The 72089-nt window shown below is 49.0% G+C and overlaps 1 protein-coding gene across 1 annotated transcript; it reads left to right on the top strand.

Moving 5' to 3' along the window:
- Positions 1-44654: 44654 nt before the first annotated feature.
- On the top strand, positions 44655-69797 carry LOC133343782 (mothers against decapentaplegic homolog 6-like). The gene is made up of 4 exons (XM_061553605.1): positions 44655-46522; positions 51036-51089; positions 51464-51535; positions 66870-69797. The coding sequence occupies exons 1-4, from the start codon at positions 45889-45891 to the stop codon at positions 67457-67459; spliced, it is 1350 nt and encodes a 449-aa protein (XP_061409589.1). The 5' UTR covers positions 44655-45888; the 3' UTR covers positions 67460-69797.
- The last annotated feature ends 2292 nt before the right edge of the window (positions 69798-72089 follow it).

Below are 72089 nucleotides of genomic sequence, written 5' to 3'. Positions count from 1 at the left end.
AATGGGCGAGTTAAATTACTTCGTTGCATTTTTGATAAAATAGAAACATTTGGCAACAATAACCAAGTATAATTATTTTTAGAAATTAATGCCAAATGGATAAGGGGTCAGATTGACTTGTTCGTGAATGTTCTAATTCGTCTGAGATTTGGAGAAAAAAAAGTGTGGCAATGCCTCTTCAACAATGAGGCGAAGCGGCCAAGGCTGATTTTTGTCTAAATATATTAATCTGGGCCCACACATCAAAGATAAAATCCCAGCTGATCCAGCAGAGGGTGCACTGTTGAGGCCAGTGTGTGGTTAATGAATAGGAACTAATCACAACGGTAGCTGTTTCTTAGGGAGTCTCTCCAGCATGTAGTTTACTAAGAGTGTTTTGTCCCTCTGTGACTTTTGCAAAAGGAGCAATGTCTCTCCAAACTCATCACCTATCATCACAAACAATGGAACATGCACTGCTGGATAAGGGTATCCCCACGCCCTTGCCACCCCGTACAGTCCTGCGATTTAACAATTGACCTATTACCTGCAAAAGAGCTGACTTCATCGCTTCATCTCTGCGGCGGACTTATCCTCAGATGCGTTCCCACCTTTGGCTGCCACTCTGTCGTTAGCCTGCTCGAATCAGTGCACTACTATTTCTCAATATATTTCCGAGCACGCACCTCTCCATGCTTCTATGTGCAATTTTCAGCTTCCGTAATTTTTTTCCGTGTCAATGTCCACGTTTCTGATCATGGTGCATACGTTATTTTTGTATTATCAAATGCTCATGAAATGCAACTTTTAACACACGCCCAACTCTGGCCTTAACCGAAAAGTAAAGCTAAATACAACGTCGGACCAAGGCTAAGAGTGGAACCCTTTGTCTGGAACCCCTGCCAGGCTTCCAACACGTGCACACTCCGCCACACTCCAAGATTCTCAAATATTTTGCCTGCCGAGAGGAGGGAGTCTCGGCAAAGTGGGATAATGATTTATTCTAGGAAGGACTCTTGGGGCAATACAAGCCCGGGCAATAGAGTCTCTCGCAGCCTACCAATGCATAATGAGCTTGTGCACAACATTGCTTTTTGTTTTGAAGAGGACCCCTATAGTTTAGATGGAGTGTTTTTTTTCCTAATAACATAACGCAATCCGGTAGTTTACGTTAAGCTTAGCCTGACTGCTGATGAGACCCACGAAGGTTGAAACCAGCCCAGAGTTTTTGCACTCAAACAAATGCTGCTGGATAATATCGGTTTGGAAAGACAATTTGCTGATGGACAAAGTCAATTTTTGTTTCTGTAAGCGCAGACGCAGAGCCGAGTTCTGCTTATATGTGCTTTCCGCTCTGAGCATTCAACCTACTTTGCCATTCTCAATTATTTCTCAGCAAACCTCCCGCGTTCCACTTTCTGCCATTCTCCCCCTCACCCCATCACGCTCCTGTGTGGGCATATCTGTGACCCGGTGAAAGGCTTCCTTGTCGGTAACCCCCATATCTGGTACCCAATGTCTGCAACCCAAATTAATCTACAGGAAATCCTCGTATCTGTAAATTAACTATTCCTTTTCTTCATCGCCATTAGCCACCTTGGTCGATCCACTGCTGGATGGAGGTCTCCACAAGCCACACTGCCACCTCTCAAGATCCTGCGTTGCACGCAAGCTGATTTCATCGCTCCATCTCCTCGGTCAATGAATTCTCGGACGTGCTCCATCACTTCGCTGCTGCTCTGCCATTACTCTTGACCTCGTCTTAGTGGGTAAGAGGAGTGGAGCAGTGGACCAGCGGCGCGGAGGTCCGTGCACGACTACGCTATGGACCCATCGATCTGGCCGCGAATAACATCAGTAGAGCGTGGCATCCGAACCGGTTCCTGAGCCCTTCATCCCACAGTGGAATTGCTAAAAGACAGGGCATCTTCTTGGTTCTTTCGGTAAAGTCACGTAGAATGGAAATAATAAAATAATAAAAATAAAACATAATACAATTATATTTCGATTTAAAGCTTTCGTGACTGCAGGGATTCATCTTCTTGGTTCTGTCGGTAAAGTCACGTAGAATGGAAATAATAAAATAATAAAAATAAAACAATAAAAAAGATGAATCCCTGCAGTCACGAAAGCTTTAATTCGAAATTTGGACAGGGCATTGATATTATTATATTCGAATTAGTGTATGAAGATTAGTCGCCTGTCACCTCCATTTAGCACCTCCCATAGCCCGGTTGGCTACGTACGGTGCGAAAGAAGTTCAACATACATACATTCATCCACGGGTGACCGCACGGATATCAGGAGTTATTTTGCTTATGTGTGTGCGGTCACACCCACCGCGCCCCTCCACATCAATGCAGATAAGGGGGAGTTTCACTGTATTGCTTCTGGAATGCCGTCACCTTCAGGAATTCTCCCTCTGGTCTCCATCGCCTCTTTCTATCCGAAGCCCCAAGCATTGTCTGGCCGGACTCCTCGCCGGGATAGGGTCTGGTCGAGCAGCTTCTGTCCTCATTAAAAGAGGCGCCCGTGTGAAGAAAAAAAACAAAGTTCTGCATTCCTCGTGACGTAGCGAGTGAGTGGCGCTGTCTCCAGTTTAACGTCCGAAAGTATTTAGACGGCGACCTTCACGTGATACATCATCCTCTTGGTTCTTTCGGTAAAAGTCACGTAGAATGGAAACAATAAAAATAATAAAATAAAACATAATAAAATAATTATCACGACGTTTCGGCCACAACGCAAGCAGCCGTCATCAGGTGAAGACCAGGTCTGTGGCCGAAACGTCGTGAGAATTATTTTATTATGTTTTATTTTATTATTTGTATTGTTTCCATTCTACGTGACTTTACCGAAAGAACCAAGAAGATGAATCCCTGCAGTCACGAAAACTTTAAATCGAAAGTGATACATCCTGGCAATGTCTGCATTCCTGTTCACCAGGCACGTCGATATTAACCACCCTCCGACGCCGCCCAAACCCAAGTCGATGCATCGTCCAGATTTGGGGGGGGGGGTCACGATTATATTCAAAGAAGGCATTCTCTTTTTGCGCCTAAATGTTGGCGTCTTGTTTGTATTAGTACATGGGAGGTTGTTTCTTTTCGTCTTGTGTTTAGTTTCCTTTACTCCTCTTCGCCTAAATCTAACGTTTATATATTAGTCGTACCTTGACTCTTACACGCGCACGCACACGCACACACTTCAATACGTTTGGTGAGTCTCGGTCTACAAAATCGTTAATAATATCGACCAAGCTCAACACAGAGGAGAGAACCGGGGCCCGCTGGTGGAAGCCACGTGTGGGGAAAACAGTTCAGGGCCGAGGCCAGGAGAAGGCGATTGTTTTGTTTTTAATATTCGCAGAAAGAGGTGGAAGTGTGGACCTGGCTGCTGCCTGCCACACAAGAGCACGCGGTGCCAGCAGATTCTCCCGCGACCCCTTGAGAAATATATTCTTAGGTTTTTTCGGTAAAGTTACGTAGGTACATTTTTTTTTAATTAATAAAAGTAAAATAAAAAATATAATAAAAATCACGACGTTTCGGAGGCAACACAAGGTTCTGTCTTCAGGTGGAACCGTCACAGCACGATAGCTGTATCAAGTACCTTGAGAAATGCCTCGATGAGAGTCCTGGAATCGATCGGCGACTGACAAGCGAACGGGTTGGATGGACCGAATGGCCTCCTCTCGTTTGTAACCTTACGTTCTTACGTCCTTAATTGGAATTGATTTTAGCTGATGAGTCGATCCATCGTTGCCGACATTATTAGCCCTGCTGTGCATTGTGCAATAACTGGATCGCTCCTTGTGTGCTCTACCTATTACCTGTGAATGCATTTTTTTGGGGGGGGTACAACGTTTACCTTTTCACCACATTTCATAGGAGCTGTCCGAAAATAGAGATATTTGGTCTCTGTGACAGTAACGATAATAACGATGAGAATGATGACGTTCATGAAAAATCATCACGTTTTCTGATTAACTTGATAGTCAAATGTGTTAATTTGGTATGAACATGCATGATGCACCTGTTATGCTGCTGCATTGCCCTGCTGCTGCCGAAATGAATGAAACATTTATTCTACAAACCTCGGCTCTTCTGAGGCTTGTGGCCATCACAATAAGACTGTGCACATAAGATGCATGCGCAGGAATGATGATTTCATCTTGACATGCAAAGCATGCTTGCATTCTTGTTATGTTTGGCTCTCAGGGTAACAATATATAATAAGCAGTGTTTTATAGAGTAACATTCATGCAAAACTGCATCTCACAACGCTGCTTAATCGGCAAGACACAGAGGTGCATATAAAGTGTTTGTATATGTTGAAGAATCCTCTTTTTGTTAATGTTATTTATGTATTAGGCCGGATTTACATCGCATATTGTCACCTCAAAGAAGCATTTGGCACATGTCAATGATACAAAAAAACTTTGGGGTGCCGGGGGGGGGGGGGTGGTACTTTAATATCAAGTCTGCTTTTGTTATAATTACCCTCACTCAAGTTCATCGATGAGTCAAGGCGAGAGCTATTTGCGACTCTTGTGAAATGGAAACATTTGCCGTAAATGACACCGCTAAGGTGAGGGCGTGTTTGGGTGGCGCGGCGGTTCGCTTGTTGAACTCTGAACCCGGGGACGTGACTCTTTGGCAGCTGACATCAAGCGGCGAGTGACATCACTTCCCAATCCGCAGAGTGACAATGTTGGTGAGGAATCGTCAAACGCGCCCGTGACCGACGCTTTCATTCAGCAGACGTTTGAGAAATGGCTCTGGATGATTATTGATATTTTATTAAATCTCATTAACAAACAAAAAAAACAAATATATAAATGCTGATCAGGTGGGCTTGCATTGCATTGGTGACTCGAGAATGGGTGGAGGTGACTTATTTATTTAAGTCCGTATTTACACGGGGATATTGTGTCACTTACTTATTATTAATCTCCTTTCTTGATTCCTTCAGGTATTACCTCACGCGCACACAAATTACTAGGTACAAAGGCCCTGTTTTGTTAAATCATAGACATTTGAAAAAGCAAATGTCACAACGCCTTTATTAGTAAAAAAAATATGAACAAGTTTTTGCTTTGATCGAAACCTGTACGAGGTGAGTTGCACAATGTTTTTCGGAGCCTTCAATCAGCCCGTCGAATGGTGATACACATCACGGTGTTACACAACATTAGTCAGAATTAAGTTCCCTACCATATTTATATGGAACTAGGACAAAGAGCCATGAGGTTAATCACTTGCTAAACCGATATTATTATCTTTTTGTTACATTTACTCTATTTGGATTTACAATGGCTGATGATGATCATAATGGTGATGATGATGCAGCTGCTTTTGTGCTTATTTCTAGTTGCTTCATTGCTGTAATTTAATTTATTTCATTGTCCATTTAAAGCTGTCGTGACTGCAGGGATTCATCTTCTTGGTTCTTTCGGTAAAGTCACGTAGAAGGAAAGTAATACAATAATAAAAATAAAACATAATAAAATAATTCTCAATTTTTCACCTGAGGACGGCTGCTTGCATTGTGGCCGAAACGTCGTGAGAATTATTTTATTATGTTTTATTTTTATTGTTTTATTACTTCCCTTCTACGTGACTTTACCGAAAGAACCAAGAAGAATGGTTATTTCATTATTTTTCTTTTGTCAGTGTGGTGACCCAGGTCACTCTTACAAAAGAGACTGATCCTGGTGACACAAAGCCTGGCGCAGTGGCACCTCCTGCGCACTCCGTAGGTACGCCACGGAGTTTTGGGAAGTCTTGGGAAACTGAATGGCCGTTGGCTCCTGTGGGTTTAAGAGACCTGTCGTTGCTTTCGCGTGATTGCCACACGCACGGAGCACAAAGGGCTTCTGGCAACACTCGAGCAATGTCTGAAATATGCCATGAGCTGCCTAAGAGGACCGCTCAGCCTATTATTGTATAATCAGTTCGCAGCTTAGCAAGCGACCCGTGGTCTGCTCCCTACCTCCAAGAAAATGCATCGTGCAAAACAAAACAGGTTTCATTAGGGATCTTCTCAGAAAATTGTATAAAGGTAAATTATATATATTCAGCTGTGTAATTTGTGCGTAATACTAGTGTGCAGTCCCTTTTGTTGATGCGCTGTTGAATGAAGGCTCGTGACATTTCAGATATTCTACAGTTGTGCAGAATGAGTGATGAGTAAGCGTGTAATAATTCACCCCCCCCCCCCATGAATGTGATGAATTGTTTCAGTCACCATTCGATTTAAAATTCAATAACATTTGACTCATTTTTACCGTCTCGTTTGTACCGTGTCTCATTTGTACAGTCTCGTTACACCCTATTATACGAGCCTAAATATATCGTGGACTTTTCATCACCATATAATGTTGCATAAATTGATAATAATCAATTATCGCACGCACTATGTGCATGCATGGATTGTGATCAAAGTTATTTATTTTAATCGATGTTTGTCGTTTCATGGCTTGTCATTAGTGAATAAAGTGCTATGAGCTTAAACCTCAAGGGTTGAAGTAAACCGGTTCAGCCCTCCCACGAATTGAGCGTGATACATAATTTTCTACCGCGGTATTGCCAAACGCAACATTGTTAAAATGCATGAATAATTTACGTAATGGCAAATCGCTCAATAATACAATCACTTGCAAGCACTGGGCAAAACTCGTGACGTTAAAAAAAAGATACGTTCCTCAGCAGAAATGCCTCCTTTAAATTCACGAGCCACGCTCCCAGCGATCCTTATCCAAAAAAAAAATCTTTAAAAATCTTTGTTAAAAACGCCATTAATTTATACATATTGGTGATAAAACTGCACGGAGGCCATCGTCTCAGCGAGAAGCTCGGCGAGAATATTCTCACTGAGAATCTCGCACGAGAGAGCGTTGGAGGCAACAACAAAAAAACCCAGCGGTGGCATCCACCGCGAGACTTCCGCAGCCGAGTCGCGCTCCAACGCGGCGGCTAAGTGCCGGCGCGCGCCACCACTTTGCAAAGGTCCCGCTCTCCAGTATAGTGCCTTTTGCTTCATGGCCTGCCAAATGAGATTCTAATGAGCATGCTGAATTGAGGAATAAAGGGGAACTCAGACCACGCAATTGGCTCAGGGATATTACACGGATAAAGCCGGCGTCTGGGCATTAGCAGAAGACGTCTTTTTATTTAAAATATACATACGAACTTGCCGCGCTGGATGCAATACCGAGATGGATGGCATCTGGCAAATTTATGCCTGGGAGGTGAACTATTAAACCTCTGTCCTTTCCACTAAACATTCTAATCTCCTTCTGGCACAGTTTTTTTCTTACAAAAGTCAAGATTGTCGAGTCCCTGCGTATCCTACAAGCCACGACTGTGTTAAAAAAAAAACTGAAAAAACGAACATACCGAGTGCATTTGGCTTGGAACAATGACCCGCCCTGGAACATTTGTAATGTGCCAAGGCAGCGGTAGGATTAGTACATGTATATACGCACGGTGTCCATGGAGGTATCATCATCATCTTTGTTCGCCACGATCTATCCACTGCTCGATGAAGCCATCTCAAAAGCAATCGCCATCGCTCTCGTGCTCTCGTGATGCAACGCATCCATTGGGCACCCGCAAACGAGCCGATGGCATTGCTCCATCTCCACGTTATAGCTGTTCTCTGGGGCGACGTCTGCTGCCCAAGCCCCCTTACTTTATAAACAGTCAATATGACGTTTTCAACTTGCATACGTTCTCCGATCAATGCGATCACATAACGGTATAATCTATTATTACTTCGGAAAAAACTTTATTTTTATTTTTTTATTGCACCAATGAATTTAAATCGGTAATATTTCACAGTGAATGTACATGGCTGCTGATGATTATTTTTGTATTTAGTTTGTTTTCCTTCCCCCGCACCGCTGGTTAGCACGGTTGGTTGCGTACGGCGCGAAAGAAGTTCAACATACTTACATACGTACAGCTTGCTTTGTCAGAGTAGTGCATGACGAGGGCGTTCCCACGCTACGGAGTTGGTAGGGGATGGTTGTCCATACTTCACCACGTTGGTCAGTGTGGATTGGTGGTGGGGAGCAAATACGTGGTATCACATACAGTACAACAATTGATGTTGCTTCAATGCCCTCTGCTGCCCACAACATAGCTCAGAGTAAATTAACCTTATGGCGGTACCTTGGGGTACCATAGTACCCTGGCTCTCGCATAATGTCCGTGATGCAGTAATTTTTAGCCTGGTGATGGTCAGCGATGCGGAAATCGACTCATCTCGACGAGCTGTACACGATGCACCGCTACGATGCGTACCGCAAGCGTTCAGGGTTTCGGCGCAATCGTCCTCGCTGCGTTTCGACATCGTGGATTAGCACTGATTTCGGATTGATTGCTACCCCAGTCGCGGAGTGAAGTACTACCCCTGGGAAAAATAGTGTCCCAGAAATAAAATATTTAATTGCCATTTTATATTATTTGGTACCCCGGGGTACTGCCATAAGGGTCATCTATTTAAACTCGAGGGTGACGACGCCTTAAATAGGAAGAATATATCTCACTAACGAGAGAAACAATATTTCCTTCATCCTGGAAAAAACCCTAGAGTACTCGTCACCCTCCCTGGGGTGGCCTTACGTAGTGTAACTTTGTCCAGAGGAGATGATGATGACGACTTCATGTTAATTATAGCCAAGTGACAATTAATCGGCCTCTTTAAAGTCACTAAATTTGGGTCTTCTTGCCAATGGACCCCGTGATACTTTGCAAATAATTTGATGACAACTACCGTAAATAATGAGAGTGCACCGTATCTCTAAATAGCCAGCGGCTTTCAAGACTTGAACCATTACTCTTTGGATCTTTCGGTAAAGTCACGTAGAAAGAAAACAAATTTAAATAATAGAACACGACGTTTCGATTGCAACACAAGCAGTGGTCATCAGGTAGAACTAAATTTGAGAGAGAGACAAAACACAGACACGGAGACGCACAGACAGACACACAAGCAGAGAGATACAACACAGAGACACACAGAGAGAAACACACAATATAGACACACAGACAGACACACAGGCAGAGAGAGACAACACAGAGACACACAGAGAGAAACACACAACATAGACACACAGACAGACACACAAGCAGAGAGAGAGACAACACAGAGACACACAGAGAGAAACACAAGCAGAGAGATACAACACAGAGACACACAGAGAGAAACACACAACATAGACACACAGACAGACACACAAGCAGAGAGAGAGAGACAACACAGAGACACACAGAAAGAAACACACAACAGAGACACACAGACAGACACACAGGCAGAGAGAGACAACACAGAGACACACAGAGAGAAACACACAACATAGACGCACAGACAGACACACAAGCAGAGAGAGACAACACAGAGACACACAGAGACACACAACATAGACACACAGAGAGAAACACACAACATAGACGCACAGACAGACACACAGGCAGAGAGAGACAACACAGAGACGCACAGAGACACACAACATAGACACACAGAGAGAACCACACAACATAGACGCACAGACAGACACACAGGCAGAGAGAGACAACACAGAGACACACAGAGAGAAACACAAGCAGAGAGATACAACACAGAGACACACAGAGAGAAACACACAACATAGACACACAGAGAGACACACAGGTAGAGAGAGACAACACAGAGACACACAGAGAGAAGCACACAACATAGACACACAGAGAGACACACAGGCAGAGAGAGACAACACAAAGACACACAGAGAGAGACCACAACATAGACACACAGACAGACACACAGGCAGAGAGAGACAACACAGAGACACACCGAGAGAGACACACAACATAGACACACAGAGAGACAAACAAGCAGAGAGAGACAACACAGAGACACACAGAGAGAAACACACAACATAGACACACAGAGAGACAAACAAGCAGAGAGAGACAACACAGAGACACACAGAGAGAGACACACAACAGAGACACACAGACAGACACACAAGCAGAGAGAGAGAACACAGAGACACACAGAGAGACACACACAACATAGACACACAGACACACAAGCTGTGAGAGACAACACAGAGACACAGAGAGAGACACACACAACATAGACACACAGAGAGACACACAGGCAGAGAGAGACAACACAAAGACACACAGAGAGAAACACACAACAGAGACACACAGAGAGACACACGAGCAGAGAGAGACAACACAGAGACACACAGAGAGAGACACACAACAGAGACACACATACAGACACACAGGCAGAGAGAGACAACACAGAGACACACTGAAAGCACACACAACATGACTGCTTGTGTTGCAATCGAAACTGTCGTATTATAATTTAATTACATGTGTTTCTACGTGACTTTACCGAAAGAACCAAAGAGTAATTCCTGCAGTCACGAAAGCTTAAAATCAAGTTTGACTTGAGTCATGTTGCATGGGAGTCTGGGGTGGCGCAAGCGGATATTTAATCCTCACGCCTCTGCTGGCTTCATTGTGTTGGCTCAAAGCCAGGGCACAGCCCTGATAACACACCATTCGTGCGTTATCACCGGTGGTTGACAATGATGTGCGGCGAGGTGCATGCTCGGACTCACCGTGAAAGATCGGAAGAGGAACAGATGGATCAGATAACACACGCCAGTTAAAGACGTCACATTGGACCGTCACAATTCTTGCAAATGGCCTGATGAAGCTGATCGTTTTCACAAGCGCAACGCCTTGCTCAAATTGTAAATGCTGTGGCTTTACTCTACGACACACCGGTGTGCTGAAGTAGTAACTAATCGACACGTTTTGTTTACGTGACAGACCTCACGAATTGGCTGAGTCGGCGTGGGCAGGATGAACGTCGCGAGAACGGATAATGGTCGGTGGTTGAGACCAACGACGGAGTGGAAGCCAAAGCAGGGGACATACTCAAGAGGGCAAACGCCGCACAGATGGCGTGATGGAATCTAAACTGTAAACTAAGCTATTTTTTTATTTTACCGGGTAAGGCCCGCTGAGCTATATAGCTCTTTTTCAGAAAAGACCTGGCTCAACAAAGAGAAAAAAATCTACGTGACCACGGGGAGATAGACATGCAAACTTCAAATTTATAGGCGTCAGGGTCGGGATCAAACCCACGACCTCCTGTATACCAGGCGAGGTAGCTAACAGCTCGCCACCGTTGCGCTTGTGCACAGATGCGAGATGGATTTATGCATCGCAGGACCATAAAGGATGGTAACGGCCAGGGAAGCTCTTCATCCAACAGCGGATTGATCATGGCTGCTGATCATAATAAAGAAAAATACATCGGAGTAAAAACAAAACTCATGATGCTTTCAGGATATTTTTTGGTACAGTACTTAATAAATACGTATCCAGACACGTTTATATTTGCATACAAATAATTATTTTCTTGTCATTCGTCAACCAATTTGGTGTTCTGAAATAATGTTTTTTGTAAGAGCATCTGTTAAATCGGGCAAATGTTGGACGAAACTTGGCCTTCTGTGTCTCTGCAGCAGATTCTGTTGAACAAAATCAGTGATCTCACCACGTGGTCTTGTCTCGTTAGTTATTCATTGCAATGCATCGGGGGGAATCGGTTCATGCCCATGAGCGATGAGATGATTATGGCATTTCAGGGACCGTTAGAAACGACGGCATGGGTCGAGGCCTTCATCATCCAGCAGTGGAAAACGGCTGACGAGAATGGATGATGATGATGATGTTGAACAATGTACAGCTTGCGAACAAGGGCATCTCTTTTCAGCCGATACACCGAAATCGGGCCTCCTCGAATCCGATCGGCCACGAATCAAAACAAAAGAGTCGTTTCTTTTTTTTTTTGCGCGCTGACCATTGTTCAATGAACACAAATAAGCAAACATGAATGAGAGGAAGTCTGGATGTGGGGCGGACCCGGCGCTTTCTCCTCCCAACCAGCCACAGAGCTGCGCTCCATCACGTAGCCAAGCCACCTTTGCGAAGCCTCCATCTCCTCCACGGTGGCCCTCTGGGTGCCCCCCCCACCCCACCACCACCACCCCTGCCCTCCGCTCCCCCTCCACCCCAACCCCCACCAGCCCTCCCTACCTCCTCTCCTCTGGCTACCCACTCCGCCGCCTCTGTGGGGGCAACAGTCTGGCCATTGCGTCTGTGGCGCCGCATGGGACGGGTTTTGCGGGGTGTGTGCGCGAGACGCGTTCTCACGCCGGTGACGTGTCCCCTACGCACGCGGCCCCCACAATCACGGTGGCTGCTGCACGTACACACGCGGACGCACGCGTTGCTCATGCACGATTATGGTTGGTATTATTTCGATGCTCGTTATATCCAGGACGACCTCGCCGAGTCTCGTGATCATTTTTATTAAGAAGGATCCTGCCAGGTTTAAGCAGTGATGGAGTTGAGGGGTGATTTCTATGCGTATTTTTATTTAGTAATTTGCGGTGATTTCTTTGCACATGCACGGATAAACTTAATGGACCGCTGGGGGTAAAGTTATGTCGGCGAGCAGCTATGAAGGCTTACACGGGGCACAAGGGGGTGTGGGTGGCCAGCACCACTCCCGGCCGCCTTTGTCTCCCGAGTACTGATGTTTACACAATCGACCGGACGCTCATTTAAGTCTCAGTTGACGTATATTGTGAGAGGCCTAGGACAGTTAAATGTTTTACTCGCCACTGACATTAGTCGTTGCTGGGAATCTAACACATATACAAAGACAAAGATCCCCCGCGTGGCCTTGACAAACCAGGGGCAAGTGCTGTTAGCGAGCACCTATGAAGGTACAAGAGGGGGTGTGGGTGACCAGCACGAACAAACACAAAGACAAAAAAAATCCCCCGTATAGCCTTATCATACTTTTGGGGCAAGTGCTGTTAGCGAGCACGCACACACGCACGCACGTGTTTTGTGGTCCGACTTATATTGTGGCCTTATCCTGTATAATCTCTTGCATCTGTTCTAAAATGTTGCCATTTTGGTGGCCCAGGTGACTCTCCCAAACGAGACTCATCCTGGCCCCTCGAGTTTGCAGCCGCGCGGTTCGACAAAATAAACTCGAAACTTGCCACCACGCGTCGTCGTGCCCGTGACTCTTTGAGAGCAGCAAAAGCCGACAAAAGCGGGATTCAATGACGGGTTAAGATGACCGCTTATTTGTGCACATCATTGCTTGTTGTTGTTACTCAAATTTAAGTGTCAAATAATTATCCGCATCCCACGGGGTATCAAGGCAGGCACGTGATCACATTGCGGACATCGCGCGCATATATGGCCCCATGCAGCGCGCACGTAACGAAACGCACGTCTCGTATTCCCATCACGTCGTCGCTATTAAACTTAGACAAAGGAGACCCCGCTGTCTGCTAACCGCGAGCTCTCAGTTGGTTAAATAATGGCGTCCATTCATTCGTGCCTTTGCTTTTTCCGCAACTTTTCACGGATGCAAACACACAAAGGATTAATTATTGAGAGTTCCACGCAGTTCGGGGTCGGACACAATTTGTTCTTCGTGGCAATGTGCGCTCGAGTATGCGTATTTTTGGGCGATGTCTGCCCTCCCTTCACCAAGCCTGCATTTACCAGCGTTGTGAAGTATGGTCAAACAAACCCCTTGACCAACAAAGTGTGGGGGAGGCCTTGATGCAGCAGTAGGTTTGCAACAGGCTGTAAACTATGTGTTATCCTGAATTTGGGGTCATGTGAGAATCGGTGTAAACTTCCCCCAGCCATCCGTGTTGTTGTCTCTCTGCCCCTGTTCAAGTCCAGGCTCAAGGCCTTCCATTCCCCCACTACCTATGACCGACCGCCTCTTTCTCACCCCAGAATAAACATGCCACACTGTTTCGCTCTGGTTTTTTTTTGCTGGATCGCCTTGTGCTGTCCTTCCCCCGCACCTCCGATTAGCACGGTTGGCTACGCACCGTGAAAAAAAGGTCATACACACATCTTCACATGAGGATACGGAACATCCACATTGCATTGTATAATTTAACAAAGATTTCTATGCATTATCTCTGTTCAATATCGCTTTCAAACCAGCATATATATGTTATAAATGCTAGCTGGGCAAACCGCACTTCGGGTTCAATCGTGCGTCAATAAATCTTTAATTTATTTTCTAGTCAAGTGAGCTATGCAAAACGTATTTCCCCTTAGCACACGCACACACACATTCACACACTGTCATGTACATACATACATACACACTGACCAGAGAGAAAGGTTTTCTTTTACAGGAAAACCAAAAAATTATTATTTTACAGGATATGGCCTGTCGGATGCTGGACGGGGACCAGAAGCAAAACGAACCCCGTCGAGTCGATCCCGTGAGAAGCTCACAATGGCCGGGGCAAAAATAGCCAGAGATGAAACGATTATGAAATAAAGAATGCATCCGCTAGTCGCTATTATGAATGGCAACGGCGGGCGCACACAATGCTGCTACCCCCCCTTTTGTAAGAACGGCGTCGCAAAGTTCGGGCGCAGCATTTTCACTGCATGGGACGCGTGACCCCATGTACCACACTGGCTGGCTCCAGACATCGATATACAAAACGCACGAAACGTCCAACCAAGGTTGCTGCGTCAGCACATTTTGTGAGTAGGGCCCCCTCCACCCCCTCCACCCCCCCACGGTTCAATAGCGAGCTGGGCTTGCAGCGTCACTGGGCCGCGTTGTGTGAACGAAAGTGGCTTCAATCGATCGCGGGCCCCAGGACCTCGCCATCAACGTTGTTTCCGCAAGATATAATTACTACGCAGAGTCTCTATATATATGTTAACTTAAGGATTTTCCTGGTTACTGATATACATGTACAGGCAATTAAGTGTACAGTCTTGTTCTCCTGTAACGCGGTATATGCGTTCCGGTAGAAACACCGCGTTATTGAAAAGTCGCGTTTTAATAAACGATATGAGGTGAAGCATGGTCCGCGATAACACGTGGGATGAGTATGCACGTTGAACAGAGGCTGAGGCGCGTGGGTAGCATCCAGCAGCATCCCGCCATGTGTCGATGCTATGCCGATGTAGTTTTGTTCACTCGATCGCGTTATTGTCCAATTCGCATCCACGTTCGGAAAAAAAACCGTTCCCTAATACATCCATCGCGTTATATACAATTCGCGCTTTGAAAACGCGCGTTACAAGAGAACATAATGTATCTATACACGAGCATATTATTTCATTATAGATTTATGTATAATAGTGGAGCGGTCGTGAAAGAGTTCACGATAATTAATCTAGTTATTTCTGTTTAATAGAGCGGCCTTCCTCTACACCGGGACGTCTCAGAGCTCTTCACATCGCATCTCAAACGATTTTCTTTTTAAAGGGCACCCTTAGTGGCAGCTGTCCCTGTGCGGCATGAGGCGTCTCAACGCCCGTCCTGCAAATGGGCATTTAGTCCGCCAGTAGGGAGACGGCGATTGCTATGTGTAATACCAAATTAGTATTCATAATCAACGTTTTTGGGTTTAGATCGCGTTATTTATAAATGTGTCGTAACCCTCCACCACCCGACACGGCCAATGAGTAAAAAAGTGTCACGTTGACAAAATACAAATAGTTCACTGCTTAAGCCCACCGGTGTGTTGAAGCGTGAAACCACAACATTTACAGTTTTCAAAAATTGTAAATGTTGTGGTTTAAAAAACTGTAAATGTTGTGGTTTCACGCTTCAACACGCCGGTGGGCTAAAGTAGTGAACTATTTGTCATTTGTCAACGTGACACTTTTTTACTGATTGGCCGTGTCGGGTGGTGGAGGGTTACGACACATTTATAAATAACGCGATCTAACCCAAACACGTTGATTATGAATAATATTGGTCGCGAAAGCCTACGTGTTAAACTGACCAAATTAGTAGTTTGAGGATGTTCTGTCGCATTTGGAAAAATGGAGCCCCGAGGCTGGCAGACGATTGTCTACTTGTTTCGAATGACGCCATGGGGGTATTGACGACCACTGTGAAGCAGTGTGGTCATTACACCCGCAGTAATAACCAGGGCGGCCGCCGATATTGAAACGCAGAGGTGAACACGAGCGTCTGGGCCATGTCACCGCCCATCGCGCACCATGCGCTATGAACCCCTGCTGCCTGAGTTCGATGCCCGGCCTTCGGCTAACATCAGTGCAGAGTGATGTCTGAACAAGTCTTCGACCCGATTCCCCCCCCCCCCCCCCGCCGCCTTCACCAAACCGTAGTGACAAAGGTGGTGAAGTATAGTCAAACACCTCTCATGACTGACACTGCGTTCATTGAGCAGTGGAGTGACATATGGATGTCCATTTATATTTTTATTATTTTCAATATGTTATTATTAATAAAATAACAGGACTTTCATATTTCTCAAGTGGCTGTGATTTCAGATCATCGAACATTTTATCCAGGAATTGAAGGAACGCTCAGTGTAGGAACGAGCAGGACGATTTGGTGATCATCGGTGTTTGGGGTCATAATACAAGTGTAGTCTGTTCTGTTTGTAACAAATAAAACACTCATTAATAGTCGGCCTAAACATCTCAATTCAGGATAGTGCTGAAAGTGGGTCTTCCTGGGTAAAACACTAATTTGTATCTTGCCATTGGCCTGTTTAAATGCACCCTGAATAGCCTGAACTTGAACTAAACGTGTGTAACAGGGCGCAATAGTTCACACACTGCTCGACGAACCTGGCTCCGACCACGGCTTTCATCAGTGGCGAGTGATTTAACTGAACAAGTTCTGTGGACTCCCCCTTCACCAACCCGCACTGAACCTGCATGGTGAGGTATGGTCAAACACACCCCACGAGTGGCATGGGGTGGTTGGAGCCTTCATCCAGCGCTGGATTGACAAAGAGCTGCATATATGTGCACAGTACATACACTGGCAGTGGACAATGGTTAAAGTACGTTGTTCACTTCGCAGTAGATTGAAATTCTATCGTCTTCTTTAGTTTGGCAATTTGGAATTAGCAACATTTGATATGTGGATATCAGGGTTATTGAGTCAGGCAATAACTTCCGTGGAGGCTTGCGGGATAAAACAGGATGATGATGAAGAAATGTAAACTTACCTGAAATATCAGCCTATGTATACACAGCAACATTGATTTATTACCCGTTCAAAGTCTATGTTTTTCTTTTCTGCAGCGGGCTGTTACTTCTGTAAATACCTTAACCCAAGACGCTATTTCGCTTACATAAGCACAAATAAAGCGTCATTATTTTCCTCCTTCACAAAAGCCAATAGTAATAAGAATAATATCAAAGACTTGACTTAATTATCCAATGAAATTTAGAAAAAAAAATTTGGCACGTTTCAGGGCTTAAACTTCAAACGCTCTAAGGGTCTTCCAGGGCATGGGCCGCGCTCCAAAACACCACGCGCAGAAGGCGCAGCCCTGCAAACGCTCGCTCACGAGACTGCTGGCGGAAGGGCATTCACTCCACGCCGGCCAGATGATCTTGAATGAGGTCGAGCGCCACGGTGGCCAGGAGATGGTCATCTCCCTCGCTTGGTATGCTGGAGCACCTAGGTTCGATCCCCGACCCTGACGACGCGCCCTTGTATGTTTGGAGTTTGCGTGTTCTCTATCTCTCTCTTCCGGTGTTGGTTGTGTGGATTTTTCTCCAAGTCCTCCGGACTTTTGCCCTCCACATTTAGAAATAAGCGCTTAGATTATTTGGTTGCTGCTATATATTCCCAAGTATGATAAGGTATTTTACAAGCAATCATTTGTGGCCAGGTCGCCTCTGAAAAATAGCTAATAGCTATATGGTTTTAAATTGATACAAAAAATAGGTTAGTTTACCCAAACTTTACCCCCCACCAAACTCGAACTACCAATGCATTAACTGTGGTGTACGACGTTATACAATACAGTTGAGCGGGCAGAGAAGCAGGGCGGTTTTTAAAGAAATGTGTTCGTTGTTTTAACTGCCATGCTGGCGGATCGAATCGAAGCGGTGAGCTCTGGATTGCAAATGGAGTGCGCTAACCGCCATTATGTGCACGTGCAGAGGAGTATCGTGTGTAACCAATGAGGGGTCGAGCGGAAGGAGGAGAGTCATGCGGAGCCAAGGATGACGTAACGTCACGGGTTACGCGAGGGGCTTTCGGGAAAGTGGGCGGCGCCCAGCTGGGGGGAGGAGCCGCCCAAAGGGTTCTTAAGGGGGACCCTGTGACGGGGGCGTGGTCGTCGTTTGGGGCCAGGGTAAGAACGGCTGGAAGAGGGTCTCTCTCTCCTCTTCGCGCAGCGGTGTTGGCTGATCCCCCGCTCCGGGCAGACGAGTGAGAGAGCCAAAAGGATAGCCGGGGTAGGGTTCAAAATAGTTATTCAGTGTCCGTGTGAAGGACGGAGATAAAGTGCACCTACACTGGTGTGAGTGTACGATGCCGAGTGAGAAAGTGCTTTAATAAACGGCAACAGCCCTTATAGTATTCCTCGACTCTGTGTGGTTGTACTGGACAACACACGTGTAGTGTCATAGCGCCGGCTGGTGGCCAGCAGTATGTGAGTGGGTGTGTCGGCAGGGCGGAGGAACTGGGGCAAGGGTCATGGGGGGCCCCATCTGGAAGCCCCTGGAACCTGCTAGTGGGTTCGAGAAGGTAGGCACGGCCAGGGCGGAGCCAGACCGCGCTGGAAGCATAAAAGGGGCTGAGAGCGGAAGCTCGAGGCTGCCGGTTCTGGGATTGGATCGTCTCGTTGTTGCTGTCGTCTTGTCGCCATCGTCGCTGCCATCTTAGCTCGATACTGTGCTGCTAGATTGTTGTTACTACTCTCACCCACCCACTTCCCAGCCAATCACAACACTCTAGACCCTAGAGTCTACCAGCCAGCCCAACAGCAGCCAATCACAACCCTCTAGATTCTAGAGTCTATCAGCCAGCCCAACAGCAGCCAATCACAACACTCTAGACCAGGGGTCCTCAAACTTTTTAAACAGGGGGCCAGTTCACTGTCCCTCAGACCGTTGGAGGGCCAAACTATAGTTAAAAAAAACTATGAACAAATTCCTATGCACACTGCATACATCTTATTTTGAAGTGAAGAAACAAAACGGGAACAAATACAATATTTAAAATGAAGAACAAGTAAAGTTAAATCAACAAACTTGCTAGTATTTGAATGGGAACTATGGGCCTGCTTTTGGCTAATGAGATGGTCAATGTCCGGTTCCATATTTGTCACTGCTAGTCGTAACAAGTGATGCAAGTGTGCATCTGTTAGTCTAGATCTGGTTGGAGATTTCAAATGTTTCATTCTTGAAAAAGTCTGTTCACAGACATAAGTGCTGCCAAAGATGGTTTCCATTTTGAGTGCATGGTTCCTGAGATGAGGATATGTCTCAGAGGGGAGAGATGCATATAAATTATGAAGGCTGCTTGACTTGAATGCGTCTTTCAGAGAGTCACAATTCTGCAGTTCAGCCAGTTCCATTTGGTAAATTGTATCCACATTTTCAATGTCAATAGAAAATGGGTTACGGAAAAGCTGTATGTCCCGTTCATGGAGATGAAGCTCTTTAAATCTAAATTGGAACTCCTTTTGCAATTTTTCCAGTGAATCCACATATGTTTTGTTTGGGAATGCAACCAATGGTTTTTCCGCTAACAGATTTTGAGTTGTGGGGAGATGGCAGAAGTTTTCCTCCTTCACTTGTTTGATGAGGAGGCCTAATTTTACTTCAAATGTTTTGACATGTGATTGCATATCACAGATGAGCTTCCCCTTTCCTTGAAGTTGCACATTGAAACTGTTGAATAGCTCTGTTACATCTGTCAGAAAGGCAAGGTGCCATTTCCATTCTGCATCATTGAGCTCTGGTACGTCTTTGTTTTTTGAAAGCAGAAAAGTTGTAATCTGTGGAAGTAAGTCATAGAAACGTTTCAAAACTCTCCCTCGACTCAGCCAACGGACTTCTGTGTGGTACAGAACATCTTCATAGTCAACATTTAGCTCAGACAGAAATTCCTGAAATTGTCTGTGGTTTAGTGCATGAACTCTAATGAAGTTAACACAAGATACCACAATTTTCATAACAGAGTCCCACTTCAGTGATTTACTACACAGCGCTTGTTGGTGGATGAGGCAGTGTATGGCTATTGGATGAGAATGGTTATGTTTGTCCATCTCTTGGTTAATGCGAGCAATTACTCCTTTCTTAGACCCCACCATGCTAGGAGCACCATCAGTTGTCACACTGGCTAGTTTAGCCCAGTTCAGCTCCAAACCATTCACAGTTTGGCAAACCTTTTCATAGATATCCTCTCCTGTAGTTGTTCCTTTGATGCTTTGCAGTGCAGCAAGCTCTTCTGTGACTTCGAAATAGTCATTCGTCCCACGAATAAAAAATTGAAGTTGTGCAGAATCACGAACATCATTGCTTTCGTCGAGTGCCAAGGAAAAATAAGAAAGTTTTTTTGTGGAGTTTTGCAAATGCTGATGCAAATTGTCTCCCATTTCTTCAATCCTCCGTGTAATTGTAGGTCCTGAAAGACTCACTGTACTAAATAAATCGGCCTTCTCTGGACACATCTCTTTGGCAACAGAAAGAAGGCATTCTTTAACAAATTCTCCCTCCACGAATGGTCTGCCAGTGCACGCTATTAGCTTGGCCACTTGAAAACTTGATCGCAGTGATGAAATATTTAGCTGCTTCTGCTTCACAAAAGTATTTTGCTGAGTTGTTAATGTATTTTTCAGTTTTAATATTTAATCTTTTCTCACTTCTCCGACCAAACAATCATATTTATCTTTATGTTGAGTTTCATTGTGTCGACGTAAATTGTATTCTTTGAACACAGATACTATATTCTGGCATATCAGACACACAGCTCTTTCCTTGTACTGCATGAAAAAGTAATCATAAGTCCACTTTTCTTTGAATATCCTACACTCCGAGTCAATTTTTCTCTTTCTTGACATCATTGTTTCCTAGGGAGTCAAAATTGCTATTAGTAAATTACCAATATATATACAGCGCTACAAAAACAATATACCAGCAATAACTTTGCCCACACAGAGACATACAGACTGCACTGCCCATCAATGCAGTCTGATTGGGGGAACTCCGCTTTTACCCCAGGCTCACACTGGTGCGGGTGCCATTAAAAAGTTAATTACACCTGCAGTTTTGTTCACAGATCGCAGTGCGATCTGCGAACTCGCATAGGAATCTGATCGCATGGGGGAGAAGACCCATGCGATCCGATTCCACTGCAGGAAAAAAGAAGGCACATGTGCCTTTTTTCTTCCGAATCTAATGCAAGTTCAGCCATACAAGCATATGGCTGAACTCGCACTGCTCAGAGATCGCAACAGTATGAACCGGGGCTTACACAACATACAACATATAACCTCATACAACTGAATAGCAATCAGAATATAAATGCACTTACTGTCATTTAAATTGGGTTTCCTACTCCTCGGCTGTCTGTCACTGACCAGCACGGAAAAACAGCAGGCAGCCCCTCCAGAAATCAGAGATCACTCTGTTATTACCCCTCTATCATTTACTCAGCGGTGCGTGTGCTGGGGATCTACATCCCCAGCACACAGGAATATCACTGGGAGTGGAACCGAGGGGCAAGTGAGGGAGCTGAGGGAGGGAGAGCCAGTCAAGCGCAGCCAGGGGAGGGCTGGCAGCCTTAGGCCTGGGGGGCAAGTCCAGTCAATTGGCCCATTGAACCATTCACCAGCGCAGCCCAATGAGTGCCCACCGCCGCAGCTCAATCAGTGCCCACCGCCGCAGCTCAATCAGTGCTCACCAGCGCAGCCAAATCAGTGCTCGCCACCGCAGCCCAATCAGTGCCCACCACCGCAGCCCAATGAGTGCTCACCAGCGCAGCCCAATTAGTGCTCACCAGCGCAGCCCAATTAGTGCTCACAAGCGCAGCCCAATTAGTGACCATGGGCCGGATAAACGTCCTCGGCGGGCCGCATGTGGCCCGCGGGCCGTAGTTTGAGGACCCCTGCTCTAGACTCTACCAGCCAGCCCAACAGCAGCCAATCACAACACTCTAGACCCTAGACTCTACCAGTCAGCCCAACAACAGCCAATCACAACACTCTAGACTCTACCAGCCAGCCCAACAGCAGCCAATCACAACACTCTAGACTCTACCAGCCAGCCCAACAGCAGCCAATCACAACACTCTAGACCCTAGACTCTACCAGTCAGCCCAACAACAGCCAATCACAACACTCTAGACTCTACCAGCCAGCCCAACAACAGCCAATCACAACACTCTAGACTCTAGAGTCTACCAGTCAGCCCAACAACAGCCAATCACAACACTCTAGACCCTAGAGTCTACCAGCCAGCCCAACAGCAGCCAATCACAACACTCTAGACTCTACCAGCCAGCCCAACAACAGCCAATCACAACACTCTAGACTCTACCAGCCAGCCCAACAGCAGCCAATCACAACACTCTAGACTCTACCAGCCAGCCCAACAACAGCCAACTACACCACTCTAGACTCTACCAGCCAGCCCAACAACAGCCAATCACAACACTCTAGATTCTAGACTCTACCAGCCAGCCCAACAACAGCCAATCACAACACTCTAGACTCTACCAGCCAGCCCAACAACAGCCAATCACAACACTCTAGATTCTAGACTCTACCAGCCAGCCCAACAACAGCCAATCACAACACTCTAGACTCTACCAGCCAGCCCAACAACAGCCAATCACAACACTCTAGACTCTACCAGCCAGCCCAACAACAGCCAATCACAACACTCTACGAGAAACCAATTCACCGTCAGCCGACTAACTCGTCAGCCAGCCAGAGCGAAAAGATGGTTAGTGCTTGCACGCACGCTCAAAAACCACGACTTCCATAACGTATAATTAAGGACTCCTGCCTGCTATGCATGCCATCATATTCCACCCCCCGTGCCATTTACTCTCCTCCCCAAATATCGCAGGTCCTGTCCTGCCCTCTCCCTTTCTCTATCTCTCTTCCTTGAATGAATCCAGCCCCTGATCCAGGGTTTCAAGAACTCCAGGCCCGAAAGCAGCGGCCAAATGTCATCCATTAGAATAAAAAAATGTAATCGTTACGCGCTGCATGCGCGAGAGTTGACAACAAAATGCATTTTGTGTGTGTATGCCAGCTCCAGTGTATTTGTTAAACCAGGTGAGAACTCACACGAGATCAGGATAGTCTCATTTGCAAGTGTCACGAGTCACCAAATTGACATAATCAAAACAAACGAAGTTCAACAATAACGCAGTTAGAATTCAGTCGCATGAGAAATCGAACATATTGCAGATACATAAACGAATGTTAAATTCCCTGGAGCATAAGTAGGCTCTGGCAGATGATACTTAGATTGATGTATGTATGTATGCTGACATTCTTTAGCATCGTACGTAGCCAACTATGCTAATCGGAGGTGCGGGGGAAAGACAACAAACTAAACACGAAACGCAGTTCGAAAGAAATTAGTTTTCAATTTACGTTTAAAAGTGCATAGCTGGTCCTAGTACGTGTGCGCTCACGTCACGTGGGACGTGTTTAACAATCATCAGGCACGCGCAACGTGTAACGGCTTCACTTGTATTTGAACAAAGACTCCTGGTAGACGTGGTAAGTCTCGCCGTGGTCGGGACGAGGACAGGAGCTTGTGAAGGATGTCAGCCCAATAATCCATCCCCGCCGCACCTTACACACACCCCAACGTGCCTGCTCCTCCAGTCCCCTGTGTTGTTTTTAGTAATGTGTTTTTTAAATTAATTTCTGGGAGGTCATGAGCGTGACCTTACAGATATGGGTCAGTGAGCACTCTAAGGGTTCTCGACGGCGGGACGCTTAACAACGGTTCATGAAGGCACGGTTGCAGAACGCGATGTTTAAATGTGGATGTTACTGCAGCCCTTGCTTGCATGGCTAGAATACAATGGGCGGAATAAAAATGCGTTGACTGTCTTGCATTTATATTCTTAACTGAATAAGACAAGCGACACTCAAAAGTGTCTCATATTTACAACATGCATGCTTTTTCTTTTTGGTTCTTTCGGTAAAGTCACAGTAGAAGGGAAATAATAAAATAATAAAAATAAAACATAATAAAATAATTCTCACGACGTTTCGGCCACAACGCAAGCAGCCGTCCTCAGGTGAAGACCAGGTCTGTCGGGGAGACAGCGTCTGAATGTCTCCCGACAGACCTGGTCTTCACCTGAGGACGGCTGCTTGCGTTGTGGCCGAAACGTCGTGAGAATTATTTTATTATGTTTTTATTTTATTTTATTATTTCCCTTCTACGTGACTTTACCGAAAGAACCAAGAAGATGAATCCCTGCAGTCACGAAAGCTTTAAATCGAAATGCATGCTTCTCTGGTGGATAATTATTACATCTTAGGATCGTGAAGGATGGCGGCGGCTTGGGGAGGCCTTCATCCAGCAGTGGATTGGCCATGATGAGGAAGGTTACCGTTTGTAAGGGTGTTCCCCCAATGTAAGCGGTGGTCTGCATATTGCACTATGAACCCTATACTCTTAGGTTTTTCGGTAAAGTCACATAGGTAAAAAATAAATCATAATAAATAATAACTAATAGAAATAATAGAAATAAAATAATAAATCACGACGTTTCGGAGGCAACACAAGTCTCCGTCATCAGGTGGGACCGTCACAGCTAGATTTACTGTCTCAAATGAGGCAAAATTCAAAGAGTCAAGCTCTTAAATACAAGTTTAAGGGGCGAGGGAAGGGGGAGGGGCTTATCTGAATGTGGAAGCCAATGAGTGGAACGTGTTGGGGGGGGGGCTTGTTATCGCGGCATGAACCCTTTCTACCTGAGTTCGATATCCGGCCACGGCTAACATCAGTGGTGAGTGATATTGGAACCGGTCCGGCTCACCCGGACTGGTACAAATGGTGCAAAAGCAATTGAACACACCAACAATCCCCACGACCGACGCGGCATCAGGATAACTGCATCCAACAGTGGATTAATAAAGGAGCTGTGAATGCATTTTATTATTTTAAACAGGTGCAGTAGATGATAATAGAAAAAATTATATGTGTTTGGTAACGGCGACGTTACGCAACTGGTAAATGTATTGAGCGACCCTGCCAAGTCTCTGTTGAAATTGTTTTAATTGGATGGTAAATAAGCTTGCCAGACCAAGACATGCAGTATGCCATTTGTTTTTTTTTTCCGTATAAAACTTTCCAACGAATTGATCACGGCTGATGATGATGAACCAGAGTGAGAGTGTGTGTGTGTAAGCACGAGTTCGATTCCCGATTATGGTCAATACGAGTGACGATTATCTGAATCGGTCCTGGACCTCCCTTGGTTGACTCGGCATTAAATGAGTACTTGGTGCAATGTGCACAAATCGCTACTCGGGAGACAAAGGCGGTCGGGCTTGGTGCTGGTCACCCATCTCCTCGTGTGCCGTGCCCGGCTTCATAGGTGCTCGCTAACAGCACTTGCCCCCAGTATGCTAAGGCTACACGGGGAGATCTTTATCTTGTAGAAATACTGGGAGCGGACTTTGCCTGCTCCATATCTGTTTAAGCTACGACGCCACTCACTTGATTCGGTAATTATGGGGATGGTAGAGTTTATTTTCAAGTAGAGTTCGAATGAATTGACTAGTCAACCAAGTTGGCGGATCGACTACCTTTTATTACTGCTTTTTTTCTGGTGGAATACAGTATTAAAGTCTCTTTAAAAATGTGTCCGCCCCAGACATTCTGCCTCTCGAAGGTGGGAAACACCCTACAGACCATCATCCCTTTTAAGGCAGGCGTCGCGATAATTGCATTCTCCACAACTGACGCTCGCCATTACGTTGAGTCACATATTACATGATTTTTGCGTCAAACCAGGACCCCGTATCTTATAGAAGGGGCTCTTGCCAATGTCATCTGACAGTTCACCAGCAGCAGTTCAAGCAAGCCTCACTGCAGATGACACGCTGTATGTTGTAACCAGTCCAGGGGTTGTTGTTTCTATTGAATCAATGCTGCTGAAATTATGCACTCCCCAGAAGGCCGTTGTGGCCTTTGGATTATGTAAGAAATAATTTTACTTTTTTCCCGTCTTCCCCACGAGATACAAAGCAACGTTGAATGTGAGGCTGGTCCTGTCCTGCGAGTGAACCACCAATCAACCTCCGACTCGTAATATTTGAGAGCCCAAATGAAACATATAATTACTGTATTTGTTTTTTTTTGCGCGTGTGTCTGTTTGCTATAAGCATTTTGGTTGCTCTATATTTGTGCCAAAACTTCACCTTCACAAGTTATTTCTATAACAACGTTGGAATAGTTATATCGGTCTCCGCGCTCACGATCGTCCATGCAGCGGCAATAAGCTACTCGAGCGCAGCCCCAATCCTAGGGACGGGGCGATTCTTCCGCGCCACCCCCTCCACGTCCCGATGGGGCCCCGCTTGCCTGTCACTGTACAACTCAGACACGTGAGACACGGTTAGCGTGCAATTACAGGCCTGCGGAGAGCAATTGTTGGCTCAAGGAGCACAAATGATTGACGCGCAACGCGACGAAACGTCACCTCGCCCCTCGCTGCAGCGCCAATGAGGTCACGAAATTGCTGTTTTTAATGACGGTGCGCGCACGATGTTATTAAGACCTTCCTTTTGGGCGCCACAAACATGGGCCGTGGTGCCATGCAACGTTATTAGTTGAAATTGCGGGTAATGATACAGCACCGCACACTGAATTGACCCGAATACTCCGTGCTGTATTATCAAAGTGTGTGTGTGGAAGTTCTGGACGAGGTATTCGATGACTCTATAGCAGCAAATCTGGCTGTCCGCCTGATGCTGCTCGTGGTAATGACTGGCGAAACGTCGTACTCAGATTGTAAATGTTGTGGATTTGCTCTCCAACACAACGGTGTGCTGTACTAGTGACGAATTGGAATGTTCTGTTTACGTGACAAACCTTACTAATTGGGTGTGTCGGGGTAGTGGCGGGTTTAACGACACGTTTATATATTTACGCGATCTAACCCATGAAAACAATATCATATCTATGGCAGTGGTTATTAACCGTTACTGCAGCCTTGCACCCATTTGGTTCTCAATCTTAAAAAAATATGTTAATAAATGAATAGGTTTGATGAAACAAAGTAGTGTTACTTACGTGTCCATGCTTAATTTGTGTTTCGATGATTTACCTTCTAAAACAATCTGGCATGTCTCGCACCACCAGAAAGGGCATCTCGTACCCCCAGTGGTGCATGCACGCCACGTGTCTATAGCATGGTCTGCAATGTACGTGTGTAACTCGACATTACACCTAGGATATCGGATTGAATTCGTAATCGATTAACGGTAGGATTAATCTCGGGGGGGGGGGAGTCTCGCCTTTGTCTCCACATGTGCTGCTGGACGGGAGGTGATGGGCGGGCCTAGGTGACTCCATCGGCATATTTTAGCCGCGTCAGGCCTGGGCGTGGCTTGCAGGGGTTTCCCGCCTTCGGGAGGAATGCTAGTTGCGGCTGGCGCTATTTTGACAGAGGCCGGAGTAATCGAACAATAGAAAGCAGTCGATGACAAGCTTTCGTCAATTAATCAATCGCCCCAGCTCTGCTCTATACCACTCTCTTGCATTGTAAGTCACTACACCGACGCACTGCTCTGTACTCCAGAGCATGTGTTCTGCATGTAGAGTATCTGTACTTGACTGCACCATACTCCTGCACGTCTTTGTATCCCATTCGTACCCGAAACATTGTCTTATGCTTCAATGCAAATACCCAAAGCTCATTGAGACAAACTGTGACACCATACCAACGTTTTAGCTCAACGTTGGACAAACTTTCGTCCAACGGTTGCAAACGCATACGTTTACTGGGCAAAGGCCTCACTTGGGAGTGAGTCTCAACACTCTCTGTGCAGGAGGTTGTTGCACGGCGGCACACGGCCAATTCGTCCCTATGAAAGAGAATGGGCAGTTTGCTGTAGCTGTCTGGCAAGCAGTGGCTGGCTAGCGCGCTCCACGCAAGTAAATGGACATCGATTAAGACGCAACAATAGGGCAGTGCTTTTTTTTGCTTTGTTACAATGTCCTTACATTGCAACAATGTAAGGACCCGTGTCCCACGCAGCGCATCGGCACCGCAGTCGCATTAGCATCTCAATGATGACGCTGGTGGGCGTTGGTGGGGGGGGGTCGCACACGAAGGGAATTCACCATAATTCTAGGTTCGATTTCTCATTTGCAATTACGCAGAGAGAAATTGATAATCTCCCACCCCCGTACTTTCGAAACCTTGGCAGGACCCTCCTAAAGAAGAGCCATGAGATTTCGCGAGGCTTTCATGGGTGAACAGACGTAATAAATACAAAAAAATGTATACTCAAGATTGTGTATATAGGCATAGTTACAAACACTGTCATGTTGTACAGACTACATTGGGTACACGTTGGTTCAGGCATGGCTTAATTCCAACTGTCCGAGGCTGAGCTCCAGAAAATATCCCCCCTCTTCCCCCGTTATTGAGTAGGATGGGCGTAGGGGGTATCTGGAAGCTGGGGGGCCCTGAAAATATGTAATTGTTGATGATGCTAATGACGCCCCACCGCTCATCACCTCCAGTCCAGTGGCACACATGGGAACAGGTGAGCTGGTAAGCGCGCTGCGCTACGAATCCGCTCACGGCCAACACCAGTGACGATTATCTGAACCTGTCCTGGGCCTCCCCTAGGTCGACTCGGCCTCCAAATGAGTACCTCCTGGTGCGGCGTGTAAATGACTGGCGCTTGGGAGACAAAGGCGGCCGGGCGTTGCGTGCTTGCGTGGAGCTGGCCACGCACCGCCTCGCGTGCCGTGCCGTGCCGCATAGGTCCTCGCGAACAGCGCGTGCACCCCAACAGTCTGTTAAGGTGACACGGCTGATCTGCATCGCCTTTGTCTCTGGGAATGTGACGTGGGTTGCAGAAAGGAGGCGGTGGAGGGGAGTTGTCGTGCAGGATTGGAGGGGAGGATGCGGTGTTGCGCCATAAGGGACGGGGAATGTGTGCGTAATGGCGCTGCGAGGTGGGGTTATGCACACACGACACGGCGCAGACCCCTGGGCTCCGTGAATGTGACGCCTGCACCTCGAGTCGCCGTTCTGAGTTGCATAACGTACCGGTGCAGCCCTTTGTCGAGCCGCTGCTGGGTGATGGCCACCCAACGCTGTGCTGGTCGTGGGGCAGAGGTAGAGGTGTGTGTGGGGGGGGGGGGGCTTGACGATACTTCTCCACGATGGTCAATGCCGGTGGGTGAAGGCGGTGAGCGTAGACCTGAGAGCCATAGTGGTACAGCACTACAATTGATTTGCTGTATTTTTATCCTTCCTACAACGTGGTGTGGCCCCGGGATGGGCATAATGCGAACAAATGAACAATTAAAGTCCACGAGGATGAGCAATGTTTCCCATCAGTATTTGTTTAAGTAGATCACCTCTGAAAAGGTTGAGACTTTCTGAGCCTCATCGGTACAGTGTGCACTGTTGAACGATTGCCATTGGGTAGCATTGGGCCATAACGTTTATATATTTTCTGATCGTGATGAAACACTAAATACCGAAATGCAGTTACTAAACTATGCAATAAGACGTTCAAGAAATAATAAAAAAAAATAATTATAATGATGAGCATGCTATAGATAGATACACTTTATTTAACCAGCTAAAGCTTAATGGATGCCTCCATTAAACCGTGGCCATCCCTCATTCCATGTGAAGTACCCGTCGAGGACGCTTGACAACGGAGTTGAGGCACACGTATATTTATTTAACAGGTTGCCAGTACAGGACAGCACTAGAGGGGGTAGCGGCCCCCTCACCCGTATAACTCAGGGAATACCCCTAGCTATCCATAGCCTATCCCCTGAGTCCTCCACTAAAGAGCTAGGGGAGGCTGTCTGGCCCGACACTGGTAATCGGGCTACGGTACCCGGAGTCCCAGAGCACTGGCTCTGGTTCACGGGACCACGCCACTGGCTCGAGCCTGATCCCGTGGGGCCCTGATAAGGGCGGCGATCAGGGGGAGTCCAGGGCTCTAGCTACGACGTCTTCCGACTTCTTAGCTTAACTATAACATAACTGACTAAGCCCATATAACGACCCCTTTTTATACCCAACCCTCCTTGAGGGGTGGGGCCCCGGGGGATCGTAACGCCGAACCAGCCCCCCCCCAGGGTGTCTGGCTCGGACGTCGCAGAGGGCATCTCCCTGTGCACACACGTAGCCCCGCCCACTGTGTTTCTTTCCCATAGGCTGCCATGCATAACGGCCCTCTCTCCAACATCCCTACATCACTCCCCCCCGCATAGCTCGCAGCCGTCCCGGCTGCAACAATTTCAACAAATGAATCTTTACCCCTTGACTCCCCCCGTGTGTGCCCCATTTTTTCATTTAACAGAACGAGAATTGAACAACAACACTAACAATGCCCCTAAAGGGAGAACAAACCGACGCGCCCCCCCCCCCGAATAAATACGAAATCCGTAGAGGCAAGATATGTACATTTCCCGGAACCCTCAGCGCACACACAACACGCACACAAGACGCACACACACACACAGCCATAATACAACAACGCGCCAAGAGCGCCACACGAACGCAGCGTCCAGTAACAATAGCACACGAAAGTGTACCAGAAAACGCAAAAAAAATGAAAAAAAATTTTCTTCTTATTTTCGTTTCGTTTTCACTTCTTGTTCGCGTTCCAGTGTTTTTATAAGAGTCTGCGCATTTTAGCGCGCGTCCTTGCCGCAGGCCCGTCACAAGGGCCAACCTCAGATGGCGGACCATTCGGTGGCCGCTGTCCCATCCGAGGCGAGTCCGCAATTGGAGTGGCGGGACCCTCGGCATCCCCCGTGAGGGATGTGCGCGAGCCCGTCATTCCGGGAGAACCTGGGGGCGGGGCAACCGGCAAGACGTCAGGTGAGATCAACAGAGGCGGACCCTCCGGGTCGGTCGACCCCTCACATGCTTGGCCCTGCGCGTGTGGAGCAGAGCCCCGCACCGCAACGAAGGGTTTTAGTCTAGAGGGGTGAACGAACCACCGGCGCCTCCCCCACTTGATACGAACGCACTGCGGTCGCAAAACCTCGACCACCTCGACGGGGCCCCGCCATGGCCGTACCAGTTTCGAGGAGGTCGCAAGCGGTACCTGGGGACAGTGCAGCCATGCCCTGTCCCCTGGCTTCCACTGCAGCACGTGCGCGCGCGCGAGTCTGAGGCGCTCATTCGCCTTTTGGCGCATGCGGGAATTGAGCATGGCAGCATCCCGCGCCTCAGTTAGCTTTTGAAGGTTAAATTTAACGTGCTCGTCCAATTTTATTTTACCTAGAGGCGCGGGGATCTGCAGCTGTGCCCGAACAGGTGGGTCATGTTCGCGACCATACATGAGAAAGAAGGGTGAAAATCCCGTGGCAGCATGGGGGGCCAATCGATATGCTGCCAGGACCCCCTGAATTTGCAAGTCCCAATTGGTCTGTGACTCCGAAACCAGGTGCGACAACATAGACGTGATGGTACGATGCAGACGCTCGACCATCCCGTCAGTTTGTGGGTGATAGGGAGAGGTACGAATCTTCTTTGTACCTAGGAGATCACAGACTTGTTTGAGGAGGTTCCCGGAAAAATTTTTACCCTGGTCGGTCAGCAGCCGCTCCGGAGCACCTTTGTCCATGACGTAGCCTTGGACAAAGGCGTCCACGATGGCTGCTGCCGACTGATTTGCCAGGGGCCAGGCCATAGGCCAGCGTGTGAAGTATTCGACCCCTGTTAGCAAATATCTATTGCCCCTAGGGGTGGCGGGAAACGGCCCCAGGATATCCAACGCTACGAGTTCGTTCACCCTGGAGACTGTGATGGACTGCAACGGCGGGTTCGACTCCCGAGCTGGTGGTTTGCGTTGCGCACACCGGGGGCATGCTGCCAGCAGATCCGTGACATCCCGTGTCATGCCCGGCCAAAAAAAATCCAGCTGGAGCGAGGCGAGGGTCTTTTGGGTACCCAGGTGGAGGAGGCGCTCATGAGCAGCCCACACCACCTTACCCCGTAACCCCGCAGGAACTACCAGCCGGTGACGGTGGGATTTACCGTCCCAATGCATGAGCAAGCCCGCGTGTATTTCCCAATTGTCGGCATCACCCGTCCCACACCCCCTCTCCCTGGCGCGACGACGCAGCGCGAGGAGGGAGGCGTCCTCCATCTGGAGGCGTCCCCACTCAATCACAGGCAACCCAAGCAGGGAATCCCTTCCCTGTTTCCCGATCTCATCGGGGAGCGATGTGTCAACATCGGCGGCGGCCGCCAGGACTGGAACCGTCATGTCCCCAGCTGGCTTGCAACGCCCCGACCCCAGGAGGCATGCGCATTCGGAGGTGGTTGGCATGCGCGACAGAGCGTCCGCATTTGTGTGGCGAATGCCCTTACGATAGGTGGTGTCAAAATCGAATTCCTGGAGGACCTCCAGCCATCGGGACAATTGTCCCGATGGCTGTTGAACCTTCAGGGCGTACTGCAGTGCCGCATGATCCGTACGGACAGTGAAATGCTGACCGTACAGATATGGGCGGTACTGTTGGATGAAGAAAACAATTGCCAACAGTTCTCTACGGGTGACACAATATTTTTGCTCCGCTGGAGACAACACCCGACTGCCGTACGCAACCACCCGTTCCACGCCATCAACCACCTGGGAAAGCACGCCTCCGATACCTGTGTTGCTCGCGTCGGTGTCGAGCAAAAACGGCCTCGAAAAATCGGGGTAAGTCAAAGGAGGAGCCTTCACCAATGCATCCCGAAGGGAGCAGAAAGCTACTTCCTCATCCCGACCCCAGTGGAACCGAACCCCTTTTGATGTCAAAGCATGTAGGGGTTTGGCAATTGTAGCAAAATTAGCGACGAACCGTCGGTAATATGAAGCGAAGCCAATAAAACTCCTCACCTCCCCCACCGAGGTCGGAATTGGCCAGGAGCTGACACACTGCGTTTTGGCGGGATCGGTAGCAATACCCGAGCGCCCCACGATGTGCCCCAAATAACGCACTGACTCGCGAAACAAATAGCATTTTTGGGGCTTAAATTTCAAATTAGCAGCCCGCATCCTTTGGAAAACCGCCCGCAGCCTCTGGAGATGTTCGTCAAAGGTTCTTCCAAAAACAATTACGTCATCCAAATAAATCAGGCACGATTCCCATTGCAATCCAGCCAAAACCAATTCCATCAACCGCTGGAAGGTTGCCGGCGCTGAGTGTAAGCCCATCGGTAACCGGTTGAATTGGAACAGACCGTGCGGTGTACGGAAAGCGGTTTTAGGCTTCGAGTCATCGTCCAGAGGAAGCTGCCAGAATCCCGAAAGTAAATCTAGTGTGGAGAAGAATCGCGCTCCCGCCAAGGCGTCCAGCGATTCGTCCATCCGTGGGAGCGGGTATGCGTCGGCAACCGAAACCTTATTAAGGCGACGGAAATCTACGCAAAACCGCAACGAGCCATCCTGTTTCTTAACCAGGACAATCGGTGCTCCCCAAGGGCTGGTAGAGGGAGAGATAATGTCGGCGGCTAACATGTCATCGACAGCCGATTTGACATGGTCCTTTTCGGCGGGACTCAACCGAAAAGGATTTTGGCGAATAGGCGCGCTGTCACCCGTGTCAATATGGTGACGCAGCAGGTGAGTACAACCCAAATCGTATTTATTCCGACTGAAAACGTCGGAAAATTCCTTTAGCAGCGATCTAAGCCGTTGGCGCTCTAAATTGGACAGGTTCGTCGATCCCGCACAAAGCGCGTCGAGCCACCCTTCATCGCCGTCCGAATGCGGGTGCGTCTGAGCAGCAGTGTCAATGTGGTTCACGGCAGGTTCCTCGCAGGGCACCGGCGTCGCGTGAGCGAGCACAGTCCCTTGGGGAACCACTACTGTCTGCGACCCGACATTGAGGACCGCGATGAAGGGATCCTCGTCCCCCCTTACGATGGTCTGGGCCGGAATTAAATGAGGCCCATTAACCCCGGCCCTAGACGGCCCCAGCACAACACCCTGATCCCCAACACCCTTAGCGAAGGGCCTACGAAGTTTAAGAGGTACCAGCATTTGTGCCCCCGGCGGCACACGCACTGTTTTTACGACGAACGCCGGTACCGTCGCGAACGCCGTCCGAGTCGCTACAGGGGAAGGCAGGAACGCCATACGTCGCCCCGACGGAAGCTCAATGCATCCTTGGTCGATCAAAATACGAATTGGCATCCTGCCCAAGAAGTCCGTCCCCAGCAGGCACGGAACTGCCAGTGAGGAGGAGACAAAAATCGGCCCCGACAATTTGATGTCCCCGATAGAAATTTGCGCTCGAATCTGTCCCACGATGCCGAGAGAGCCCCCGTTAGCGGCATAGAAAGGGACATTAACCGGTAGCAAAGGACGGCTCTGCACCGGTAGAATATTGTAAATTAGTTCCGAAATAATTGTCGCCGATGCCCCTGTATCGACTATGATGCGTACCTCCACCCCATCAATGTAACCGACCACGGCCGACGATCCCGACGCCGCGGCCACCACGCGATGGGCCAACACGGACCACCGCTCGGGCTCGATTTGAGTCCCCGCAGTGATCCGCGCCGGTCCATCGCAGCGCCCCACCGGCCCCCCGTTCGTTACGGTGCGAGAGTGTGCGACAGGTGGGTGCGTTGGCCAAACATGTGAGGTGCCGCGACTCGCCGGATCATGGTGCTGGAGCTTGGGAGGAGGAAGAGGAGGGCCGGCGTCCTGTCGAGGCGTCGTCCCCCGCTGTCGAGGAGAACGGCACCCCGAGGCGACATGGCCCCGGATGCCGCAGTTGAAGCACCGCGGGAGCGCCGATGGAGACGATGGACGGTCGAAACGCCTCGACCCGTCCCGACCCGGCCGCGCCCCCGTCGTCTGTTGCCGTCGATGGTCGACGGCATAAAGTTCTTCTGACGGAAGGGTGGCTGCAGCCACCGCACGCCCAGCCGATGCCCTGTTTGCCTTTCGCCGCTGCTGCAGAAGGTTGGCGTGGAGGAGTCGCGCAGCCTGGAGGGAGGTCATTTCTGCATCCCCTTGTGCGATGACGACGATGTCGAGGTCGTCCGCCAAGAGGAGGATCTTCTCCGCGACCATTGCGTCCACGCCGTCGTCGTCCATGCGGGGAAAGGCTGTTTTTGCCAGCGCCAGAAGACTTGTCCGGAAAGCCAGAGGCGACTCTTTTTCACCCCGCCTGCGATCGTAGAACTGCTGACGGCATTCGGCTGAAGGTCCATAGACCCCGGCCAGCAGCTGTAGCGCCATTGGTAGTGTAGCCCGCTTCTCTTTTGGCGCCGACGTGAGTGCGGCGAGCGCGTCCCCATCGAGGAGCGCCGGCAGCGCGCAAAGGGCCTCCTCGTCGGACCACCGCGCCATCTCCTGATGGGCGAGGAAGCGTCGCCGGAAGCCGCCCCAGTCACCCTCCGCACCGATGAATTCTTTCAGCGGGGGCAGTCTTTGGTGAAGCGCAGCGGTCGATGTGGACTCCCGCAGGTTGCTTTCACCTCCCTTTGGCGGTGCCTCGGCGCGACTGGCCGATGGCATCGCCTGTCGCGGCAGCGATGACGCATCCTTCGGCTGCGATGACGCTGCAGCCCCGGCGACGGCGATGTCGGAGCCGATGTCTAAGCTGGCCACGCCCCGAACAGCCGCGGCGTCCATGGCGGGAAATTCAAATTTTGAAGTCGCTGAAATGGCGGGAAAGTGCTCCGGCCGCCGGTTCTCCTCGCCCTGCGGTGGACCACCAGCCCCCAACCGCGTAATGCCTTCCAGTGTGGCGGCAGCGGCATAAAGTAGCTCCGCCAGCCGTTCGTGAGCCAGTCGTAGTGCATCTGGCTGCGGCCCCTCTCCATGCTGACGTCCCGGTGAGAAGGCGCCAGGCTCCGGCTGCACCCCATCTTGTTGCTCTGTCTCGGGCTCGGCGATTTCCGCGGCGTCCTCCTCTCGTGGTACCCTGGTCCGAGCTGTATGGCGCGTTTCCATTTTTACCACTTCTGACGCCAAATGAAGTACCCGTCGAGGACGCTTGACAACGGAGTTGAGGCACACGTATATTTATTTAACAGGTTGCCAGTACAGGACAGCACTAGAGGGGGTAGCGGCCCCCTCACCCGTATAACTCAGGGAATACCCCTAGCTATCCATAGCCTATCCCCTGAGTCCTCCACTAAAGAGCTAGGGGAGGCTGTCTGGCCCGACACTGGTAATCGGGCTACGGTACCCGGAGTCCCAGAGCACTGGCTCTGGTTCACGGGACCACGCCACTGGCTCGAGCCTGATCCCGTGGGGCCCTGATAAGGGCGGCGATCAGGGGGAGTCCAGGGCTCTAGCTACGACGTCTTCCGACTTCTTAGCTTAACTATAACATAACTGACTAAGCCCATATAACGACCCCTTTTTATACCCAACCCTCCTTGAGGGGTGGGGCCCCGGGGGATCGTAACGCCGAACCAGCCCCCCCCCAGGGTGTCTGGCTCGGACGTCGCAGAGGGCATCTCCCTGTGCACACACGTAGCCCCGCCCACTGTGTTTCTTTCCCATAGGCTGCCATGCATAACGGCCCTCTCTCCAACATCCCTACACATGCAATAATATAGCTTTCTGCACACAACCTGAGCATTATGGGTTGCATATAATCTATAATATATTAATATGAATGTGGATGCAAACGATCCATATTCGATATCGTTCGTATTATGTATGGATCATATACAGGATATAGATCGCATTCATCCACATTCATATGTTCACATTCATATGGATATGCATATCCGTATGGACGCATACATACATTTCCCTTGCCCAGGAAGACCTGGGAAATAGTTCAAACATATCTGGTGCAGAAATAGCCCAGAGGCCAAAACTTGCAGAATGTTACGAAAATAAAACACGATGGAAATGTAAAATATAACAACATTGAACAGAGATCAAGTGTGCTACATCGCACCGATACAACAGGCGTGCAACTACTTGCACATTCATGGGTTTCCAATTATAAGCAGATACAATTACTCCACTTATGCGGCTCAACGAAGTCTATCCCTGTTTAATCCAGCGCACAGCGTCAATAGCACTGCCACTAAAAGTAAAACCAATATATGATAGGTGACGTTTCGGGCAGTGGCCCCGCTTCACAACAGAGAAATGAATGATTCTTCAAGGCACACTGAGCAAGATCGTGCAGATGGGTTCAATAAGCGAGGAGTACACACACTGCGTTTGGCATACAGCACAGATCCAATAGCAGCATGTAGATCAGCGCTTCTCAACCTGGGGTGCACGCAACCCCCTGGGGGGGGGGGGGTGCGAGATGCCCTTTCTAGGGGTGCGAGACATGGCCAGATTAAATTTTCGATTTAAAGCTTTCGTGACTGCAGGGATTCATCTTCTTGGTTCTTTCGGTAAAGTCACGTACTTTACCGAAAGAACCAAGAAGATGAATCCCTGCAGTCACGAAAGCTTTAAATCGAAATTTTACCTCCACTACGGGGTGGGTTTCCACAAAACTTTAAGATGCTTCAACAAGCTCCGAGATAAGAAGGCTCAGCTAATCGAGTCTTTCACTTTTCTGAAGAGAAGACATTTTTTTCGTGACTTCACCGAAAGAACCAAGAAGATGGCCAGATTTCTTTGTTAGAAGGTAAATCTTCGAAACACAAATTGAGCACGGGCACTTAAGTACAACTACTTTGTTCGATCAAACCCCTGCGTATTTATTAACACTGTAACATGGTTTAACGATTGAGAATCAAGCGAGTGCAAGGCTGCAGTAAAGGTGAAAGAACCACTGACGTGGATGAATAGCTGTGCCGAATACAGAACTGCGGATAATACCCATGACAACAATTTCGACTGCCGAGGGAAGCCTTCATCTAACAGTGGATAGACAATGGCTGCAAAATCTGAAAGTTCACACACACGTGTGTGTATGTATGTGTATGTGTGACCAAGCATACTTGCACCCCCCCCTCCCCCGCATATCCCTCGGCCCTTGCCACCACCCACTCCGTACCCAACCATCACCCACACCCAGCCGCCCCTTCTGCCGCCCCTCTCTCTCTCAAGAGGAGACCCCCCTGGGGCGCTTCCCTCCATCATCCGCCCCGTAGCCTCCCTGCCGCCGAGTTGGCGCGACGTATAATTACACGGAGGTGCCCCCACCCCGCCTGCATCAACCTCCACTCCTCCCCGCCTCCGCCTGCACCCACGACCCCCTTCTGAAGAGGCCGAGGGTGTGGAAGCCCCGACGTTGCCCACGGCGTTGCGCGTATGGGGTGACGGTGGGGGGGGGGGGTGCTGTCCCTTGCTGTTGTTGAACCTTTTTTTGTTCTTTTTTGTTGTTGCCGTTTCGTAGAACGGGCGCCGCTGTTGTGTTGCATTGCGCTGCCTTTTTTTCTGGATGAAGCCCCCCCCCCTCCTCCTCCCCCCCCACGCTGTGTGGTCACGGGGGTTCATTGACCATACTTCACCACGACGAGCTCGTGCGGGTTGTGGGGAAGGGAGTACGGTCCAGTGAATAATATTGACTTTCTTTTTTAAAAAGACATTCGTCAAAAATACAGCATTCTAAGGAAAAGTATTTAATAGGCGACGTTTGGACCAATGTCCCTTCCTCGTAGCACATAAACAGAGAGGCCACAGAGGAAGATTAACGTCGCCTATTTTCTACTTTTCATTGTAAGACCGCGCCGTTATTGACGAATGTGCACCACCCCTAACGCAGCAGCGTTGCCGCATAACTTGGTTGGGTGGAGGGTCAAAAGGGCGGCGCGCTAACCACTGCACCACCGCTCCACTCCACGAACCAACAGCCACATTTGTTTCATTTCAGTTTTTTGTGTTTGACCAAAAAGAAGTGTTCCGTATTTTTGACGGCTCCACGCGAGCAGACATCAACCACCGGCACAAATCAATGGCTGAAGCGCCACAAGGGCGCGGATCTTGAATGAGCGGCCTTGAAAGAATTCACCTTGTCGGGTAATTCACAATGGCTCGCGTATTCAGGTGTAGAGGAGGAGCGTTTTGCCGATAAGGCGCGTGGCGGCGTGAGGAAGGCCATTCCCGAGAAATGACACCGGGGCGTCTCCTCCCATAAGAGAGACGCGAGGAGGCATCGACGACATGGAATTTGTGATGAAGTCTGTAAAATCACAGAGTAATCGTGTAGGTTGGAGAGCCACGCGTTTCAAACGTCACACACCGCCGCTAGTGGCGTGATATTATCGCTCTCGCCTGGAACGCGGGTCACAATCGGAGTGTGTATTTATACTGGAGGAATCCGATGAGCTATAAAGGTCTGTTTCTCACAGACGTCAACGTCGGGGCGGGTCAGAGCGTTTTCAACAACAAACAATACAAAAGCACGATAGGTGTGAAACGTATAGTGAAGGTAAACAAATCACTGAAAATATGCAAATAAAACAACAATTGTTGTTATCTTACCAGGTGGAGCCCACTGATGTATTCACTTATTGTTCAGAAGCGACCTGGCCACAAATGATCGTTCAACAAAGTGGCTTATCATGTGGACATTTATACTGGTAGGAACGAAGTGGACCAGACCACCAATAGATTAATGTGTCCGTCCGTCCGTCCGTGGGAGGGGTGGTGTTGAGGGTGGTGTTGGAAATGAAAGACTACGAGTCTTTAAATCTCACAGCGTTTCTTGTCAAAACAAACACTTTTAATTAACGTTACACTAGAATACAGTATTTTTTTCTTTAACTCCTCTATACCCGGTCGATATCTCTGTACCGGTACTAAGTATTATTCCTACCAGCCCACCCCGCAGGGTCCTGTTATCAACAAAATCATCTAAATGATATCAATGCATGGTTCTTATATGGAGGGAAAAATCGGAGGAGCCGGAAAAAAATTCCACGCGACGACGTGGAGACAGACATGCAAACTCCACATAGAGGCCGTGGGCTCGAACCTTACACTGACCATGCCTGTACATGTGGAGTTTGCATGTTCTCCCCATAGTGGTCGCGTGGGTTTTTTTTCGGAGGGTTTTCACGCAACATTTAGAAAGACGCTTTCGTGTGTAGCCAGGTCGCCTCTGGCGGTTTGTGAGCATCCCCACATCGGGGACACGTGCATTCAGTAAGAACGCATCGATAATTGAGCTTTACACATGCTACCTGCATTTTGTTTCACAGCACAACGCGCCACGTGCGGTATCTCGAGACGCGTAGATGTAGTAAAGTTGAATTGAAATGTGTAGAAATTACAAAGAAACTCCATCGCAATAGAAACGCGAGTGCAAGCTTGCGTAATAGGGGGTGGAGGGGGAGCGTAGGAAATACATATTTAACAACATCAAAAGGTGTGCCTTTCAAGTATAATGGTAATTGCATGATGCAAAACCACCAGTTCAAAAGAACTGCATTGTGGTAATTTTGTGGGGGGAAATGTGCCATGTTTTATAATAATGTACTTTGAACTTCTTTCGCACCGTACCTAGCCAACCCGTGCTCATGATTGTATTATGCATGGCCTTGTCTCACCAGTGTAGGGCAAAATGTTCCGATGGATATAACTCCTCGACTCCAGCTATAACTACTCTACTTGCATTGTCTGTGTACTGTTCGCCTTTTGGCGTTCTCTGGTCTATCACTGGTGAGACAAAGCCATAAAGAAGGCTGTCTATTGTGTAGGCCAATCAGTTTCAAAGACAATGCATGTATTATAATCAGAGCATGTTTGTTTGTATGTTTTCCCACAATTATGTGTGGTTAATGCAGACTTGATGCTATGCCAATAAAACGTTATCTACTTGGTGTTTTAACGTCTTAACACCTCCCGTGTTATTGTCAGAAAGAGTAAGACCCCATTGTTCGACCAGGTCCTGTTCGCGGGCCCATTCGGTGTAAGGCGTCGCGTGACGGCGACTAGGGATGCGCATCACCGCCACCATCACCTCGTGCCCCAACTGATGTCGGCGTCGACGGTTTCTCGCTTCTTCTAAGGCCCCGAAAATAGTTTTTGTATTTTAGCGGCGTTAAAGGCAAACTGGAAAACGGCCGAATGTTTATACGACTAGTCGTATCAAATCGACTGATCGTCCCAGCTCCAATAAGGTGTTTTAACATTTGTTTCATATACTGTACACGTAACACGTTGGAGGGAAATGAAAAGCAGAATTTGTAAATACAATACAGTACCATTGGAACCTCATTTGGCAGTAAAAAAATATGATAATTGGTTTTTTACCCTTTTATCTGGCAACAAAACTGACACCTTTTTTTACAAGGAGTCATGTTTGCATAGACCACAATACCTGCAGTCATAATGCAAAAAAAAAATGATGGTGCATTGTCTTTGAATTGTGTGCCTTTTGGCGTCATCTGGTTCAACACCATGTGAGACTAGGCTCTAAGGAAAGCTGCCTTGGGTGTAGACCAATCAACTTCAAGGACAGTGCATACATTATCACAGTACAGTAGTTCATGTTTGGACAGATGAGTTGTGATCATGTCGTTTTGGATTAGGCCATGGTAACTGAGTCAACTCATCTAACCTATGCACGTTAACTCTTACAACTCACAAAACTTGTTCATATTAACTCAACCAACTTATCTAACTTGTCCACGTTAACTCATCCAACTTATGGTTAACTCGTCCAAATGATCTAACTTATCCACGTTAACCTAGCTACGTTTTAAGTTCGATGAGTTTTGTGTTTGTTTTGCAGGAATTTGTCAATCCACTCATGAGTGAAGGCCTTCCAATGCTGTTTCGGTCGTGTGTTTTAACCATACTTGACCACGGTGGTGGCACTGCATGAGGTTTTGCCTGTGTGTTTACACATACTGTGCCAGCGTCACATCTTGACGAATATTCATTTCCTCCAGATTTCTTTAACGGGAGGCGGGGGGGACGTGTCTAAGTCTCTCCACCAACAATGAATGGCCCTGCATGTTTGACAACACGAACCGGTGTATGGGACGTTGTGAGGACGGGTGGCAGGCACACGTGGCGTTTGTTGTATGCGGGACTCTTCACCACCCATCCGGCTCAGGGGGCCCTGTCCGCTTGCCGTCTGGTTTCAGTGTCGTCATACTCACGGCGATGATGGGGAACGTGTATCTGTCAGTGTTTAGCACGACACTTGAAGAAATGCAGTCTCTTAGATATAACTTTAAGCTAAACCTAGCTGAATAAAACGAAATTGACGTTCGGATGTAATTTTTTTCTGGGGGAGTCTCAATTATAATGTTTTGTATTCTTTGAGTCTTTCGGTAAAGTCACGTAGATAGGTTCAAAGAAAATAACAAAACATATTTTTTTCGAAATCGAACCCACGACCTCCTGTACCGGGAGAGGGAGTCAACATCTCGCGCGCTGCCAGACTGTAGGAAGGATTGGTTCAAAGTTATCGAGGCGACGTTTCGGGTAATGGACCTTCTTTATTCATAGCAGTTTTGTACAACAAATATCTAAGTTTCTTATACATGTAAAATGTACATTAAATGTACGGTAAATGTCGGTGATGTTTCAGACAATTAGCCCTTACTCAAGCACCATTGCCCGAAACGTCACCTACTGTATAATTTAGCCGACTGTGCGATACAGTACAGTGCTATGCCACTTTACAAGTACAGTACTGTACAGTACATGCAATACACTTCATTGCCTGCCAGCGACCACAGGCGTCGTTTCGGCCAATGACCCTTTTACATGAGAAGGGGCATTGCCCAACATTTGGCCTATAATATAATATTAAAAAAAATTATTTGAACCTATCTATGTGACTTTACAGAAAGACCCAAACAATATGAACTCCTGCAGTCACGAAAGCTTTAAGTCAAGATTCAATGTTTAGTTTTTCTTGATTGCCCCGGTTATTAATCAGGATGAGACAATATATTTTTGGCCATATTCCAGCTCTTTAGCCCTTCTTGAACACGTGCAGTGGGCACCGATTGCGTGGGCGGTAAGGAAATCCGACAGGCTTGATGGCACTTAACACATTTTATTTTGATGTATAAGAGCCACACGGATGTCTGTTTGATACACAACCACCATACATCACATGTTCGTAGTCTCGTGCACTATTATACAGAACTCTTTCGTCGTAGTAATAATAAATTGCTAGTCGTCAATAACACAATCTCAACATATAAGTAAATAACAGCCCTACGTTGGAAGAGTTATGAGTTATATTATAGGCCAAATGTTGGGCAATGCCCCTTCTCATGTAAAAGGGTCATTGGCCGAAACGACGCCTGTGGTCGCTGGCAGGCAATGAAGTGTATTGCATGTACTGTACAGTACTGTACTTGTAAAGTGGCATAGCACTGTACTGTATCGCACAGTCGGCTAAATTATACAGTAGGCGACGTTTCGGGCCATGGTGCTTGAGTAAGGGCTAATTGTCCAAAACATCACCGACATTTAACGTACATTTAATGTACATTTTACATGTATAAGAAACTTATATATTTGTTGTACAAAACTGCTATGAACAAAGAAGGGCCATTACCCGAAACGTCGCCTCGATAACTTTGAACCAATCCTTCCTACAGTCTGGCAGCGGGCGAGATGTTGACTACCTCTCCCGGTACAGGAGGTCGTGGGTTCGATTCCGACCCTGACGCCTGCTGTATATTTGGAGTTTGCGTGTCTCTCTCGCCCCGTGGTGGTGTGGATTTATCCCCGGGTTCTCTGGTTGTTGTTTTTTACCTCCACATTTAGAATGAACATCACGCGTTTAAAGAGTATTCGGCTGCCGTACATTTCCACGCGATAAGCCACTTCGTTGAGCTATCAATTTGCGGCCACGTCGCTCGCTTCTGAAGACAAAAAAACGCGATACAGCCTCAGTGGGCTTTACGTGGTAAACATTAAACAAAACATAGTTTAGTTTTTACTTCTACATGGAAAACCACCCTCAAACCTAACAACCATCTCTCTGGGGGGGAAGGGGGCGTATTTGCGTGCCATTTCCACCCTCCTTATGGCGGTTGGTGCCAGTGGTGGTTAGTGGTGGTGATGGCGGTTGGTGCCGGTGGTAGTGGTTAGTGGTGGTTAGTGGTGGTGGTTGGTGCCGGTGGTGGTGGTTAGTGGTGGTGGTTGGTGCCGGTGGTAGTGGTTAGTGGTGGTGGTTGGTGCCGGTGGTGGTGGTTTGTGGCGGTGGTTAGTGGTAGTGGTTAGTGGTGGTGGTTAGTGGTGGCGGTTGGTGCCGGTGGTAGTGGTTAGTGGCGGTGATTGATGATGGCGGTTGGTGCCGGTGGTAGTGGTTAGTGGTGGTGGTTGGTGCCGGTAGTGGTTAGTGGCGGTGGTTGACAATGACGGTTGGTGCCGGTGTTGGTGGTTAGTGGTGGCGGTTGGTGCCGGTGGTGGTGGTTAGTGGTGGCGGTTGGTGCCGGTGGTGGTGGTTAGTGGCGGCGGTTGACGATGACGGTTGGTGCCGGTGCTGGTTGGTGGCGCGCATTCTTTACGCGCAACGCCGAGATAAGCGAAAGCTCTCCGGAATGGCGCGTGGGGGTAACGCGATCTCCCTGTTTGCGCAACAATCGCTGCTGCTGCTGCTGCCGCTGCCGCCGCCGCCAGCCCGTCTAGACGGGCGCGTGTCTCGCCGAGCGGCCCAATGGAGACCGAGCAAGGGGGGAGGTTGCTTTGGTCGGCCCGGTGCCTGGGCGGAGATGGGGTTGGATGGATGGAGACCGGTGGGTGGATGATGATGATGATGCGTGGGTTAGCGCTGGGGGGGAGGGAGGAGGAGGAGGGCAGGAACGCTTGGGCAGTGCTCTCTCGCTCCCAGTCGCACGCAGCTACCCCCCCACCACCACCACCACCCCCCTGCCTGCTCGGCAAGACTCCCCGCATCCAAACCTCGTGCTGCAGCAGTCGCAAGCAGCCGGAGTCGAGGATACATCTCGGCTGAGTCGTCGTCTTCGTAGCCGTGTGGCTAGAACTCGCCCAGGACGCTTTAGCGTTTTGAGACACGCATTAGCCCGGGTGTAAATTAGATTTAGATGAGCACAGCGAGAGAGACAGAGAGACACACACACAGAGAGAGAAAGTTAAACTCTTACTGCGGTGGTAGTGGTAGTGGGAAACTCGCTCTACCACTGGGATTTTTCGTTTTTCTCTTCTTAGAAAGTTGTTAATGAAGCTTAGTGACACCCGCCGCGCTGTGCCTTAGCCTTAGCAGAGAGCCCGGGCGCTGCATCTGCGGTTTATGCGACCGTCGGGTGACGATGGTGATGATGATGAGTGCGACGACGGTGCAAGTGGTGCTGATGGTCATCGTCCGCGGACTGCGCTGCGCTTGAATTCGGCAGCGCGCTGCGCTAAGTGGCTGCCCAGGGGGGTGACAAACCACAGAGGGCGTCGTAGCGATTCCTCCTCCACGCAGCCATCGCGGCAGCGACCAAGCAAAGCAAATCGTCGTCATTGTATCCCATGCATGGATCGGTCGTCGTGACCCACGATATCCGTCGTTTCGGTGAAAAACCACCGCTACTGCCATCATCATCATCACCGCCACTGCGACAATCACCGCCACCATCATTACCAGGAGCAGCATCATCATCAGCAGCAGCAGCATCAGCAGCCGGCAGGCAACAGAAGTGCAAGACGCACCGTCGGATACAGCAGCCTCGCTCGGTGCCCTCGCCGGCGCTCGCAGTCTGCATGCCCCGGCCGCCCCTCTCCTCCTCCTCGTCCCCGCGGGTGGCTCCCTTCAGACACCCCCCGCGCTCCTCCTTCATGCGTTTCCCCGGCCGAGCCGGTGCAGTGAGGAGCATCGTGGGCAGCAGCAGCAGCAAGGGCAGCAGCAGCAGCAAGGGCAGCAGCAGCAAGGGCAGCAGCAGGAAGGGCAGCAGTGTCCGGAAAGCCAGCGGCGCATGTTCAGATCTAAACGATCGGTACTTGTGCGGAGACTGTGGAGAAGTCGAGCTATGGGCTGCGAGGAGGCTGCATCGGCAGAGGCGGCAGCGGCAGCAGCAGCAGCTTTGGTGACAGCAGCTGCTTCATCATCCTCAACATCATCATCATCATCGTCGTCATCATCCGCTGCTACTGCCGCTGTTGTTGCTACGGCAGCGGGCTCCCTATGCAGCGCGTTCTGGCCTCCTTGCGGTGGAGGCGGACGTGAGCGCAGAGACCGAGAGAGGGACAGGGACCCTCCGAATGAGCTCAAGGCCATCACCTTCTCCGTGCTCGAGAGGCTCAGCGAGAGACACCTGGAGGCCCTGGCGAGCGCCGTGGAGAGCAAAGGAGCTGCGTCTTCTGGCTGCGTCCACGTGCCCGTCTTACCTGGAGACCTGCAAAGGCAACAGCAGCAGCAGCAGCAGCAACAGCAGCAGCAACAATCGCAGGTCACCTCGACGGTGCTGTTCCTGTGCCGGCTATTTCGCTGGCCAGATGTGCGACACCAGAGAGAACTCAAGCGCCTCTGCTGTTGCGATTCGTTCGGACAGACGGACGCCGAGACCGTGTGCTGCAACCCGTATCACCTGAGCAAGATGTGGCAGCCAGGTGAGGTTTGCATTGGCATTGGGATTTGGGGACTTTAATAATAATTGTGTGTGTGTGTGCGTGTGTTGTTGTTGTTGTCTTGCGTATCATGATGAATACTGACGACGAGTGATATACTTTGATAGTCTTCTTTAACCTAGGAACGTCTTGCTGAGTCTCGGGACGATGTTTTGGTAATGTTTGGTTAATCGGGAGGTGCAATGTTTGGTTAATCTAATAGTGATGCACGGCTGGCTTCATGTGGGAAGAAACACCAATAATCCACCACGCATATTGGGGACTAACACACTGTCTAATCACCGTACAGATTCAATAATCCATTGTTGTGCTGCCATCTCTTGGCCACCTCAGCCCAAGCCTTCAACACCTGTTATTAACATGCAATCTCCTGTTCAGGCTCAATCTGCGTAGCTTGTGATGTCTGGTGAGATGGGGTGCAATCAGGGCGATTTAGTTGTAGGATACTGTACTAATCTGAACTCTTATCTCTGACTCCTAACCTGCTATCTAGTTGACTATGGGGTGGTGGGGAGCATAGCAGAGGGCCACGTGATTTTCAGAATCAGAATCTTTATCCTGGAGGAATCTGATGAGCTATGAAGCTCTTTTTAAACAAATGTCCAGTAGGGGTGGGTCAGCGAGTTACAAGTTTATCTTTTTGGGGTGGATGTCAATACATGGTAGAATTAGTTATTCGAAAGTGTAGGCCATTGCGTGCCAAAGCGGTAGTGAAAATCCAATGGTCTCTGAAAAAAATTCCATTCTCAGTAAACCATTGTAACTTACCTTCCATGCAACAAAAAAATATTAATATTTTCCTCGCAATATCAACATGTATAGGTTATCGTCTGTTTAAATCCTAGTGGATTTAAATATCGAATAAAATTTACATTTATTCAGGAAACCCTCACTGATTCTCAAAGGTATGTTCTCGCAGGGCCCAACTCTGGGACTGTTTGGCCAATTCCATGAATGCATCAGTGTTTCTTTGCAACTTCACTGCCACTGAACTGACTTCAAATGGTCACTATTGTGACAGTATAATTCTATTTGGGTTTTGACAACTGTTACCACACAGCACGTACTCGAAATGAAGTCTACTCATGACCGCATTGTTGGGGGCATTGCTAAATTCCTGCTGTGCCTCTTTCACAGTGGCAGTAGTGTGCGTGCTCTCACAGCGGAGCAGTGTTTTTGTTTTCACAAGACATCAATGGGCTGATGGGGCACTACACTGCGGACGTTCATATGTCATCTGTATAGACAGGTGCCACACATAAGTGGTCACCCAAAGATTGACCTACGTGGACCCGAGGCCATTGCCAGGCATGAGAATTCGCAGTGTACAGTGCACGGCATCATCGCGTGTGGAACGGGAGATGGGACTAGTAAAATCTATAACCCCCCCCACCCCCCGTCCCTGCATCGTCCTTCCAATGGACAATGCACACAGCATGTGATGGACATTGTGGTGAGCACACAGATACCGCCGACCGAGTGTTTCGTATCAAAATTGTCACTGTGCGTCGACATTGTTGGCAATGTTACATTGCCATCACTGCATCGTGCGCTTTCTAGGTGCGCTTCTGCGGTCGTCTGGAACGCTCTTCCTTCCGATGTTAGGAAGCCACTGGAGAATATCCACTTTTAGATCTAGATTGAAAACTAAAACAATTTTAGAGCTGCTTTTTGTGTTTAGTTTGTTGTCCGCCCGCACCTTCGATTAGCACGGTTGTCTGCGTGCGGTGCAAAAGAAGCTCAACATACAAACATAACTTTGACAGTTTTGAAACTTACGCTGGTATTAAGTTTGTAATCTGCTGCCTATGGTTAGTGTTGGTCATGGGGGGAGGTCAGTGCTGGGTTGGTGAAAGTTGGACTAGTTTGGACATCACTCGCCACTGATGTTAACTGTGGCTGAGAATCAAGCTTAAGTGACTGTGTCCGTAGTGCAGTGCGCTAAACACTGATTACTGCTCCCTCTCCCGCCAGCGTTTACCATTGAGAAATTTGCTTTCCATTAACTTCTAAATCGACACAGCAATTGGTTTATCGCAAAAGTCCAACCCTGGGTACAACTGCTGTTTACAATAAACCAAAATGAGAAGGGTGCAGCCCTGCAATGCCTTGCTCACGCCACTGCTGGAGCAAAGGGCCTTCAGGACGGGCAGCTGACGAGGGCCCCACGAGAGAATATATTTGGCCTACTCTTCCACACTGACCACGTGTCTCGGCAGAGGTCGGGCGAGAGTACCCACCACGCTTTATCTCACCACGCGCGCGAATCTTGCCGATCCGACCGACTAACCGTGGGTGCACACATTTACGCTTCTTGCGTGGACAGAGAGGTGTGTTGGTGTGGTGTGGAGATTTAAGAAACCCGATCATTGTTTCAACCGCCGCGGCCGCGAGATAGAATCTGGATGTGCAAGTCCAGAGTGTCAAAAAACAACAAACTAAAAAGCATCGAATAGACCGACCGCTCTTTTTTTGCGAAGATACCGAAGACCCCAACAACTCGCCGATGCATATTCTAAGCCACACTTGCGGCGGCAAACGGGGGGGAGGGGGCTTTGTTTGTTCTGACTCCCCGGGCCATGCGCGTGTTTCACGTGGGATTAAGAAAATAAGACACTCCACGGTGAGATTTCGAGCACACACACCACAGGGCCCTCCTGCCCCTTCCCCGCCCGCCCTGCCAGGGGAAAGTGCAACGAGAAATGCTAGTCCAGCGATGGCCAAGTCGCGGAGATGAAGCCGCCCTCCTCCGCGATTCACCTTCAAATCGTACTCCAGTTTCTGTATCTATATAAAAATCAAATGCATATGTCTGAAAACGCACGTTACACGTATGTACAGTATAAACAATTGCTATATTTGTCTTAGTACAAGTAACAAGCTGTGTCTGTGCGTGCAGTACAGTCGTTTAAAAGTATTTTTTATGAGTACAGCACTGTTGGTAATAGTGGCTCACTTGCAGTGCGATAGACTTATTCTCAAGTGCTAACGAATCACCGTTACGTGTGTGTTCAACTTCACCTTAAGCAAAGGATATTTGACATGACAACACATTACTATTCGCAGCGGTGGTTAGCACGCTTCGCTTGAAACCTCCGGCGACCTGAGTTTGATTCTCAGCCACGGCTAACATCAGTGGCGAGTGATATATGAAGCCAGTACTGGGCCATTCACATTCACTTAACCCATTACTGACCAGCATGGCGAAGTATGGCCTTCATCCAGCAGTGGATTGACTATGGTCTAGTCATTGCAACACAATAGTGGGATCTGTTCATAATTTCAACAACTCTTGAACAAAACAATCTCTCGCCACATCCACTTGTGGGAAAGTCAGGGCCCCGTGCCCTCACCCTCATCCAGCAGTGGATTGACAAAGGATTGTATCTTACACATTGAAATAATATCGTGAGTATTAGAAATATTAACGGGACTTTATGTTTGTGTTTCTCTGCATGTGAGTTAGTCCATCGCACGCCATAGTTTGGATGGGAGTGCCCTTGCCGCCAGAGAGATTTGTTTAACAAGCCTGACTCTGCCGACGAGACCCAGAAAGTCAAACTTGTTCCAGAGTTTATTTGCTCAAACAAATTCTGCGGGATAAGAGTGGTCTGGAAAGCCAATTGGCCGATTAACCATAGCGAAACATTATTTTTTATTTTTATCTGGAGACACAGGACAGAGGTCTGCTGATGTATGCTTTTAACCATAATGCTCCACAGCATTGCATTATCGATTTATATCTGCATAGTCTAAGAGTAGTGTGGTTCCTAACCTTTTTCGATCCACCGACCACGACCAACCCTTACATTTGTCTCACTGTCACTGACCATGGACCAATAATTCCTTCTTCTAAACTACTCCAAATGAGAATATCTGCAACAGTTCCCTGAACCACTTTCCATGGTCTTGAAGACCACCAGTTCCTGCAGACCACCAGTAGTTTGCGGATCATAGTTTGGACACCACTTGCCTAGAGCTTCTAGCCATTGTGTGTGAGGATTCATGTCGGCTGGGGGGGGTGGGGGTGGTGGTAGTGTCTGGTGCACGAATGCCCAGGGCCACGCGGCGTTGTTAGCCGCTGGACTGCAATTTGCGTGCTCGAAGCCGTGGCTGGAGGTCGGCTCGGAGCCATATCGGCATGGCTGGCGCCGGCAGGCTCGCGAGCTTATCACCGCCACTTCAGCTCCACATGAGCGATGGGAAGAGGCGGCGAGACGGGGGAAATAATAATGTGGAGGAGGGGGGTGGGGGGAGATCGCCAATTGAACGGCCGGATTGCGCAGAAAATAAATTTGAAAAATCGACGCGCGTCAACAGGGTCACGTTCGCGCAGAGTGCTTCGTTGGCACGGGGTGTCCCTCCGAGCCCCCGTCGCGACAGCAGCTCGCTGTGTGGCGCGCGGTGTCATGTGTGTGCGTGCGTGCGTGCCCGCGTGTGTCCTCTCGGCTCGCAACAAAGGTTCATTGTTCCACTGTGTGTCTCTCTTTCACAGACTCGCCTCCGCCTCCTTATTCAAGATTTCCCCAAGAATCTTCGAAACTACAAGGTGCTCTTGAGTTACATGGCAGATTTATGAATTTGACATCGAATTAATTTTTGTCTCGAAGGCTGAAGCTTTCTTTTTTTGCATGAAACATATTTTGGCACGCATTTTTATACACTGATAAAACAGCTGTTTTTATTTCATATCGATGTAATATGTGGTTTATCTATATTATATGATTAGTCTCTTTACATTAAAATCTATGAAACACTGCCATTTTTATGTCGAAACAAAATAAGGAAATAAACAACATTTGGCACACATATTTAGCGTAAAATCAAGGAACTGACGCCTACTAAACATAAAACCGTGTTTCCCATAAGCTGTTTGATTTTCCCAGAAAGTCAACCTCAGTATAGTTTTGTTTTGGTCCACAGAGCTCTCGCACACAACCCTGATGACCACAGAGGCAGAAGGAACAGAGCTCTCCCTGCTTCCCGGCCTAAGAGGTACATTTCATGGCAAACACATTCACTCTACAGCGTAGCTATCTCGAGTATGTATGCCGTGCACTTGCACCAGGGCCTACGGGCTCGATGAGCCAAGGTGCTGGGATACAAATATTACGTGCTAAGCAGACAATGTCAATGCATCCAAACACCTATACAGGCAGTCTTCGACTTACGAATGGGTTACGTTCCCGTTCATAATTGTGGATGTCCGTAAGTTGTATGTCTGTATCTCGAGGACAACCTTATCTTTTGTCTGTACCTTCCCAATCCCGAACCCACAATGCATTGCCAAGCTAAAGCTCAACTAAACTGAGTTGGTTGCACATTCACATTTAAATGTAAAATGGTTGTGTATTAATACGAACAAAATCAAAGTAACTAAGTGCATGTGCAAACGCTTCACATGTGTGGAAGAAAATATATAGGGTGTCTGTAAAGGAGTTAGCCATTCGTAAATAATGACTATTTCACTGCAGTTTGAACTGCCCAGTTGAAATTTTGCCAACATCTTTATTGATGTACATATATTTTTCGTACCAAAAATAATCTCCAGTGATCCTGAGCAACAGATGACCGAAGCGTCCCACACAATCACACCTGAGACATGGACGACACGTGGATGATCAAAGGGATGAGTCTCATCCAATCAAATATTCATACAACCAAGCATTGTCATATATGTATTAACCTAACTCACAGTGCCGTCTGTACTTATTTAACGATGTATAACCACCATGAACAGCCCTGCAGTTTTATGGGTCAAAATAGCTTCGTCTTTTCTGCCCTAGTTTCAAGGGTTTGGCAAAAAACTCGCGAGCTTGGCAACACATTGACAACAATTTGAAATAGCCTGCAGCATGTCTACGATTGACAGTTGGTTTCTATTATGAAACGTCAAATGCCCACGCTGCACAATTTGACATTCGGTCCCGCTGCTTAACACACCTTTAAACGCTTTGCAGTGCACGAGATCATCGTGGCATGATGTGCGTTGGCTCAGGGTTCAAAGCGCGACGGAGCATCGAAGATTCATACGAGCATTTGTGAAATACCATTCGTCATTTCTGACTTTTTTCTTCCATCAAAAACGAGCCGATCGGACACAATGTCAAGAGAAGGGAACATTTTAGGGCAAACTGTTGGAACAGAATCTACCCTGACCAAAACCTGATTCCTCCTCCTCCTCCGTGCAGATTCCTCTCACCTCCCACCCCACAGCCCCCTGTCACTCCACCACTCACCCCCCCTACCCCACCCTGCCCCTACCCCCCATACAACCCCTTCCAGGCCGACCTCCATAACAACGAGCTTCTGCTCGGTGGGTTTTTTGATAACATCTCTGTGGGCGGTGGGCTTGTCTGGGACGAGGGGCCAAGAAAAGGGAGGCGAACGCCTGGCTTTGTAGCCTGGGGTTGCAGTAATCACTTACCACAGGGGAGGACCGCCGCTGATTAAGTCCAGCGTTATGAGCGTGATTTTTCATTTTCTTCGGTTTAATGTTCAGAAAGCGGGCCGATGTCGTTCCCGCCTTGGCGTTCGCCCACCAGATGTGGTGGGGGTGGTTTATGTTGAGCTCGTGCAAAGTAATATAGCCCAGTGGCCCAGTCGCAAGAAGTAGTTTGTTTAAAAGTTTAGCTCTTCCACAATGGCTGTGTAACCAAGGCAAACGCCCCCAACTTCATTAAAGGAGCGAGGCCCTTTGTCCGAGTGTCTGTCTTGTGCGCGCCCTGTTTGTGCTGCACTTAATTGCATCACGGAGAACAAACGCGTCACAGCGTGATCCGGTGGGGGGGGGGGGGGGTTAGCGATGGTTGTGGGGGCCGGAGGAGGTGGTGGAGGAGGGGGGGTGGGTGGTAGTTGGAGGTAATTCTCCGGGAGGAGCCGTCATGCCTGTCGTAGGACCCCAGTAAGTCACGGCAGTCCCTTTTCACTCGGTGGCATGTGAATGGGGCGAGGTCGCTCGCGCCGCTCCAGTTGCTCTAGGCGATGACCCTGGGGCTCGGCTAAGCGTTGAGAAAGGCGGGGAGAACCGGGGCTCTCTTCGCCGCACGCATGCCTGCGGGGGCACACGGACGCTTGCGCACGCGCCGTTTCAAAACGTTCGTCGCTCCATCGATATACGAAGCGATTGTCAACTCACTAAGTTCTTGTCGTTTTCTCACCGGCCCCCGCCACTGCTTTTATCTTATTCAACGGAAAATATGAAACTATGGCTTCAAATTTTGAGCCTTTCTCGGATGACTGAAAACATGGCATGAAAGGCCCTTTAGTTTAACTTGGAGTAAATGCGAACCAGATTTTAATATTTTTCAAACTCAAACATTCTTGAGCTCGGAGCTTATGTGCACAATGTTACGTGAAACAGAAGACTGGATGTGTAAACTTTTGAGTTCATCGGCATAATGTAACAACAATAGCCCGAGGGAGAGAAAATGTGACAGCCCCACACAGGCACTTGTGAACTTTGCTCTGCGGTGTGAGCCAACTGGTTTCCGCCGTAAGGAAACGGGCACAGAATTGATGAGGGAAAAAAGGTGGTGATGTAACGTTCATCATCGTGCAAAAGCGCTGTAGACTTTAGGGCTGTTTGCAAACCGGGGCTCGGCTTAACTAAATGTGGCAGCGAGACTGGCGAGCCTGTTGTCTGTTCTCAGGCATTCAGTGGAAAACGTGAACGCACCTTGGAGGGTGAACAAAAAGATGAGTGTGTGTATGTGTGCGCGCGTGCGATCGGTGGTGAAGATGCAGTGTGGTTTTTTGCTAATTCATTGGGGGTGAGGATTACAAGTCTGCCTATTGAAGGAGCCTCGGTTGTTTTTCCTTTTGCGGTTTAATCTTTTCCATTTTTGTAACTCGACGTTGTTTTCCTAGTGCCACGGTGATTCCATACGACTGCTTGCGCTAATTGAACGCTTGCGCTAATTGCCACCACGCTGCCGAAGATTGGGGCAACAAATTCGGCCAGGCACGTCGCATGACGGTGATGCTTACTGCCTGCTGTGACCGCACGAGTAATGCAAAGCATTGCATCTGTGATGCGGGCGACGATGCTACGTGACCGCTGTGATTCCGAGTATTAATTAGCTCTGCGTATCCATTCGCACACGCGTTTGCACGCTCGGGGAATTTTGTCCGTAACGCTTATTTTAAGGTTACTCTAAAAAAAAGCGGAAATAAAAATAGATGGCCTATTTTGATACATTCAAATTCAAAAGCTCTAGATATCAAAGGGAATGGAATCATCTCAGCTTTCAGCCTTCGAGCCTTTGACATGAGACCTTGTGGTACCTTTTAATGCTGTTAGTGGTTTTCTTTTTTTTCCATGTCATGAATATGGCTTGCTTGTTTATTCAGAACCTTTCCTGGCCCCTTCGGTTAATGTTAAGATGTGGTTTCTTCAAACCCAAGCTGCAAACGTTTTCCAAAGAAAAAAGCGGGAGGAGTGGGAGGGAATGGTGGTGAGTTTTTTGGGGGGGGCGGGGAGGGGGTGAGGGGAGGGGGTGAGGGGAGGGAGTGAGGGAGCAGAAGCCTGGGCGCTGCTTGGGGGAGCGATGGGGCGAGAGAGGTGGAGGTGGGTGGGGGGGCGCAGAAGAGAGAGGCAGAATGCATGAAAGACCTTCAGTAGTTGCTTTTAAAGAAGGTTTCCTGTGTTAACATCTCTTAGAGAGGGAGAGAGCCTCCGGACTGAAAGTGAATGATGTAACAGGATAGCAGCTCCGGCCCATCCACCAGTGGCATTCCTGCCGCTCGATAATTGATCCTGTAAAGTTGGATGACAGGATGTCTTGTGTGGAGTCGGGCGCGAGGGAGAGAGAGGGAAGAGAGAGAGAGAAAAGGTAGCTTTTATCTCCACCTCTATGGAGAGAGATTGACGGGCGCGCCGTTAAACCCTGCTTAGAACCTGTGCTGCGACATCCTCTTTTGCTGTGAGGTCGAGGTGGGGGATGTTGGGTGGGTGGATGGGGTTAGTGGGGGGGGGCAGAGTGGTGGGGGGGGGGGGGTCGGCTGCACCGCCACACAGTGGAGCGTATGCCGCTCCCTGCACGAGAACTAATAAACATGTCGATGAGGTGCCGGGTTTGTTTCTGGTCCCTCCTCGCATCCCCGGTGTCCCCGCAGGATGCGGTGGGTGGGGCCTGCTTCCCAGGACTTGCGTAATTTGTGCTGCATCATGCACCGCGCCGAGAGTGGAAGAAGAAGGTTCACGAGGTTTCTTGAGCTGTAGTCGTCTCAGGGTTTTCTTGAGCTCCTCCGTGGGCACTCGATCGGAGTCGTCTCCTGGGGTAAATGAACGCCGGGCGCGGTTGTTCGTGCCATGTGCTATGAACTCGTCGACCGGCGTTCGATGTGATAACTCTTAACGGTCCACCTCCTCCCACTGTACCAAGCTGCATTGACCAATGTGGTGAAGTATGGTCATGCGACCCCCACTCATGAGTGACACAGCAAAGGGAGGCCTTCATTCGGCAGTGGATTGAGAATGGTCTGTAAGTTATCTTGCACTCATATGAACGAATATTTGTTTTCGATTTAAAGCTTTCGTGACTGCAGGGATTCATCTTCTTGGTTCTTTCGGTAAAGTCACGTAGAAGGGACATAATAAAATAATAAAAATAAAACATAATAAAATACAATTCTCACGACGTTTCGGCCACAACGCAAGCAGCCGTCCTCAGGTGAAGAACAGGTCTGTCAGATGCTGTCTTTCCGACAGCCCTGTTCTTCACCTGAGGACGGCTGCTTGCGTTGTGGCCGAAACGTCGTGAGAATTATTTTATTATGTTTTATTATTTTATTATTTCCCTTCTACGTGACTTTACCGAAAGAACCAAGAAGACGAATATTGATTGTTCAAGGGTTTGGCCGGACAGTGCAAGCTGGAGAGTGTTGCGGAATGCTGCGTGGGATGACAGTGGACGTTCATGTCAGGCGCTACCGAGTACCCAATAAACGGACGATGTTGAGCCAACGTTGGTATGTGGTTTGAAGAGTTGGACCAACGCTGCCCGAATGTTCCATGTTTACCGGGTACACGCGTTGGTCGGGACATTTTAAGAACCGGCGGAAATTGTGCCCCGGTAACACTGTCAGAAATCGTTTAATGGGGTCCACCGTAAATAATCCACGCGCTCCGCACAAAGCGGTTGCACTCCTTAACATACGCGGCGCTGCAATACTCATGCAAGAGGACGAGGACACTGATGCCCAGCAGTTGTGCGTGTTCTGTGCCAGCCTGGCGGAGTCTGCTACCGAGCCGCCGCTGGCTCGGATGCGGAGACTTTTGTCTGCCATTAAAAGCACCCCCCCAGGCGAGAGTTGCAATTTATTATGCGGCAGGAGTTCCTGCTCAGACGAGAGATTAAAGTGTCTCCAGATCCATCGGTGGCCCTCGAAACCGCGGCTTTCTCTGCTCGTTAATTAGCTGTGGCTTCGCCGGTATCGACGTTCTCCGGAGCCTTGTAAGGGCCTTCATCCCTGCTGCGTGCGTTGAGTCAAAGTCTGCGCGAGGCTTCGGGGCCCATTCCCATGTACTGCCCCCCCCTGCCCCATCGTTTGTCCAGCACAAAAATCCCGCTTATCAGCATTCTTTCCCTTCCACTGAAAATACACACACACACACGCACTGCGTAGTAGCAGACCATACAGGATAGCATCCTCTTCACGTCCAAGTCAACCGTCTGGCAACTCTCGCATTGAGCAATGCTGGCGGACAAATGGCTTGCGCAGCCGTCTTGGTAGTAAATTGCCCCGCGGAAGCACTTTGAGGCCATTTACAGGCACGTGGTGGTGCCACGGCCATAGCGAGTGCCGCCCGCGCCGGATTCCACCTCACATTTAAAGCAGAGGCATTTGCGCACTCGCGCAAAGAGCTCGATCGCACACACCGGAGCGCGCGACTTGCGCATCCACGCACAAACGAAAAATAAATAGCCGCTAAAATTAGGTAACGTGCGGTTAAAACGAGCTTTATCCCGGTGAGAGGATGCCGCCGCTGCACACTGCCACTCGGGGCATCCTGCGGAGACGATGGGCGGCGACGGTGACGGTGGGTGGGGAGGGGGTTGGATTCGGAAAGGTCGCCCGGTGATTGACAACCCTCGAGCACCGTTATATTTTTTTAAGGTGCCGCAGCCCGGCGCGACATGCCGGCGAGCACGTCGCTCTGCCGCTGAACCGGCGACCTGCCGTTCCCTCCCTGCGGGTGTCCCGGCCCCATTTCCAAGTGCACGCAGTGCGGCTGAACAGGCGCCAGCGCTCGCCGCATTTAACCATTTCCTCTCCCTTGACATCACCTCATCAAACAGAACCCTGCTGCCTCTCGCCAATGGTTCATTTTCAATAAATGCTGGGTGGGAAGCTGAGTGGCTAGGTAGAAGACGTTGTTTTTTGTTGTTTAATCTTCACTTTGTTTTGAAAATTAGGTGGATACTGTTATTTTTTTAATAAGTGGTGGCAATGTGTGAGGTAGCTGTGCGGTTGGGTGGCTCAGAAGTCGCATCACAGAGTTAGCGTCGCTGAGATCCTGGGTTTTGAATTCAGGTTTTCAGCCACCTGTAATGAAACTGGGTTCTCAAGTGCATGGGAGTTGATTGTCTCAGCAAAGAAGGCCATCGAATAAAATAGTTTTTTTTTCTCCACTTAATTTGGCCACATTTCCAGCTCTAAGAGTTTACAAATAAATATATCAGTTTGACTCTCGTATGATGAACATTGCCCAAAGCAGGGCTTGTGGGAAATTTTGTCCCCATAGTGTGTGGATAATAAAGGTCACTTGAAGGGTTCTTAGATGTAGTTCTACCATGGGGTGGTGACTCACTGCTCCGCTAGAGTTGCGGATGGACACTGTGGCTCCCGTGACACAACGCCGACAGCACAATTGGAATAAAATTGGCCAAAGGGCAACACAAATAAAGCAACGTTTTTTTTTGTGGTATTCCAACTAATTGTCTCGGATTGTTTGGTTGGTTCACACCGACCACACATGCTGCTGGTCCTCGTTTTGTCGAGCGTCATGTGGCACACTGCGTGCTGCGCTGGTAACGAGCACGGCCAGGGCACGTTCATTTATAGCCCGCAACTCCAGATAAACTCGCCCTGCTTGCTTCGCGCGCACGCACTGATATAGCTGTCACGCCATTTAAAGTGCCTAAAATTGCCCTGCCTGTGCATACGGAATGCCTGTCTTTATCGGCTACCGTTAAATTTGCTCCTGGTCAGTGTGCGCAAAACCATCCCATGAAATATTTGACGTTAGTTGTTACATTGCTGCTGCTAAACCCAGAACGTACGTGCACTGGCACTTGTTTATTAATGCGCATGAGCAAAGGTCCTCTACGAAAGGCTGAATTCCTTTAAGGCTAAAACAACTCGGATGTTTATGTATGCTGTCTGTTCTTCGGACGAAACGCTCAACTCTTGAAGTAAATACAGTACTCGCAATTGTACATGAGGTATTGGAGAAATGTAAAAGTGAGATTTATTCTTAAGGATGCTGCTGTGGGCGTAACGGTCAGCACACTGGACTTGCAACCCAATAGTTTGCCATTTCAATCTCCTGCCTCAGCAGTTGAAACAATGGGGCAAGGTTTTTAAGTCCCCTTCCTCGCCCCCTCTGTCCACCCAACAGTATAAATTGTTGCACCACAGCTTGCGTCAATCGGCACGTCACGTGTCGCTGTGTAAAATGTGAGAGATGTTAACTCCCTCGCCTGGTATGCAGGAGGTCGTGGGTTCAATCCCGACCCTGATGCCTATATATTTACAGTTTGCATGTGGTCACATTGATTTTTCTCCGGATCTTCTGGTTTTTCTCTCCACATTTAGAAACATGCGTTTAAAGTATTTGGCTGCTATAAATGTCAACATGATAAGCCACTTCATTGAACTATCATTTGTTGCCAGGTTGCTTCTGAAAAAGAGCTATATAGCTTAGTGAGCTTTATCATGGTAAAATAATACGTAGTTTAGTTTAGAGTACTGCCACCTGCTTCCAAGACGTCTGGTCAGCATGTAGGAGTAGGCCAAACTAGCCGTCTAGAGTCTAGTGGAAGGCTGTCCAGAGCTCCCTCTCGTCGAGGCCCTTCTGCCAGCAGGGATGTGAACAAGAAATTGCATGGCTGCACCTTGAACTCCTATTCGTGAGGGGAGCAGGCTTGTTTGTGTCTGCAGAGACTCGATGGTCTTCCAGCAACCAGCGTGTGCTCGCAGCTACGTTGCACATCTGCTACGGCATGGACACGGTTTGTGGCGCCGCTCGCCCAGCCCGCGCGGTTCCCGATCCCCCAGATCATCACGCCCTGCCCGCCGTACACTTAGCAACAATTCTAACATTTTGAAGATTTCCTTTTGTCTGTTGTAGCAATAATAATAATAATGTTGATTTTCCGAGGACTCGGTGACCTTAAGATACTAAATAAAAAATGTGCTTTACAAAGTTTGGCGCGCGCCATCCTGCATTTCATCTCCACTGTATTTGTCCAGGAATGAACTGGCTTTAAAAGCGGTGAGAGCATTAAGGGCTTGAGTTACGGAGCCCTCGATTCTGCGGCGCAGTCCCGTCCACTCTATCATTCAGCGAAAAAGCTGAGCTCCTCCGCACACGCTACACTGTTCGCTTTGTTTAGTTAGCTCTATCTGGTCAGAATGGCGAGCCACAGACTGGAAACGGTTAATTGTAACATGGAAGGGGGCTACGGGTGTAGGTTGGATGACCTCTGCCCTGTAACACAATGCACGCTTGGCAGGGAGGGGGGGGCTTGACGGCCCTGTGGGTGGGTGGTGGGAGGTTGGGAGTGGAGATGGGGGTGGGGAGGGAGGGAACGAGGGATGGGGGCGTGGGGGAGGGAAGGAGGGAGGGAGGTTGGGCCGAGCCCAACGTAGACCCTGGGCCCTGGCCAAGACGTTCATTCTGCTTCACCGAGTGCCACATTCCAATGGCCGCGGCATAGCCCTGTCTCCTGCGGCAGCGAGAGCGCAGGGGCATAAAAAAAAGTAATGGAATGGCAGAGCGGCAGGATGGGGAATGGTCGAGTGGGGGTGGAGGGGGGGCGAGGGAGAGGAATGGTGGGCGGGAGCGCGGCTGCCAAAAATAATTTCCAACATGGATTTCCTTAACAGTTTGCACAATTGTTATCAAAGCGAAAATAAAAAAAAATATGGGTAAACGGTGTTTCGCAAACCTCTTACCACACCGGAGATTTGATTTCTAATTGAACTAATGTCGCTGCTGCTGCACGCTGCTGCTGCACTGTGCCTCTGCAGCAGTATGCACAGTTTGTCGTAGCCGTGTGTGTCCAAGTAGTGCCGCTGTTTGTGGAGCTATCGAGGGCCACGCGCTCACCGGGCGGTGGTGGTGGTGGCGGGCAGGGGGGGGGGTCGGTGAGGGTAACAGAAGCCGGCAGCCACCACCACCACAGCGGCAGCAGCAGCGCCACTTTACGAGCGCTGGAATGCTGGCCGGCTCAATCACGCTGGCGTCTGACACAAACCAGGAGGCTTAGAAATGGTTTTGCAAACCCAAGCCGCCGCCGCCCTCCCCGCCCAACTACCCCCCACCCCCCTCCTGCCTTTTGCCCAAACAACACAATTGAAAAAGATGGCCAAGGGTTATTTTCTGGTGGTAGTCTTTGCTGACCAAACCCAGATCGCCCGATGGTTTAGCAGTGCCCTACAGCATAGATGGTTGTTGGGTTTGATGGGAAAGCCAGCCCTGCATGGGCCCTTCTTGTGTTAGACCTTTCCAAGTAAAACAGCTGTATATCAGCTTTCAAAGGATGTGCGTGTGTGTGTGTTTTTTCCCCTATCGGTGGTTTCGGCCGTGCGAAGCCAAAATCAATTTACGCGTGCAAATCGTGCAGCGCGAAAATGTTTTCAAGGCGTAAATCCGTCCGCGTAATAAATGCGAGCGCAGGTAATCGCGCTCTCGAATCAAGTTTTACTCGGCGCACACTTCGATTACCACGTCGTGAGCGAGTTGGAAACATCCGAGGGAGAGAACGAAAAAAAATGTAAACGAACCACATGGCAAAAAGAATTGTGCTTTAATTGTTTTTGTTTCCAAAGTTCACAGCGTCGTGTCTCTTGGGGAGGGGGAGGTCACACAATGGGCCAGGGTAAAGCCGGGTTATTGCAGTTGCCAAGATTGGGAGGGAGTAAACCAATTGGTTTACAGTAACTGCCCGGCGGTTATTAAACGCGTGCGATGGCTTTGTTTAGACTGCAGAGGAGTGCCGACGGAGTAACAAGCTGATTGGGAACCCCAGAAAATATTTGGCCTGAACCCCTTCATTCCTCATAGTGTTTTCTTGCACTTTGCAGCAAGCCCGTTCCTCCAGACACCACCCGCACTCTCCTCCGCCCAAGTTGCATTTGCCTCCAAATATGTGGCGTGTTTGTACTCGGGGGAAAAATAAACTATGTTGGATAAATTCCCGCTCATTTAATAATCGTAATATTAAAAGTATTATTCAAAGTAATATGACGATTGTTTAGCTGGGAAAAAACGTCACCGAGTCTCGAGACTCAATTTCAGGAGAATCCTGCATTTGGATGTTTGGGCAAAGCCATGAACGGGAGGAAATGGAGAGCAACCAGAGAAAACTGACGACAAATACGAGGAAAGTTTCAAGAATTTAGACAAGCCAAAAAACCCACCTCACCACACATTGTATTGCATGCGCTGAAGATATCTATCAGACATAAAATTTTTTAAATTGTCTAACTTTTCCTGTGAAATTCGAACTGCAACATGCGTTCAGTAAATATCATGACAGTTTCAAAACTGATTTTTGGACAGCGTCGTTGCACCGATCATTTGCATGGGGAGACAAACGCGTTCAATTATGAATACTCGATGGCACCGGTGTTGAGAATCTCTTATTGTGCTCTTCCATCAAAACTGACATTCCCTGATCTTGCAGTTTTTGGGAAGCTTTACTTTGCCATTGCGTGCACGCATTTCTGCTCCCCCCACCCCCACGCTCCCCCGACAATCTGAACGAAGCAGTCGTCTCCATCCATCCTCTCCACCCACCCATCCCTCCCTCCCTCTCTCCCTCCCCCTACCTACCACCGCCTTCTATGAGGCCCAGTCCCCGGCACTGCATGCTCAGCCTTGCTCAGATAAGACGACGTGCTGGAGGCAGATAGCCCTGACGCCAGCCTTAATGGGGGCTGCTGAAGGTTTATGGTAATGGGAGTCTGTTTGAAGTGGAGGAAGCCTCTCTCTCCTAAGAGGATGGGGGAGGGGTGTGGTAGGTGGTGGGGGGGAGGAATTTGAAGCGGGGAATGTGGGTGGGTGTGGGGCGGTAGCATTATAGAAAATTGCCTTCATTTTCTCCAGTAGGCGGCTTGTTTTATGTCGTTATTATTTTTTGGGACTTTGTTTCGTGTTGTAGTTGCTGCTGCTGCTGTTACGGCGGCGGCGTATATAAAAGCAGAAAGAAGCATGCAATGACCAAGCGTGCGTGCATCCTGCTATGATGGCGTATTGGCATATGACTAGCGCACGACTTTTGTAGGTTTTGTTTGTGGATCGCGAAAAGATAATTGTAATAGACGCCCACCTTGCAGGGATACAGAGCAGCCAGCGTGTGGCAGTGCAGCAAGTAGGTTACCACCCTATGTACCGTACGTAGCCAACCGTGCTAATCGGAGGTGCGGGGGAAGGACAACAAACTAAACACAAAATGCAGTTCTAAGGAAATGAGTTTTAAATCTTGATGATTTGAAAGTGCACAGCTCCAATGGCTTCCTAATATCGGAAGGAAGAGCGTTCCAGATGGCCACAGAAGCGCATCTGAAAGCACGCGATGCAGTGAGCTTCTTTGTTCGATGGTTTAACCAAAAACGTTAACTATCTGCATAGTTAACGTTTGGCGGTTGTCGCCTTCTTGTATGCGCGAGTTGTCTCGGGGCAATTTCACAGTGTAACCCCACGCGCAACCAATCTCAAAAAATGAACGTTGTCCACCGAGGCTTTCCCGACTTGCGGGTGTTCAAAGGCACGATCGTGGCCGTGAGCGTGCCGGACCGAGCCGGTGTCGATCCGTGGCGTCGCTCGCAGCAGTTCGAGCGCAAACAACGCCCAGGCGGAGTAGAAGCCATGCGCTCCCAACCAAACGCACGCAAGATGGATGCTCGCGTGCCTGCTCGCAGAGCTGAGAGTTAAAGTTCAAGCTACTGGCTGTGGTCGACTGCCGAACAAAAGGGACGGAAAGTAAATAAGGGGAAGAAGATGCTTCTCTCTTTCGGTCTTTCTCGCTCCTTCCTCCCCTCCCACTCTCTCTCTCTCTCGGTTCTGGAGAAGAAGCCCCTTTTCAAAACAAGTGGGAGGGAAGCAGCAATAAATGTTACTCCTCTACAATCTCCTAACGGCTACTTTGATGATCTCCTTGAGTCTGCCTCTGGGCTACAGCCGGCAGTTACAGTGTGTGTTTATGCCCCCCTTACTTACAGGCAATTAATGGCAATTACTGGGGTTTATGGCAGCTGCTCCTGGGTAAACAAATGCTTGGGTCTAATGGCAGCCCAGAATGTGTCTCTCGCTTTCCAGTCGAGAGACATTTCTAATTTACAGCGTATGTTTTCGCGGTTGTTCGGTGTGGCTCTCCTTTGGTGCTTTCGGTTTGTTGATCTCGGTCTTAGACCGGTCTCAGGTATCCGCAAAGGCAGTCTACAATATCTGCACAACGGCCGTCATGGCTTTAGAGGCCACAGTTTTTAAACCGAGTGCAGCAAAGGCGTAAAAATAACCGGACCAAGAAGCGGCTTCTCTTAAGCGCACCGCTAATGCATAACGAACCACGTAGAGACACAAACATTATTTAGGCGCAGTGGCGAGGGCTGCAATAATGCATATCTGCCGCTGAATGGGAGAACTTTACATTTCCTATGAAACACAGCTCGCGTGCAGATTGCAGACGCTAGATAACTGCTCCGACTCAGTTTGGGCAGTGGAGCGTAAAGTGGCAGCCAGATAAGACTTGAAAAAATGGGCTTGCTCTGTAGGGGTGGGTGCGTGTGTGGGATGGCCCTGGCGGGAGCAATGTTTTTTTGTTTATGGACTTTGAAAAAACATAAAATGTGGTGAATCGGACATTGGGTTACAAGAGTGATACGTTGCTGGTTTTGTGTGGATCCAGCGCTTTGATAACTGCAGATGAGACCTGCAGCACTGTCAGAGTACTCCAGTAAAAAGTATTTGTTTAAAAGTGCAGCCCTGCGATTGCGTTTCCCGTGCCGCTGCTGGCGAAAGGGCTCCTCATCTACAGAGAGTTCTAGAGAGCCTTTCTCGAGAGGAGGCTATATTGGCCTACTCTTCCACACTGACCAGGCACGATACATTACCCCACAACAAACGACCTGCCTATTGGCTAAACTGAGGTGTAACCATTTCTATTGCTGGGTGGACAGAGGGCGGGGAAAGATTTCAGAAACTTGCCCCATTGTTTCAACTTGTCGCACCAGTGGATGGAATCGAACTGGCAACCTCTGGCTTGTAGGTTCAGTGTGAAAACCATTGCACCACTCGCTATGGCAGCATCCCAATACGACAGTGCTGCGTGGAAAACCCAAGCAAAAAACGATGCGATAGTAGGCATCGCTTTGGCGAGGCTCTCAAACGTCAGGAACTGCTGCTGCCAATAATCCATTTTAACCATGTGTGGGAGAGGTGAACATACGGGAGGCCCCTTTCGTATGGAGCCGTTGTAGCACAAGCAGCAGTATTGTTGGTGGGCTTTTTTTTTCTCAGGATATTCCTCAAGGTTTTATAAGTTATCAGTAGTTTCACGGCTGCAGCTTGAACAAAACAAGTACCGTGCTGAATCGTTTTGCTGTCCATGTCCTGGTGAGCAGCAGGGGGCAGTGCAGAAAAATCCACTGTTGGACACATCCACACTTCCACGTCTATGCCTCCCACTGGGTCCAACCCGCATCCACCAGCGTGGTGAATCGTGGTAAAATAGCCCCCATGACCCGCAGGGCGTAGGAAGGAGGGCCTCATCCAGCAGTGGATTGACATAATGGATATGCACGTAGGAAAAAAAAATCCGCAAAAACGAAAACAGCATGCGCTGAGGCACTTAACACAATCGTATATTTCGTTTTTTTAATATATAGCTTCATTATGCAACTAAATCACACAACGCCCCGCAATCCGCAAACATGGAGGCGATTATGTATATCTCAAGATGTTTTCAGTGAACGAGTGTTTATATTTGTGGGAGGAAACCGGAGCAGCCGAACCACGCGTGTGAGGGGGCAACACCCTATCCCATACAGATGGGACAGATGATATCAGTCCGCACTTTCCTCTGGCGAGCCAAGATATGGCACCTGGACGCCCATCGGGAAAGGAGTTTCACAACATTTGTGTGATTCACCAACCTTTCACAGTGCTGGATTATAAGGCGACCTTGGAAGTGGACAGTAAACAAAACATCATCCCAAGTTCACATCTCGGGCCCCTGCATACTGGCCCTATTGTTTCAAAGTGAAAATGAAGACTTTGCATTTAAAATAATTCAGACATTTATTTGCTGTTCTCAGGGCGAGCATTGTCAATTACTCCTCTCCGTGCGCCTCCGTTCCCCCTCGCTTCTGGGAAATTGGTTTGGTCCAATTGGCTGAGGAGGAGGCTGGGGTATGGCAGTGGTTGGAGGGGGGGTGGGGAGAGCAGCAGAATATGGTACAGCCTAAGCTTTGGGTGAGTTAATGAGGTTTGATGGGTTGAAAGGCCAGGGTCAAAGGTTAAAGAAGTTGCAGGTTTACCGTTATTGAAAATGGCTCCTTTGGAAAGAACGAAAGAATATAAAGGGATCCTGCAGAAGGATTTTTTTTCTCTTCCGCTTCGCGAGCAACGTAATCTCTCTTCTGCGGCCCCTGCTTCGCTGCTCACAGCCTATCGCCAGAGTTGAGTTGAGCAACAGCTCGAGCGTGTCCCAAATTGCCGACATCGCCGTTTAAGAGTTGCGTGTGTCTGAGCGGGCCGCGCCAGCGTCTTGCTTGCCTAGATTGTAGGCAATTTTGGGATAATGATTACACAGGGCCTCTCGCCACACGGATTTGGTGGGGGGGGGGGAGTGAGGTCCTGGGGGGGGGGGGAGGGCGGTCTGTTGATTATAATTGCCGCTCAGCAGGTGTGTGCGGGCGCAATCGGAATTTTTTTTGGTCGCGGCCAAATCAAACTTTGGGTCTTCGCTTTTTTGTCTTAAAGCATGCCCCCCTTTTTTGTCGTCGGGCGACACGTTCTGTTCCTAACGCGAGTCCCCCTTCGCCGCCAAGCCGTTCCGGACGTAGGTTAACCCCATTGCACAATTTGCGTCGGCAGGCACATTCCTGCCCCCGGACGTCCAGAAAGCCAAGCCGTGGTGCACGCTCGCCTACTGGGAGTACAAGAAGCGCCTGGGCCCGCTGCACCACGTTTGCCGCGACACGGTCGGCGTCTACTACGAACTACCTCACCAGGCCTCGCCCGGCAAGGGCAGCGGCGCCGCGGACGCCGGCGAAGACCTGTGCCTCAAGTCGCTGCCGCTGGGGAGCGGCGGCGGCGTCGGCGGCCAGACGGCGCAGCGGAGTCGAGCGCGCGTCGGCGCCGGGCTGCTCGTCAGCTGCGAGCCGGACGGCGTGTGGGCCTACAACCGTGGCGAGCTGCCCGTGTTCGTCAACTCCATGACGCTGGACACGACGGTGGGCCGCGCGCCCGTGTCCCACCGCCTGCCCACGGGACACTCCGTCAAGATCTTCGACCCCGAGCAGGCGCGCTCGATGCAGCGCGCGCTCGCGAGGCTGGCGCAGGGCGAGCGGCCGCGGGACCTGTACAGCGTGCGCATCAGCTTCGGCAAGGGCTGGGGGCGGGACTACTCCCGCCAGTGCGTGCTGGACTGCCCCTGCTGGCTGGAGCTGTTTTTCTATAGATGACGGGACCCTTGAGAGAATGGAAAGTAAATATAAAGTATATATTTATATCACACGTATAAGACAAGAATACAAATACAAACGACGACGACGACAACAACAACAGCAGCTTACTTGCGACAGCGGAGGATTTGACATTTCTGCCTTTTTTGGGAAACTTGTGGTGTTTTTTGCGCGTCCCAGCTGCTGCGCGGCACGTCTTGAATGGGGGTCGGCTCGACTGCAGCGTGCGCGCCTGCATCGTCGAGACTGTGCTCTGAACGAATTGGCTTCGAGCACACACGAGCCAATGTAAGTCTGTGTGAATGGCCGCAGGCTGAGTGTTTTAGTACTTAATTGGCATCCAGTTACATTTCAACATCCGAAACGCTTCAGACGCATTAGGTGCTCACGTCGTGTATACAATCCCTCAGTGTGCCCGCACTTACGAAACCGATACGTTTTTGCATCATTGGGAAGATTTGTCCCTCTGGTGGAGGCCCTTCTGCTGGCAGTCGCATTAGCTAGAAAGTGCAGGGCTCCGTCCAGAGCCATCCCTAGGGTACGGCGAATCGGGGCGACTGCCCCGGCCCCCGCGCTTTGGGGGACCCCGCGCTTCGACGTCACGGTGGCGGATGTAATGCCTCCAGTTTAGTTTGAAGGCGTTGTCGGGTAGCCCACGCGGTGTGATTTGCCTCGGGCCCGTGCACCCCCCTGGGGACGGCCCTGGCTCCACCTCTACCTTTGTTACTGAAAATATTTGGTCGGTCCAGTTCACCAATTGGTTGACACTTGAGCAGCTTTTGGCCGAAAAACAGCGTTGGCCGCAAAGTGCCGTTGGCTAACATAGCTCCGGTGTTTGTTTGTTTTCTCACCGGTTGTTTGTCGTCGCTATTTCTTTCCTGGCATTTCACACAACATTCCCGCAAAATGGCAGCGATTGCAAACTCTTCGTCGAGACGTGTGTACACTTCTCTATTTTTTGTGTAATACCAGCAGACAAATGTGAACTGCGGTGTGCGTCCATTGCGTAGAGCCAGGTGCTGGCCTACTCGTCGACAAGCCCCCATGCACGTGATGGACTGAGCTTGTTTTTGTGAACCACAATCGACAAACGTCAAAAGTGCTCGGTGGTGGTAAATAGCAAAAAATTGAATTGACATTTGGGTTCAGTGTTTCAGTCAACACCTGAATAACAAAACAGAGAGCAGAGAACCGACTGTCGGACGTTCGCAACACTGAGGAGTGGCCTGGCCTGTCTGATCTAATGCAGCCCACGTGATTTAGATAGGAAAATGAAATACTTAAAATGATAATTCATGGCCCTTTTGTCAATCCACTGCTGGCTGAAGGCCTCCACATGCCGTGTCGGTCATGGGGTGTTGTTTGACCATTCTCCATCACGTGGGTCAGCACACGGGTTGGTTCATATGTTTGCTGCTGGTGTTAGCCTTGACGGAAGATCAAACTCGGGCTGCCGGGTTCATTCTCAGTGCTATGAATCACCGCGCCTACCCTCTCATTCGAGAGGTGTTTCTGGAGAAAAAACTCGATAACCCACAAATCTCATTGTTCAAAATGTAAGAGCCCATTGGCAGTAGACGGGTTGATTGGATAAGTGAATTAAGTTAATTGTGCTGCCATCTGTATGGAGAAGGTACAATCAAAATGTATTGTATTTTTTACATTGAAATTAGCGTGAATTATCTAAAAAATGTATAAATGTGAGTTATCAACTTTTTACATGGTTCCGTAATTAACTTTAATAAATGATGAATCCAAACTGCGTTGATAGCTGCTGATGTTGATCTCGGCTGGCCCATTTTAAAACTAAATAAGAAGCGGACTGAGAATTGACCCTTGAACTAAATTCCTGCCATTTGGCCCACGAACACTGAAGACAATTTACACGTAATGTCCATTAGAGCATTCGAAATAGGTGTGGAACACTGCCCAGTAACGGGGTTTCAAGGCCTTGGTTTATTGGCCACCTGCATCATCATTCGCTTCGATCGAGTTTTGTTTTGAGCTTCGCACATTTCTCGAGAGATGCGTCGACGATAAACTCTGGGTCCTCGTTTCCCCAGCAGCCCACGCTCGCCGACTAAACACAATCACTGTACAACCACAGAGCTTTCAAGATTCTTATCTGCCTCCACAGAGTCGATTGATATTTTATATACAACACTATATGAATATATATATTGTAATACCTGTAAATATGGAGACGTTTTGTATTTGTACAGTGTAATTATTTATGTACAGTGCAATGCATACGGACAGACGAAAATGTATTATTGTAAATGCACTTTGTTGAAACTTTTAAAAGCTTGATTAAAACCATAAGTGAGTTTTCAATTGATCTCTTGGCGTTTCTGTGCTCTTTTCTTTGATAACACTACTCGCAAATTTGGGGCAAATTTAACAGTAGAATTCACACTGGTCTCAGACCTTAAATGAGCAAGGCAAACAGCCTCTCGTTTGGTAAAGCTGAAGCCCTGCAATTCCTTGCTTACTCCACTGCTGGCTGGAAGGACCTCCTCTAGAGGCAGCTGAAAAGAAGGCCCTCTACCCTTCTCATGCATGGCCACACATTGAAAGAGGTGGAGGCACCCATACTTTACTCCCACCATGCACCGCGACCTACACAATTCACTCACCTTGGTGCCCCCATCTGTGCTACTGGGGGGTGGGGGGGGGTTAAGAAACCTGCCCCATTGCCTTCATTTAACAGCTTCAGACCCCGGCTGTGCTTCCTCCATTTGAACCCACGGTTTGAGAATTCTTCTCTTCACTCATTAAGTCGAGACAATGATGATCGCTGGGTTACTGGGATTTTTTCTGAGCTTTTGGTAAACACCTGAAGATGCTGGTTTTAAAACGACGAATATATATTATAAATCGTTACATATTTGCTCGCTTTTAAACATTCCTCCGGTGTTGCGAAAAGAAAAAAACGAAACAATTGGCATATTTGCCCATAACGTGATAACGTCATTTTATTGGCTCTGTCGGGTGGTGGAGGGTTATGGTTGGAAATTTGCATTATACCCGCAACCGTCAGCATTGCATTGTTACTTCACATTGCCCACTGTGGAGCGATTTCTCTCTTAACTGCCACTCACGGCATCGCGTGCTGTGATTTGCGCATCATATTCGCGGAGCTTGTGCCAGGCTAGGTGCACTTTTACCATAATAAAGACGGCTCTCCCGTATAGTCTACAAAGCTTTGTGGGGCAAGTGCTGTGTTTAGCAAGCACCTATGAAGACCGATGCGGTGGTCGTAAATTGTGGCCAGTATCACGCCGGGCCACCTCGGTCTCCCACACTGCACCAGGTGCTCAGGTGACCATTCATCTGGGACTTGAGCAGGATTCCAACTCAGGTGGCCAGGTTCGTAGCGCAGTGCAACTGACCGCTGCACTACCCATCCCCAATACAAAGGAAAACGATCCCCCGTATTGCTTTTTACAGCGTGTTGGGCCAAGTGCTGTTAGCAACCACCTATGGTGGCCGACACGGCATGTATGTAGCCCTACACCACGCCCGGCCACCTTTGTCTCTTGCCGCACCAGGTACCCATGTTAAGGCTGAGTCGACCTAAGTGAGGCCCAACGACCACCGATGTTCACAATTCGCCACGGGACGTGCGCGGAAATCGAGCTCGACACGCCCGGTTCGTAGCGCTAACCGCTGCGCCACCGCTCCCCGCTAACCCTCGGGAGATTTGGAAGCGGCCACTGCCCAGCTTGTCGTCACTGCTCGTGCCGGCTGTGTTTGGTTGGCCGGTAGCAGGGGATGCTTACATTTGCAAACAGGGTCACTGCTCACTGCTAGCCCCTGATCTCCAGCTGAGGATTTGAAAGTTGCCAGGACTTCTTGAAAAATGTGAAGAGAGTTGGTGGTGTTGGGGTACGGGGAGTTGGGGGGAGGGCGTCGAAAAAGGAAGACAAGGCTACATCATGTGTTCCCGATTACTGTCAAATTGCACTGCTCTTGCTGGAGGGAGCGGGGAGGGGCTGTTAGGAGGTGGGGAAGGCGAGTGTAAGTCTTGCTTTTTGTGTGTGTGTGCTTCTTTTAGCAGGGGCGCTGCGGTGGGCCGAGGAACGTGGGGATGGTGGGACGGTGGCACACACACACGCACACCCGTGAGCGTGTGGCTAAGCCCAGAGCGCCCGTGTGTCGAATGGCATTAGCCTATAAACGCAGTGGAGAAATCAGTGATATTTGCGGGCTTCTATCTCTGCGCGACCCTGCTGGGCCGTGAGAGCCGCTGCATTGGTGGTGCTTGCGGCGCTCGGGTCGGCTCGGTGGAGGATGAGGATTTTGACTTTAAACTTTCGTGACTGCAGGAATTCATATTCTTTGGTTCTTTCGGTAAAGTCACGTAGATCGAAAAATAAAAGCAAAATAAAGTGAATAAAATAAAAATACCACTTTCACTTTATTTTTACTATTATTTTTCTACCTGCGTGACTTTACCGAAAGAACCAGAGGATGAGGATGTTGATTCCCAACGGCAGTCATTTAAGTGACCTCCCCCCCCCCACCTCGTCCACCGTATCCCATTCACCGCCAAGCGCCCATCTCTCACTGCCACCCCCTACCCCCCCACCCCCTACCCCCCCTACCCCCCACCCCCACCCCCTACCCC

The sequence above is a fragment of the Lethenteron reissneri genome, chromosome 18 (assembly GCF_015708825.2).
Source record: "Lethenteron reissneri isolate LAM-NWPU_2019-01 chromosome 18, ASM1570882v1, whole genome shotgun sequence".
Lineage (NCBI taxonomy): Eukaryota > Metazoa > Chordata > Hyperoartia > Petromyzontiformes > Petromyzontidae > Lethenteron > Lethenteron reissneri.
The sequence above is the reverse complement of the archived record's forward strand: the minus strand, read 5'-3'. Positions and strand labels throughout refer to the sequence as shown.

Bases quoted from the DNA above. Each gene is read 5' to 3' on its own strand.
- LOC133343782 (XM_061553605.1), top strand. From the start codon at position 45,889: ATGTTCAGATCTAAACGATCGGTACTTGTGCGGAGACTGTGGAGAAGT. The intron at 46,523-51,035 runs GTGAGGTTTGCA...TCTCTTTCACAG, and splicing joins GAGCAAGATGTGGCAGCCAG to ACTCGCCTCCGCCTCCTTAT. The intron at 51,536-66,869 runs GTACATTTCATG...TTGCGTCGGCAG, and splicing joins CCTGCTTCCCGGCCTAAGAG to GCACATTCCTGCCCCCGGAC.